Here is a 72,089-nt window from a genome sequence, read left to right as displayed (position 1 = left end):
ATTCATAGAAATGTCATTTATTCATATTAGCATATAAAAGTAATATTATTTCCATGAAGAACCCCAGCCCTAAATAAAGAAACTATTAAATAGATTTAAAACTTTCTATTTTAGGTGTAGCACATTTTTTAAATCTATTAAAATTCAATCAACGGCAAGCAACAATAATACATAATGGTTGACACTTGCCCCGCCCCTTCATGAAGTCATGTGATAGCAGTCACATGATCTCCATCATAACATAGTAAAAGTACTGTCGACTACATTTTATTAATAACGGGACATAAACAGACCTAGGTGTCCCACTTTAACCCAATGTCCCAGATGACCTGAATTCACCCGACAAGATGCAACACGATTATTGATAATAATGACTTATTGGTTACGTTAAAACTTAAATGACTGTCATGAAAGTACAGTTCCTGACTTTGACCTTCATGTAATGAGCTTTCCTTCATGCCACATAGAGCTGTCAGAGCTGCGGCATCAGTCGTTTCTTGCTTTGCCAGTTTGTCTGGCACAGCATCAGGTGCCATAGCAGAGCAGGTGCTGATGTGTCAGAGCTGTGATTGTGCTGTGAAAACTTGTCTAAGAGTAACCAGTGACCAAGTGAAACCAGGTAAAAACTAATATATTGTAAAGTTAAATTATTACCTTTTAGCTGATAACATTGGCACTGTAAATCTGTCTGCATATTTTCTGAATGTTATAAAGATTCTCAAGTGATCACATATTAGTGCTTGTATCCTGGCAATTTATTGAGTGATTGTTGGCTCCAGCAGTGGATCTGTCAGTGAGTTATAGGAGCCAAACCAGCCAAGAGCAGTGTCCTTAATACACAGAGCACGCCCCCCAAGAGTCTGCGGCAGATCATTTGTCACATTAAGATCCGTTTCTATACTGTGGAAATCCTGATGTGTAGGTTGTCCTGTTGCTGAAGTGTGTCTCATTCTGATGAGCTGTTTTTGTCTTTTTTTAATCGTCACTTTATTGAATACTGAATACATTTTTCTTCCATTTAATTCTTGTACATGGGCAATTTTTAGGAGGAAATGATTGACATGTATATAAAAAAGGGGGTAAATTGGAAATAGGTCTAAAATAGTTTAGAACAAGGCTCAAGCAATATTAAAAAAACATCAGTTGAGAAAGAGGAGAAGATCTGTGGTCCAAGAATCCTGAAGAGCATACTGGCAGAAGGTTTAGAAGAGAAGAGGGTGATTTCTGGTGAAAAAGCACAAATATGATGGTCGTGGATGATTCCATTTGCTGGAAAGACTGTTGGACCTCACTGGACTGCAGATACTTACTAAGCTCAAACCATACACACTATATTCTGACCCCAGTGACATTGTGTTCAGCGATATGTTTTGGACAGTGATTGTTATTGGACTTGAGTGGCCATGTAATATAAAGAGAAACTTTCCTCAGTTTTGCCACGGGCCTGTTCTGGCATGAATAAAACATGCCGCCACGTCAGCCCCTGCTTCCCAAAAAAGACACAAAATACTGGCAAGATGGAGGATTCTGTGGAGGTTGAAAAATGCGCTGTAAATTGTGGGTTGGAAACCTGCTGTCCATTCACTTCACATTTAAGAAAGTAAATTAACAAATTCTAAGTATGCAGTAATTTAATCTGTGTTACTCTCAGCCAGGATGAAAAAAGGATATAAAGAAAAATTCTTTGTTTCAGAGATGAAGCAGAACATTTCCTCTTGTGCTGTGTGTGACCAGAGGAAACGAGTTCCATCGTAATGTTCTGTGTCAAGGTGCAGCTCACTGTACATTTATGTTCTTTTTTTGTCTGAGCTGTTTTCTTCTTCTCTGTGCACTCCTCATGTTTTATGCACTCCCCTCTGCGAGCAGCCAGCTGCAGGAGCTGTGTATGGGCTTCATGGCACCTGATGTGCTCAGCTCAGGGAATCCCTTTGTTTCAGACCTTCCTCAGAACGCAGCATTGCACAATATTAATTTAAACTTTTCCTTTAGAATTTCAGACAAATTCAGAGTTTTGTGATTTCTCATGAGCTGAAATAATTTCCAGCTGGCCCCGCGCAAAGCCTACGAATGTACCAATGAGCCAAAAGCATATTGATTGAGTGGAGGAAAGAAATGGGGTCATATAAAGGCCTGAGTGAAGAGCACAGTGCATGAAGACGTCCTCGCCCTTTTTCACATTTGTCTATGTTGCAGCCTTATGCTACAATAAAAAGTAGCACAAGGCTGCAACATAAACAATTGTAAATACCTCATAAGGGAAGTTTTTTGCTTAATTAATTACAAATATTGATCTAAGTTTTCAGTCCATTTACTCGTTACTTTGATGAAGCACCTGTTTTGCAGTTATTACAGCCTCCAGCTGTTATGACAAATTGATGATTTTCATGTTTTAGTCTGGATTTAGTGATTCCTCCCCGCAGATCCTTTCCAGCTCGGTGAACAGGCCATTTCCAGGTCCCTTGAGATGTTTGACTGGGTTCAACTTAAGTCTCGGTTGGGTCCTACAGGGATATTCAAAGTGTTGTCTCTACGCCACTTCAGCGTTGTGTTAGTTGTCCGCATTTTCATGCTTCAAGGTGACCTTTTAGCCCCGTCTGAATTCCTGAGCCTCTCAACCAGGTTTTCATGAAGGATATCACTGCACTTTGCTCCGTTCAGCTTCCCCTCAACCCTGACCAGTTTGCATCATGAATGTCATTTTTTACATACTTGCGTCAATATAACAAATAAAAACACAGCAACACTTGCAAGACCATTCAAACAAAAATACATTTAAACAGCATGATAAATGGTCACCAGATAAACACATAGAAACACCCCCATCCAAAAGCTAATCCAGTTTTTGTTGACTCTTGTCTTATCAAGAGGTTGCCCTGTTTGAAACAGTGGTTAGACTGAAAAGAGGCTTCTCTGAAAGATCTGTACAACTAATCATTGCTAAAATCGTGAGCAGGTCAGATGGTCCTCACAGGAAGCCCACAGCGTGCGTTATGCATGTCTTACCCTGAGCATCCATTCAGCCTAGAAGTGTACATTGTGCACGTCACTCCAGAAGATGAAGCTGCTCTTTATGTCTGCAGAGTTTATGGTGGTAGAGTCACTTAAAGGTCTCATGTATGCGCTTCACTTTCTAACTACAAGTTATCAGCATCTGTCCTACACACACAGAGACAGTCATGCTATTTGCCCTTCCTATGACCATCGTCAGTGGTGTGTGTCAGATATCTGAGGTTATCGACTCCCACTGGGTTCCCCATCCCCGTCCGGCCTCTGAGTAGTGCGAGAGAAAGCAGAGAGGACAGAGTTGTTGTTTACTCAGAGGCACTGCCCTCCTTAGAGACCCTGTGTGTGTGTGTGTGTGTGTGTGTGTGTGTGTGTGTGTGTGTGTGTGTGTGTGTGTGTTTGTGTGCAGACAAAAGGCTGATAGTTTCCCATCTGCAACTGTCCAAAATGTCTCTCGAGTGATGAGTTTTCAATTGTTTCTCGTTACGAAAATTCAATTTGAAGATTCCATCATTTGTTGCATAAAAACTGTTAAAAATGAGGTGTGACTGATGAACGGCTCTGTTTGATTGCAATACACTTGAACAAGCTTCGGACATCATGTCTGGGAAGCACGTGACAGGCTCAACTTCAAAGCAAGCCCACACACTTAGAGTTGGATATGAACAGTTTAAGCAATTCATTTTGTACTGAACAGCCACAGCAAAGCGGTATTAGCTCAGTCGGTCAAACAACTCTCTTAACAAGTATTATTATCAACGCAACACAAACAAAAATTATCAATGCAGCTCTGATTATGTAGACGAGCTCGTTCAGGTAAAAGAGAGGAACTTACATAATAAACTGCAATTACTTCTGTTCTGGGTTACAGTAGACAGATTAGAATAGTAGATTTATTTGTTTTTTACTTTGGACAAAAGTTCACCTGACCTCTTTATGCGATTTGTGGTGAGGTAAATATATCTGAAGGCTGCAGAAAATATGAACTCAGCAGACGCCAGGAAATCTTGTTTGAAAATTAAATTAGGGAAAACACATATCGCACAGGTGAAAGAACAAAACAAGTGAAAGTCAGTACAAAGTGTGTCAATGATGCTCTCACCTCCTAAATTTCACCCATTCTCCTCTGGTCACCCTAAGCAATGGCAGAGCACACCACCAGGGAGACAAACAAGGGGAAAGGACAAACCAATCCGTTGGACCTGTAGAAAAAACAAAATGCTTCAAAAAGTGCACGTAGAGCTATAGCAGGAGCGGGAGTGGAGCCAGTACCAGTGTGGTTGTAACAGAGGTGGATGCTCAGTAGCACTGAAGTTGTTTTTCAAGGTTCACCCATATGTGTCACCTGACAAGAAGGCATTTAGCAGGAAATATGGATCGCAGCGTAAATGGGTCAGCTATTGTGCTGAGATCCATTCTTTATTTTGTGCAGTGTGTCTGGCATTTTCTAAAAAAATACTGAAACGTCTCCTTTCATCGATGGTAGATGTAAAGATTGGATTCACATACACCAGCGACTGAACGAGCATGAAAACATTGTCAACAGAGGGGGCAGCAAATATTCAGGGGGAAAAGCAAGAGTCTGATGGATCAAGAGGAACATGATCTGGTGAACAAAAGATATGCAACCTGCAAGAACTGTGTATTGTTCTGCTATTTTAGTTAAACCTGTTCACTCATGCATACCACAAAATTAGCTTGGCCTGCAGATTTTTAATTACCCTGTCCTGCACACCATAGCATGTAAAGGTTGTTTCTCCCTACTGAAGTTCATCTCAGGAGCAGACTGTCGCAGGATCATTTGGAGACCTTCATGCTGATGGCAATGGAAAAACAGATCCTAGTGAACGACACAGATGCAGATGCAGTGCAGAACTCCTACTTCGCCTGCCAACCACATAAAGGTAAGACAAATCTTTTTATTTATTATAACTGACACTGTGGCTGACTGCAGAGCTGTTTTCATGTTTGGTAGAGCTATTGTAATGCAGTCTGTGGCTGTGATGTGGTCTTCATGTGAGGAGGCATGGTAATATAATCCTTCAATATTTGGGATTCACAGCTGCACAGTTCAGGACCCTGGACAGCGCAGATGCTTCCCAGCCAGAGCTGTTCTCTGTCCTTGGTCCTGAACTGTACAAGTAAGCGGCGCTCATCAGTCGAAAAGAGCTGAACTGTGCTGCTGCCTCTGCTCCTGTTGACATGTGTTTGGTAGAGATTAGGTATATGCACTGAGTCTGTACCCTGCTGTTTTCATGTTGTGGTAGAGCCCTTGCATTATTGTTTTTAGCCATCTACCGATGATGCTGTCTTCTGTGTCTAGCCCGGCATGTATTTGTGCTGAATATGCCTTAAGTGCCTGTGGCTTGAGGCTACATACTGGGGCAAATCTATCCCTGGTCTGCCCGGGGTTGGGGGGGTTGTCTCAAATGTCAGGGCCATTTTCTGATCCCAGTCTGTCACTGCCAATGAGTTTGCTTGTGAGTGCACATTGCATCTATATGACATACTGTTCTTTTCATTCCTCCAGGCTTCAAAGACTGCTGGACTGGAGATCAATATCATTAATGTTAATGTCAAACCATAGTTCATCGAAAAGAACAGATCACCGAACATTTAGCTGCCTGCAAATCTGAGCTTTATTCTACCAATCCACTCGTCTCCAGTCCACTCACTGCTCTCTCCACTGGTGTCACCGCATCTGCCTCCACCTGCAAGGGAAAACAAGTAGCCAGTTCAGTGACAGCTTTCTCCACCTGTGTCACCTTTCTCATGGAGGAATCCATTTGTCTTAAATTATTGTCAAAGTATGTTTGTCAGTGATACACATTATAGATATTTTGTGTCCCTTGGTGCTGAGATCAAGACACAATTGATAAATGTATTGTACTCAACAGTAAAGGTGTGTAATTGTCTCCAAAGATTTTCATGTAAATTTTCTTTCATAATTTCCAATGTTTAAAATTTGAATTATTTTAAGTGAGATGGACATACTTGGCTGGGACTTCATGATAAATTTGATTGAGGAAATGAATGAGCTGAAAGTAAAAGTTAGTAAATTGAAGTCTTGAGTCCCCTGACTTCATCAGGAGACTGTGACTGTACCATAAACACCTGAGAAACTTGCATCACGACAGCTTCTTTAACAAATCACCAGGCATCTTTTTTTTAATAATGAAATTATTGTGTAATCTATTTACCTTGCACTCAGTTGCAATTTTGTTGATAGAAACATGCATGTTGCCATCAAGGTAAAATACAAATAAAAGATTTTAAGTTGAAGTGGAGGTACTTACCAAGTGAACTATTCTTCATTTGTATTTTTCTGGCCTCTTTCACTGGGGCAGGTGATTGTGATGTTGGTTTGCCGTGAGCTTCAGCCATTGTTGCATTAATACAATAAGTTATAATACACACTCTGAGCAGAGCTACATATTCGAGGCAGACTGAATGCTACTGTGACTTGCTAGTTAGCATGCTAACTCCAGCAGAAGCAACATGATGGCAATAGAGGCCAAGACAGGGTTAGCACTGCTGTAGCTTTCCTCTGCTGGACTCATAATCAGCTTTTAATGCTAATGTTGACTTTGTAGCAATAGCAAAACTTATAACCAGCACCTTTAAAGACATCAATAAGCCCAATGAAATCAGTTTTTTGGTGATTATGGCAGATGCTAAACCCTAATCCACCTTTCTGTATCATCCAGACTGGATTACTATAAGGTTATTTTGTTTTGCCCTGCCATGGGATGGATGTGACTTAGGACTAATATAAGGGAGGGTCATTGAGATGGCTGGTGCTTCGTCTTTTGGCTCCTATAGTCTGTGTGTCCAATTGTCCTTCACGTACAAGACCTCAAGTTGTCCCTGATCACTGTGCGTACGTAAATTAATGATATAGAATGCTATATATAGAATTGCGGTATGAAGTGTGAGTGAATGGATGAATATGACCTGTAGTGTAAAGTGCTTTGAGCGGTACTTAAGAGTAGAAAAGCACTTTATAAATGGGGCCCTTTTACCATTTACAGTGTCCTAAAGCAGAAAGTCTTCAAATGGTTTTGAATCAAGTGAATGGAGTTTCCATTCTTTTGACCCTCTAGACTTTCCATTCACTGGCTTCCTATCATGTCAGATCACACTTGAAGGTGTTTATAATGACGTACAAAATCCTAAATGGGTTTGCCCCTTCATGTCTGTCCAATTTGATCCAACCATGTATCCAATACTATGCTCTAAGGGTCTTGTGTTCGCTGTAGCTGCTCCAAAGCCAAGGAGCTGTGTTCATGTGTGTTCCTCTTGGCTTTTAAGGGTCCTTAACTAGTTTCTATCCAGATTATAGCATTCAATTTTATTCTAGTCTTTGTTCATTTATTCTTTTCTTGTATTTCGTACTGCACCTTTTTTATTGTACAAGACCTTGGTCAACTGGTTTTTAAATGTGCTATATGCTTTAACTTGTCCATCTGGTTGAGGGATCAATCAGTCCTCTGTTGCTCTTTTTCTTCCATTGGTGGAGAAGAGGATGTCAATGCTGTACATATTTTTGATATTATTCTAATAAAATTGTTATCAACTTGAATTTCATACATCCCAATGCAAATGTTTGGATGTTCATCCAGTTGTGCAAAGCTGTAGCAGCCTTTCATTGTCATCTGATAAATAAAAACTTAACGAAATTACGCGATGATTTTGGGCTGTGTTAAAAAGGGTTGACCCTCTGGACTTAGTATTAGTAGTCATATGCTATTCGTTCCTTTTTTAACTCACTTGGTTATTTCATTAATGACTCAGCATCCATGTATTGCTTTCTCTGAAACAGTTAAATATGTCTAAATAAGAGCTCACCCAATCAGCCGCAATTACTTGAACTTATAGAGAAAAAGGTCTCTAGCTGCCACTGGATGAGTTAGAGATGATGGCCTTTTTATTACTATTTGATCTACCTGTGATTGAGCTGAGTCCCCCATTAAGTTTGGGGATCTTTTTCCCATCAGCCAGTGTCCTTGAAAATGTCTCTCACAGTGCCAGGGATAAATTGGCTCCAAAAGACAACACATTGCAGACTGATGAGGTCTTTGGTAAATTATGGGGGAGTCACCGTTGTGGAAAAGTAAAGAGAAGTTGTGATATGTTGTGTAAAGATTGTGATTCTTGCTGGAATTAGTTCGGTAAAGTGAAGGCTCCTCCTACCTGTTGTGTGCAATCAATGATAGGTAACCCCCAGCAATCAATGGGGCTGCTCAGAAACGTAGCCTGGCTTAGGTTAACGAACAACTTGTGCCTTCACATGCTCCTTGGAAGGTTCAGTTTATTAATGTTCACACGTAGATGATTGAATGCTATATGTATGCAGGGACCATTGTTGTTTACTTTGTCCCAAGTACAACTTTTCATTTGAATCTTCCACCAAATAAAAGAGAATGTTATGATAACTTGTGCCAACAGGTATTAAACTTTACATAGTGATTCTAAAGATCATCATTATAATGTTAATTTTATACAGTAATATAGATTTCTATAAAGCTATGTGGTATGCAGACATACACATTTCCTCCTGCAGGATCTAAAGATAGGGTTGGTAATCCTGGAAAAACAAGCAGGCTACACTCTAAAAAATGCAGCTGAAACAACCCATCGGCCCCCTCATCAAAACATAACTTTGTAGCAAAACTGTTTTGCAGGCTACTCATGACTTTTGTTGCCAGTTCATCTGGAAGATATTGAGATTTTGTATATATATATATTTTGTCATATAATAGCTAAAATAAATAAATTAGCTGACTTCATGACAAAAAAAAATGATGTTAGCTCAGCCACCTCTGTGTGAGTTTCCACATCAGTATCACAAGTTCTTGACTGTGCAGCTGCTGGGAAAAAGCTAAACAGTAACCTACTGTGAAAGCAGCAATTTTGGTGTATTCCCCAGATACGTTTTAATCAATTAGCGGAGATGTGAAAACTTGTCACGCACAGTCAAATTGCTGCGGACACATTGACAGCATTGACTACTAGCGCCAACATTAATTTGATCAAATCTTTGCCATCCAACCCCCTCAATTACTGCTTTTTCTATGTCTCCATACTCAGAGAGCAGACAGTGTTATTTAAACGCTGTGTAATCACACTGGCCATCACTTGTTTGCATGTGACGTCCTCAGTTTTCCCTCATCCAACAGAGTTTTATTTCTGTATTCAATGAAAGTCGAGTGAATGTGATGCTTGAATTACAGCAGTATACCTAAATCCAGGTTATACCTCAACATTTCAACACTCGGAGCACACAAAAATGATGTTATTTTAGTAACTTTTGGCATCTTTAATGAAGTAATAAGTCATTGTGGCTTTCAAGGTAGAGTATCTGACAGTGCCATCTATCAATGCATATAGTTCAGCCATGAAATAAAGTGTGTGTGCAGTGTGTGTGTGTGGATGAGGGTTCATTTGGTGTCAAGAAACTTGATCATAATAATATAGAGCATACCATATCACGTGAGACCCAAGGGTACATGCTGCCGTTTCTGATCAGAGCCCTGATCTCAACATTGTCCCTTCATGGCAAGAGTTCAACAAGGTGTTGGAAAGGATCTACACCATTGTTTTCCTCTGTTTACTGCACACTGTATGAAATTGAATCATAAAACTATTCATGGCAACATCTAATAACTTTACTTCTCGTCCCTCAAATGTTTGCACTGTACGACTGGCTGACTTTAATCCATATGAACCTTCCTTGCTTGATTAGGGTAAACGTTTCTATCCTATCAACATGATGATTTTTAGAAGAAGTGACATCACCTGCCGGTTGTCGACCTGAATATTTCTTATTTTGTGTTTGTCTGCATTAAGGTTTGTATGCACATCATATTATCACTTGTGTTCAGCCGAGCTAGTGCAAAGTATGGCCTGGACGCTAAGTGTGTGTGTGTTTATGTATGTGTGTTTTTTTCTTTGTTTAACAAAGCTTTTTTTTCAAATTCAATGTTTAATATTTGATTGTGTTAATATTACTTACTATTACTTATTATTACTAATTTGTTTAAGTTGGCCCAACAACATGTGTGTGTGTGTGTGTGTGTGTGTGTGTGTGTGTGTGTGTGTGTGTGTGTGTGTGTGTGTGTGTGTGTGTGTGTGTGTGTGTGTGTGGATGTGTGTGTTGTCCTCTGCAGAACAGAGCAGTTGACTTCAACAGCCACTGTAATAATCCTCCCGGTTATTAGTGACTTTCCTCTGTGGCTGATCTCTTTCCTCTCTCCTGCTGTATCTCTAGCTTTCATTTCATTTCTCTCCCTCCATCTCACTCCTCTTTGCCAGTTATAATAATACAAACAATAGCTCACACTGATTCACCACCTACTCACTATTTTCCTCTCCTTGTTGTTGGACAGCAGGCGCTCAGAGATAAGCTTGTTTCTTCTCTAGCTGTATTTTTCGAATGAAAGACAGTGTTGGTAACAAACAATGACACCTAGGACTGCATGTTCCATAAAAAAACTCAAAGATATAGAGATAAAAGATAAGATAGAAATGTTCAAATAAGATGATGTGTAAACCTGTTGATCCAACCCAGGCATGTATGGATTATTATTCTGATTACTATTTTGATCAGGGTCAGCATGTAAGAACAATGTGTTTTTGCTGCAGTTTTAACCTGATAACAATTACATCTATTTGTATGACATTTACTACTAAACTTAATAAATAAAGCCAGCTAAGTTGTAAATAAGACAACACAGTAAGACTGGACAGTACATAGCACTTTGTAAAGATAACCAATATAAAAATAAATATTATTGAGTGGTGCCAGGTTAGTTATGTTTAACTACAAGAATACTCAAAAATAGCATATCTCCACTAAGGATAATGCCCTAAGCCCCAGACTCAAACCAGTGTTACCATTAATATGACGGGCCACAGTTTCATAATGGAGAGATCTGTTACTGTGTTCTGTATTGTTTAACTGTGGTTAGCATGATATCTGACGATATACATGAAATTTTACCTTTACATCAGCATCTTCTACAGGGGATATCTTATGAAAATGTTATGAGATTTTTTTGGTGCTTTTTTCTGCAGACAGAGACGGAAAAATTGGTTTCATCCTCAGCAGTGTTGCAGTGTTGTTGCTTTTGGACAGGGAGAAAAAAAAGGCCTGGGTGTCTGTTATTGTGCATAATTTTAATGACATTTGCATCCTGCCCTCAGTACTCATCTCTGTCCCTCTGTCTATTATCACAGGAACAATTATACTCCCTGACCCTCTATTCCAGCGTGGTGCTGCTCTCTGTCGGCTGCCACCTCTGTCCAAACGGAGAGGGCCGTGTCTGAGCAACGCCATATTGATTCTCATCAAGCTTCTGTCTGAGCAGGGAGCTCTGGGCTCACTCAGACACATGGAGGAAATGAGAGCACGTTTAACAGAAAACTTTGGCCAAAGTTGTCGGATAAAGAATAACTTGTGTAGCAGTATTTTGAATAAGCATTTAAAATAGTTTTGTTAAAAAACACATGCACAAAGAGACTAATATTTCTTGCATTATATAGGTCAAAATATATTTAATGCTTTTAAATAATCTTGCAAACATAGCTAGGATAAAAATATATTTAAGTGGCTCATAATTAGATCTTAAATAAAAAAATTGAAAGCCTAATTTCTGAATGAGTTTGGAAAGTCAATAATGCTTTACCTAGAATTTCAAACACTGTTTTCTCCCCTTCGTATTTACGCATTCCTCGGCTCTACATGGCCTACTTACCACTGCTGGGGAAGAGCCTTATTACTGAAATTAGACATGATTAGTTCCCCATACAGTTCTTTCATCAAAGCAGCTTCCTCTCTATTTGGACAAATTTCATTTCAACTCTGCGGAAAGGTTCCTGACAATTTCATCATCTGTGCTCAATTCAGCTATCGCAATCAAGTGCCGGCGGAACAGGAAAGAGGCGGTAAACAGAGACAAAAACTCCAACTGAGAGAGCTGGAAGGAGCAGGGAAAGCAGACAAGACTCTCAGCATGCGAGACACTAGTCCCATATCTTAGTATTTGAACATGTCTGAGGAAATGATTGCTGACATACAAGTAGAACTCTAGAGTGGTGCTAGTTTGAAAAGATGATCCGCAAACCTTAAGGTGCTGAACTGAGTCATAATAAAAATACAAGATTGTTACTTATAATAGGCAGTTATTATAACTTCAGAAAAGTTGTCTTGATCTTTATTGATTGAGAACCTCTTGGTATATTTAAGCACATCAAGTCATTTCAACCATATATCATTAAAGTTATGTAAAACTAATAGTTACAGTCAGACGTCAGTCCTTACGTAATTTTAACCTAATTTCAATCGAATCTGCAAAAGAAAATAAAAATTAATAAATTCTTTATCACTTTTGCCGTTTGCATCAATCAAACAAACAAAGCTAATGTGGGAAAACATGATGGAATGATGTGCATTTATATTTATTGTATTAGTTTGAGGAAGATTGGTCTCCTTGTTGCATGCAAATTACACACAACAAAGTCTGTTCTCAGTGCACTTGTAGACTGTACACTGTAGAATTTTACTTTCATTGATACACCAACGTTTCCACCTGAGCCAGGCATAAACAAATAATTTCTTATTTTCTTCTAATACGTAAATGCACATAGCTCTGGAACACAATTTCTAGTTTTATTTCCATCATTGCCCTCTTATAGGATTGTTGCTACATGCGTTGTGTCAGATGAACACCAAAGCTGCACTATTTTCCCCAGTATATTATTTATTTGGAGTGAAGGATGAGCTGGAACTGCAGATTTTTCTGTATTATCAGGTTTTCAACCAAAATACTTAGATTTTTCAGCCATTTATCTGATGTGCCACATGTGTTTACAGATTTGTCTACCCATTTACAGATATAAATACGAAAAAATCCAATTACACTCATCCATGGATTCTGAATACATATTTACATTTCTTTGTACATATTTGCCAATTTGATGACACACACAGATTCTAAATACAGACTTGTTATGTCTGTGTGATGTGTTTTTTTACACATATGCAAATCTGTTTCAAGACCCATGCACACACATCCTAAAGACAGATTTGAGGATTCCTGTACCCATTCACAGATCTGACTGAAAACAGACAGATTGAGACTCACATTTGTCTATACTTTTGCAACAATAATGGCCCTATAATTGTCTTGAACAGCATTAGCATAGCATTAGCATGGACATTATGTTGGCATCCATATTGAGTACAAAAGCATTCATGATAAATATAAACAATAAATATACGCAACTAAAAGCAAAGGTCATTTATTTACTTTTTTTATCAAAAGTCAGTTTTCAGCTGTTTGCTGTGTTTACCCTCTCACCAGAAGTGGAGGAATCCCAAATTGTTCCATATGTGGGCTATTACAGAGGGGTGTCTCTATTACTAGGGTTGAAATGCTCTTTTAAAAGTCAGAATAACGTGAAGCCTAGGATATTAATGCCATAATAAATTAAATGATGTTTATTATGCATATTTTGATTGATAATATTGCATATTATAGCTTATTGATTTTTTCAATGGTGGTTTGTCTCATTGGAGGGGCTTTAATTATAAAGTCAGGGAGAGGCAGTCCTCTCTGAGTGCAGCTTGGGCCTGGATGGCAGCAAGTGCTAGTGCCCTGTGGCTGGTACATAGCAGTGGTTCATAATTTGAGAAGCTGCTACATTGTTGTTTTTGTTTTTTGTCACCACAATTTCACCTTTGCATAACTCCACTTTGTGCCTGTTTGGCGACAGCAATAAAATAATGCCTTCTTGTCCCAAGATCAAAACTTCCACATGGTTCTTTTATGCATAAACTGAAAAGGCGCATAAAAATGTTGTGACTGTAGCCAGACGGCAGAATGAGATACAAGAAGGAAAACAATGTCTGAATAGCAGATAGCATTGTTAATCTTAACCACACAGCATCTTTATTAGACATGTGCCAGCTGTTGCAGCTCCTGTGATACATATTCCAGTGAGACTTTTAAACAATTAGTAGAACTGTTGTAATTTGTTTCCTGTCTGGATATGTATTTGCTCTGGTCAAACTCAACTGGCCATAACAACTTCAGTGCTAGTACAAATGTTGTGTTCGTGCCTGAGGCAGAAATGATTTGGCCGGGCTGTTCATACTTCCCCTGATACCGAGGGCAAAATATCTACCTGTCATCCAAGTTTACAGCCACAGTATCTGACCGAGGAGTTCTGATACCATTGATCTCTGAGGTGAGCCACCCTCCGGTCTAAATGTTTTCAATAGAGGACACAAGTCTCCCCACTGCATTGGGGTTATTGGAGTTGGTGGAGATGTGACTCATTTTGCTTTTTTTCTGTTCAACCAAGCACTAAGTCATAAGGTGTAACTCAGTTCCTGGTCTAAAGACTAGTGTGAAAACAAGGGAGACTGTCCCAAAACTAAATAATAAAAATGCCAATTCAATCCATTCATTCTTCACTGCCTGTCTTGTCCAGGTAAATGTTCTGTATTTATAAAACTATTTTCCAGTCCTGACGACCACTCACAGCCCTTCAAAGTTTTAACCATTAACCCACTCACGTACACACACACAAACATAAAGTGCATATATGTGCAGCACTTTCTCTATGAAAAGGGGCAAATTTGGGTTCTATGTCTTGCCCAATGACACTTTGGCATGCAGACTAGGGAAGACTGGGATCTTAATGCAAATCTATTCTTCAGACAACGGTAACAGCCAGCCCAATTATCTTTTTTCTGAAAACATGAATTATTTCTGATATTAAAAAACAAATCAATTCAATAGGAAAATAATGATAAAACAAAACTAAAATGTCATCGAAACTGAAACAGAAAGTTATCTTCGTCAACCTTCTTAACCTTCTTCTTCTCTTCTGTCTCAAACTGCTTCCTCCTCCTCCTTTGGTCCCTCTTCTTCAGTGTCCTTTATCTTCTCTTTCTCTGGAGTCTCCTCTGCTGCTGCTGACGTCAGTGATGGTTTCTTTTAAAGAATTAATCATTACTCCAACCCATTCCTTCACCAATACACCTATTTCTCCCTAAAAGTGAAACAATGATCATTAAGTTTGAGAAAATGCTCTGAATGGTTTCCGTATCGATTTTGGAAACAATATTGTCCTCCAAATGGGATCAGGGCATCCTGATTGGGCAACCACTCAGTTTTAATGGTTGTAGTAAAAGATTAATTTGTAGTAAAACCTAAGTTATTTCACAGTTTTTCTGAGTTAATGAGACAGGGCTCCTCAATGAAGGGGAAGGGAGCTACTGCAGCTACTTTGAATGGTCATGAGGCCTAAAACCACAATTTCAGAGTCACCAGTCAAATCTGGAAATAAGTTTTGCCACAAGTTATACTTTTGCACGCAAACACAAACCTTTTTTATGGCTCCATCCACCCCAAACGTAATATAACAGTGCATGTTGTAAACCGGCCTGTTTGGAATGGGCTGTTTGATTGGCCTGTGGTAATGATGGTTGCAGCTTTTTCTGAAACTGTAAAAAATGAAGCTGTTGTCGTGATAGACAACTTAACTTACGTTGATGAGTCCAATCTGCCGCTGCTACGAATAGGGAACATAGCAATTTCACACAAAATGTTGGTCACCCATATTTATACAGTGCATCTGTTTCGAGGCATCCAAAGAAAAGGGGCAATTTTGGGTTCAGTATCTTGCCCTAGGACACTTTGACATTCAGGATGAGGAAGACTGGGATCAAACCTCAGACCCATGCCTCGTGTGAACCTGAACCTGATCAGATGACATTTGTCGAGATACTTGAGCCACATACAGACTGACTGATTTCTGGAACTACTAGATACATCTTATTGTTATATTTTATACTTGTAGTCCATCTGCACACCCCCCCCCCCCCGCCCCCCCCCCCCCATATGAATTGAAACTGTGATGATCGTCGACTGTGATCTTTCAGTGCAGCAACAGGATTGATTTATTGGGTGAGGATCAGGGTACAAGGCAAACAACCTCTATCTTTGGCGTTACAGACTTTACTGTTCAGGATTCTTCGAGTGATTTGTCTCCTTCCTCCCTCCTCGTCTCTGATAGACCCAACCCTGACCTGAGTCCTGACCACATGAGCATTGTTTGACTTCCCCTAAACGCTGATTCAGTCCAGTTAAATGATACATTTCTTTTAGACATTTCCTCAAGGTCTTGTTAACGATTTTCCATTTTTGTTTTCCTCGCAGCCTCACCTGACCGTGAAGGCTAATGCAGCTTGACAGTTTAATTGTGGCCTTTGTCGGACCCTTGATAATATCTAGGTGTGTTTGACCATGGGCAGTTTATAACGGCTGTTCCAATTTGTCAGGCTTTTATTAGCAGGATGGAGAAACGTCTCTTTGTAATTTAAGAGTCTAATTTAAGTATAGCAGGAGAGGGAAAACAGGAGATCTGTATAAATTTATGTTTGTCATTATAAGCCTCCCACAACCCACACATTTCTGTTTCTATACAGCTCAACTAAAACAGGAAATATGTTGTTTAATTGTATAATACTTGCACAAAAAATCTAATTAATTGCGTCTTGCCAGATATATACAAATTAACAACTTATCCTGATTACATTTACAGCTAAACATAATCTGGTCATATTTCTGAAAGCGATGTTGAACAACAACAATTCTTAGATTTAGAGAATAAAGTTATACTTTAATTTTTCATGAGATTATGAGAGATCTGCCTATATTGCCTGCGTTAAATGAGGAATGTGGAGAATTTGTTAAGTTCCACTTTAGTTTAGGTTTCCCAACTAACATAATGCTTAATATTTTGGCTCATTAAATCTTCAATATCATAATTATCAGGACTTGTATGATGGTCGATTGATCCTTAGATACGTCTGTGTGATATTCAAAGAGGTTTCAAAGTTTCACAATGAGATTGGTACAAGACTCCGGATCCAGAAAGAAGGAAACCCCGAGAGAATAGTTCTCTGTGCTGCTTATTTTGCGGAAAACGTGTTATTCTTGAAAAATTACGACTTTATTCCCGTAATAAAAGACCTTTATTATTTAAATCTCCGATTTTTTTTTCTTCAACATGGCCCTAATACTCCATTGTATCCTACAGACATACTTACCGTTGCAGTTCATTTGTGCGTTTATGTAAGTTACTCTTGTGAGCCTCATTACTGCAGTCTCTGTGTTTTGCTTGTGCTTTTTGACAGATGACTAGTTTGTCATATGCAGGTTTTTGTTTTTTGAATAGCAGCCTGCATCATTGTATATTTTACAGTCTTTGTCTCAGAATGTGTGGATTGAAGAATTGATTCTCTCTCTCTCTCTCTCTCTCTCTCTCTCTCTCTCTCTCTCTCTCTCTCTCTCTCTCTCTCTCTCTCTCTCTCTCTCTCTCTCTCACCAGAGAGAGATACCGAGTGAAACCCAGTGTGTGGCAAACAATTTCAATTTATGAATGCAAATCACGACCCATCTCCTCTGTGCTTTTATCTCTGCAGTGTGTCGGTCTGTGTGTGTCACTGTGCACACAGTATGTAACACTGTGTATATTTGTATTCATTAAGTTGTTGTCGGTCATGCTTGCAAGCAAACACAGATGCATGCACGCACACACACACACACACACAAACACACACACACAATTCTGCACACCAGCCTGCAGTGTGTGTGAGCTGTTTGTCATTTCTCCATCTGGAGCTAAAAGGGAGATGGAATCTGCACCGCTGATCAGTTTAATGATTTCATCCAGAGCAGCCACCTGGTTAGGCCTCAAGGGCTCACACACACACACACGCACATGCACACACACTGTAGCTTTGACAATATGATGAATCGAGCCAATGTGGAAACACAAAGAGGCGCAGATGCAATCGAATATCCGCACATATTCTCATTCACAAACACTCACTCAGTCACCCACTGTACACACATTCATACAGACACAACTTGTCACAACCCACACACTCAAAACATATTCACACCACTGTGGGCACATTTCAGTGAGAATAGCAGCATAAACAAAGATGTACAAGCTATTATAGAGTGTAACGATGCATTATTCACTATAACAGTGGGACTTTGTATGGGCCCACACAGCACAGTAGAACAAAATGCAGGCAAATGAGGAAAATATGCATTACCAACAGAAATAATTACATTAAATAAAACACCTGCATTGTCTTAATGTCACAAAGTCATTCATGCTTCAAAATCTCTAGCTCATCGTTCAGCTGTGTGGAAACCAGCCTGCCAGTTACTCGCTTTAACATCCTTGCAGGTGTTCAGCACAACCATTCTCTGACACTTTGAACCGTTAATGATACATTATGACTAGATCCTCCTCAATTTGGCCACACATGCTCTGCAAATAGACACAACACAACCAAATACACAAACACCATTGACATTTAATTATGATTATAATTAAATTTGAATATGACCATAATAATCTAGAACTGTATCTGCTACAGATGGTTAATTTCATGGTGCATGTACCTCTTATTACTATAGTTCAGATTATATGATACTATAAAGAGGATAATAAATCACAAAAAACTATAGAAGTGTAAAGGGTACCAACTTCCATCATCTTTGATGTAAAGAGAGTACCGTAAATGCAGAGAATATTTTAGCTATGAATGAATGAAATAGATTGCAGTATAGGTACTGTGCACCAACACAGCAGAAGGCACTAATATATCGTGATGTTGGTTTCCAAACGCCAATAACCAAACAAAGACGAATAATGAATTAATAAGTGAATAATCATAATTGATGGTGCAGCCTGGCTGGATTTAGCCAGTTAATTACGTGATTTTGTAAATTGCAAATTTTGTGTCTCCTCGTCCCTGTTGTGCATCACACAAACTGAGGATCACATTTATTTAGTAACTAATCGATGATGTCGAATCTTGAATAAGGATCGTTCTGGTCACTTTAACCCTGATTTCCGGGATGTGTGCGTTACGTTACATCTCATGTTGTGTGTGAACTGTGTGCGTGCAGAATGTATGTTTTTTTTCAATGTGTGTAAGTATGTGTCAACTAAACTCAAGAGCAAATTAAACAAATGCTCAGGTCCTGTAGTCTACGTGTCCTAATAACTTAGTGCTGGTGGTTGTTGTTGTTGTGTAAAGTGAGCGCAGGTCAGCGGTGGAGTGCGGAGGGAGAACATGCAGCAGGGTGACACAGCAGGGAACTTAGCAGAAACCGGACAGTTCGGGGAACACATTGTCAACAAATTAACCAAATCAACCAAATTAACAGACATGTGCAAGATTAGGTCGGTTATGGCTTTTTGATTAATGCCCATCCCAGCCTTCAGCTTATACCTTCTCTCTATGACTGGCTAGACATGCAAGAGCCTATCACTGGATGCGTGAGTGGGACGTGTGTGTCACGGAAAGTCTTGTCTTCCTTTTTTACGTCCATGGTATCAGCTCAGAACGTCCAGAATACTTTACAGTTATTAACTTCTCTATAATGTATTCCATACAGGAGTCACATCATGTAATGGGGCCTGGCTGTAAAGGGCTGATGCCCTCTGGTCAAAGCAGTTTGATCTGGAGCAGTATTTCCCTTACATACTTTGCATTAGTTAGTCATAATTTGTAATAATCCCATCATTTAGAACTATAGTAGACCTTGTTGAGTGAACATCACAGAAAGCATCCCAGTGGACAAATTTACAGTTTTGCAAATATGCAAAGCTCATTAAGTTTTTTGTCAAGCACATCTTAACAATGTCCTCTTTCCTTTTGTGTAGTTTCCACTCATCTCTTTCTCCGGAAGCCCTCAGTATATAAGAGACTATCTATTCTTTATTAAGTGTCTTGCTCAGGACTTAGCCGTAGATTTATGATGCTGTGAGCCCAGCAAAGGTTATCCACTCTGCGATCGTTCAGTGCTCCTCCTCCTCCTGCTCTTCCTCTTCCTCCCTGCATCGGATTCCCCCTGAGACAATCAAATGACCTTCACCCTGACAGATTGTTTCAGCTGCATGATCAACACCGGCCACAATGACTCACCTCCAACAGAGTGACAAAGGAAGGGAAGGGGCGGAGGGCTGTTTAATGACACAGGGAGAAAAGTGGGGAAGGGCGAGTGTGAGAGATAAGATGATGGGGAGACAGGTATATGGCAAGGAAGGGGAAGGGAAAGGGATATTTTCCATTATGCTGCTGCACTCGTCCCCATCAGGGAGGAGGGGGGAGAAATCCTCCCTGGAAACCCCCAGTCAATTAGTTAGCAACTTCCTGCATGTGGAAGATGTTGGTGTGTGGAGGGAGGAGAGGAATACCAGCAGAGTGGGAGAGGCCTCTGGGATATGACGCAAATGGAAAAAGCACTGTGAAGAGATTGGCCTTGCTCAGCATAACAGTTAGCAAGGTTGTGTGATCAATATAAAAAAATAGTCTCCCTTAAGCATTAAATCTTAAATCCTATTTGTTTTAATTAAAAATAATGTTTGTTGTGTAAAGTATGTGCCATAAATAAGGAAAAATGTATAGATGTTTTGACTTTCAGGAGAGCTGTAGAGGCCTGTTCAGTTTATTCATAAACCGCTAGTTTCACTCCATATCTGGAAACTCCGATATATAGCTGGAGATGATCGGAATTTTTACATGTATCTTTGTGTGCAATTGAAACTAAGAAAATATGACTAAATTCATGAGCCTTAAGATTGTTATTTGATTCATTGTTCATTTTTGTGTTTAGTTTTAGGACCGGACTAGTTTTCAGATTAGATCAAATAAGATATTAAGCCTTTTAGTTTAGCTTTACCTTTAGATTTTAGCGCACACTACCCATTCTAGCTTACTATGACAAAGTAAGTTTATCAGTGTATTTTCCAACCTAATTCCCCGTTATTTAAAACTGATTCACTCATTTATTTTTCAAATGTATTTAACACACAAGATATAAATAGTTATACCATAAATATAAATGCTTCAACATATCTTTACTGATTGGGTCTGCTAGCTTTTTTTTTTAATCATCATCTTTTACTATAAGTTAAGTAACTTTTCACATGCCAGAATGACCACAGACCTCACTGAGCTGACCTGACTGTCCCCATAGACTGTAAATAACATGATGGCTCCCAAAAGTGAAGCCAAAACACCTTGATCGCCCCCCTTGTGGCTGGATGCAATATAGGCAATAAAGCCTGCTTCTCCCATGTTAGTAGTGGGGTAATGCCAAAGTAACAAAGTGGATGCCAAACAAATTTGTTCCCAAAGATTGTGTCGGTCATTTTTGGTAATTTTTGTGCTGGTGTTTCTGGTCATTCTGGTCTTAATCAGTTATTTGATGCTGGAGGAAACAGGATGAAACATAATGATTGACAGACACTGGCTCCCGATCAGCTCTGCTCGTGTATCCGCAGGACCCCGATATTGTGGCTACACTCCACAATTATTCCCGCACAGACACAGGCTCGAAATGAGTTCCAGGATATTTTGTCTTCATTTTTGTACAGTGGGAGGAAGTGGAGATGTATTCTCCCTCCTTATTTACAGTCATTGGTTTTCATCTGTGCTCTAATCTATTTGACGATTGTCTACACATCTGTCTTTTACTGTGTAATAATGAGAACGAGAAAAACTAAATATGACCAACCATACCTCCTTATGAACAAATATAACGTAAAAAAAAATCACATGTGCTATATGCCCTGCCTGTGAACTTTGGATATATTTGGAACTTTCTTCACACTCTCAACACAACACAGCAGTGGAGGAGCTTTCATACATTTTAATAGCGGCATTCCCTGCTTGGATTATGGCTGATGGCAGTGCTTGATGCTCAGGGCTAAAGAGAAGTAATATTTCAGAGAGTAAAAGCTTTCAGAAAGGCAGCTATGGGTGGAACTAGAGGGAGTATGGGAGAGAGAATGGATGAGAAGAACAGGTGGAGGGGAGGTAACAGGTGAAAGAGTGGAGCAGGTGATAGGGTGGGGATAGGAGACTGCTGGAAGACATGAGAGGAAGAAGGAGTAATCCCTCATAGCCTAGAGGGCTGTACATTTCCAGAAATGCTATGTCAGCACGGTGGAAAATCGTTTGTGACAAGTGCTCGTGATTAATGAGGTTAGGAATGACTGCTCCAGCATCAGTTAACATGGCCATATTTTTTAACTTGGACTGCTTTACTGTGCATTTCAGAGGCAATCAGAAATCCTGTGCGCGGACACAGGCACCTTGTAGGTCCGGGCTCTAACACAAGTGTTATTTATGTGCTTCTCGATGATCTGTGTTGTAGATCAAAGGTGGTGGATACAAGCATGCAGTGGCAGAAACAAGATTCAAATCCCGCCAGGTTGTTATTCTGCAGAAGGCCTGTTGTCCATCAAAAATGTTAGTATCCAGAACATGGTTTCTTGCCCGTTCTTTTTTTTTAAAGTTCAGTATAAACTGTGTATGGTTGCTTTATAGGTTGTTTTTTTGACACAGTAGACCTCTATAGCCCTTTAAATGGTTGTTGTATTTTTTGTTTGGTTATAAATGTTTGTGCCAATCAATTCTGCATTTTACAACATTACAACTGTTAATGTGTAGGAGATGAGCTGTTATTCGAGCAACGTGCCACAATTCTCGAGTCCAGCTGGACGCGCACGTCCGAACAAGTGTGCACAGTGAGAGTGACAGTCAACCATTGTTCAAGAAGCAGTGCATGCACATTTTACAGGCTTCTATCATAATCACAATTCGGTTGACTCTTTATGAACCAGCTCCACATCCTGATTCTGGCAACGTTCAGAATCGAGTAAAAAAAAAGAGAAGCGCAGGGATGATTGGGACTGAGCCATCAGGGCTCTTAGGTTTTTACTCAGCTCCTAAGAAGCTTAGGGCAGCAGAATCAGGGTGATCGTTGACATCCCCCTCACAATAAACATCTCCTCAGACAAGCTTTTACATAATTAATTTGTACTTCATTTTGATTGGATTTGTCTGCTTTATATGTCATTATCATCATATTTATTGCTACTTCAGCAGGCGCTATTGTTTTTCTTCAGCAGATAAAAACGTCTGTACAATGTCTACACAGCTTGTAGCAGAAGAAAAAAAAAAACCCTAAATGGCATTCCATTGTTTTACAAAAAGCCGAAAGGAAGTGACACCACTATAGCTTCTGTATGCTACAGTTTTTATTATCTCAGCTCAGCCTATCAGAAGGCTCTTGACCAGCGGTTGCATATGAATGAAATAACGTTAAATTCAAGTGCCTTATATAAAAGTGTCCTTGTGACCAGTTCAGGGTGGACCCCACCTATATCAGATTGGAGTGGCCTTAACTTCTGTCGGGAATTGAAGATTAACAATCTTCCACTTACTGTAAATTCCCCCATTGAGAAATGTAAAAATGGGTTGTGCATCTCTAATAATCATGGCTAACGATATAACTGCACCAGAGCTAAACTTGTGCAGTCGCCTGGAGGATAAAAGTTATGAATTATTGCTGTGGCTGAACTCCCTTCACTGACTGGGGAACTGTGGGTCAGTGGTGTGTGTGAGTATTACTCCCTCTAGGCCACTTATGAGGCTTTGACAAAGCCACTGAGCCCTCGTCCTCAAAAACTCCTTTAACTCCCACATCAAGACGACTACAAAATCAGCCAGTTATCATCTTAAAACTGCAGCAGGAGACGTGACCAAACTAGAATAGCACATAGTAGAGCGCTTATCTCCACCTAGGCCCAACAGCCAAATTGCACACACATTGAAAACAACATCCTTTAATTATTCTGTGGGAAAATCTTAAAGAAAGTGAAAAGATTTCTTTCCGCCCTATGATACAGATCCGTACCAAAATTGAATGGGTTCTTCCCTAATGTAAACCACATCCTATGTAGAAAAACTCATTGCCACTTTAATTTCTCATAGATTTAACTACTGTAAATGTCTTTTTCCTGGCCTTTCCAAAAAAGCACTTATGTACAATGGAGTATCAGGGCCAATTTAAAGGGGGAAAAAAGGGTCTTTTCAAATAAAGTTGTAAGTTTACAAGAACAAAGTTGTAATTTTGCAAGAATAAAGTGTGTCATTTTACAGGGCGAATATCAGAAGATCGGCCTGTTGCCTGAGTTGTAATGAGGAATGTGGAGCATCTTGTTAAGTTATGCTAAAAACGTATAATGTATCTCACAAATAACGTAATGCTTAATATTTTGGCTCATTAGCTCCACATTAGGATGAGTATCAGACCTTGAAAAGAGAATGAAGAAACTGAGCCTATTCTGAAAAGAGAACCACACAGATTAAAAGGAAGTTGCCTCTTTTGTAGAGGAAGATATGTTGGTAATGGCCGACTGTATTTTCTTGTAGAACTACAACTTTAGTCCCATATGAAACATTTTTCTCATAAATTAGGTCTTATAAATCCCCCTATAGGGATTAGGGTTAGGGGTAATAGCACAAGTTTAATCTCAAATTTGTTTCTTCAACATGGCCATAACACTCTTTTGTACTTAAATAGATACAACTGATCATATTATACCAGCTCTCAGGTCTCTGCATTGGCAACCAGTGAATCACAGAATGGACTTCAAAATGCCGATCTATGATCTCTGACTGTCTTTCATACATTGCTCCTAATATGTTTACATCTCATTCCTGTATGTGTGAATATAAACTTTGATAATAGGAGTTATTCTTCTCCCTCTTGTTCAGTATTCTTAAACGAAGAGACTCTAACAGTTAATTAATTATACCTAAATCAGCTTATTGAATACTTAGCTGGTTTCTGAAACATTTATCTTTATTTCAATCAATCAATCAATCAAGTTTTATTTGTATAGCCCACATTTAACAGATCTATTTTGTCCACTTCATTTTAATAAATAGTATTCACTGTCTCAATATTTAGGCCTCTCTTAGGAACCAAGAGTATCTGTATATAACCCAAGGTTGATTTAGTAATCAACTGGAGGAAGGTCAAATTACCTCCGTGAGAAGGCACTAGTGCATTGTTCGGAGGTCTTAAAGCTCCAGAAAATCTCCGTACAACGGGGTCTGGACTTTGTATGGAGTTTGTCTTTCACACACAAAGAACATAATGGGAGATAGTGTTGTCTTTCCAGGTTGAGATCTTTGCCAGCCTTTTCTACATGTATGGCTCTTCTTTTTCATCCTTAAAATACTTGTATTCTTTTCAGTTTAGTATGTAGCATGTTAGGAACGTCTTTAGCTCACAATGAATCCTCAAGAAGATGTCCTGCTTCTCACATGAGCTCATTTGGACTTTATCCAGAGCTTTTACTTGGGGGCTGGCAGGAGAAAGTCCTGTGTCTGCAGTAACGGACTAGGGCATTCTTCGTGTGTGAAAGGCAAACCAAGGAAAAACCCAGGACCCAATTCTCCAAACATTTTCCATGGTTTGTGTCTGAAAACCACTTGTGTCATCAAGCACACATGTTCAGCATGTGCAGGTAAAATAGTGGCCTTAGCTTTTCTTGTCTGTAATCACTAAAACCTGCTTGGTGATTAGATATTGGAGAGCAGATGGATTGCACTTTGCTCATTGTTCAATTTGTAGACTTGCTGTTGTTGTTTGGTTGTTACTGAGCAGGTCCCCACTGCCAATTAAAGAGGACGAACTGACAGATTGGAGTGTGCAATAAAACGGGTGGACATACTGACAGACGGAGGTGATTCATGACAAGCGTGTCTGTGTGTGTCAGCACAACTCTGACGGGATGAGGTGACAGGCCCTCCTTTCAGGGACTGCCAGTGCAACTGTTTGTAACCTCCAAAGAACAGATGGAGAGGACAATCAGCACTTGGGGAGCATGACATATGCTTTTTATCAAGTTGAAAATCCTGTACTCTATCTGCTATCTGCATTTCCCTACCCTCATAAGGACATTGCTCATTGCCTTCTGTTCTCCCTGCAGGCACAGCGATGTGGTGTGAGAGCGTCGGTGAAGCTCAGAGGCCATAAAGATGCTAACTCTGCACAGGGTGTTCTCCATCCCCCACAAAGCAGCGGTCGACTTCCATCAGCTACCTCTGTTTTTTTCTCTACACCCTCACCCTACTGCTCTGTCTCTGTGGATTAAAAGCCCTTTTCATGTAGGTGAGTGGGAGGGGGTAAACCCAGAAGGGTATATCTAGCTCTCACTCTCTCCTATATGAAACTTTAAATCCAGTCCTGCAGGGGGTTGTCCATACTGCAGATTTATAAATCATGCTTCCTCAAGTGCAAGCACTATTCCATGTTCATGTTTCCTTCATTAATTATTAAAATCATGCATGTATGTGTCGAGATTTATTCCTGTGTTTGAACTTGGGAAAATAAAACTGTGGCTTATCAGTTGTACTATACATGGTCATCAAAACAACACAATATAATCTAATTGTCGACTTGTGTACGGTAGCTGCTGAGGGATTTTTGCATTTTGCATTTTTGCATGACATACACTACCAACTATATTTAGAAGCCTCATATTTAAAAAAATCTGGTGTTGTGGGAAGTGCTTTCCACTGCAGAAGAGGATTCCGCTGTGGCTGGACGTGAGTGGCTGGAATTTGTGAAGGTGATTGTTTTCAAATGATATAGAAGTGCTAAATCTGCCTATCGTGTATTGACTGCGTCATTTGCTGGTCTGTCTGTGAAGATTCCCAGCCATCCAGGTCATGACATTTTCAGAAGTTGTTCAGAGCTTGGACATGGTTGTGCTTCCACAAGCAAGTCCAGTTGCCTACAAATACTAAAATAAAATAATCCTGCATTAATCTCGATCAAGGTAAAAGTTTTAAATAATTGTGATATCGATTTTGAGTCATATTGCACAGCCCTAAAACAAAAGGGTTAGTAAAGGAAACAGCCACTAAAACGTATCTGAATAACGTTTACTGAATAATCGCTGCCAATGTTTTTTCATTTTATTTTCCCTATCTTTATTCAAGAGCCCGGTCTTTCAGTTCAAGAGCAGGAGTAATTGATTTCAAGCTTTCACTAAAAACACTCAGATATTTTGCTTTCTTCCCTCCAGCTTTAGCTCTTCTCCACGTGCTCACTCTGCTCAAGCACAGTGGAAAGACCAACATCAATGATGACATAAGCAAACTTTTGGCTGCATATACATTTCTTTTATTTTTCCAATACATAAATAATTAGTATCAACCATGGGTCTGCTGTGACTGAAGGTCAGATACAAAGCTGCAGAAAATAATGCCTCCATGATTTTAAATGAATCCCAGCACAAGGATGTGAGAGTCTGCTCTGGACTGTTGTTTCCCAAAAAATATGTCGTTCATATCACCAAACTTCAAATAAAACATAAATCTTTATTAAAAAAACATTTATTCCTGCACAGGTTAAATAAACATGATATAATTTATTAGGAAGTCAGCTTCTTTGTTTTCTGGTGTATTTTTTAACTGGACAGAGCCAAGCCAGCTCCTTCCTACATTCTGGTCTTTCTTCTAAAATAAATAAAATAAATCCAGTCTTCAGCTCCATACATAACACACTGACATGAAACTGAGAGGAATTTTCTCATCTTTGACTCTTTAAAAATGAAAATAAGCGTATTTCTGTGAAACAAGACAAAGATTTGTCCCGAAGAAAGCCCCCGAAAATATGGCGTATTGGTCCTATATGGTCTTTTTTGGATTGTAGACAGGAGACTATAGGTAATTACCTTCGTCTGGGAGAGCACAGCGTGATGGCCAGTTAATGACAGCCAATCTGGGTTAAGTGGGCTTACTATGAACAGTAAGGACTCATTAGGGTCTAGTCTGTGGGGAACAGTGGAGTACAAGCCAAATCAATCTGTTGTGCAATAGGAGTAGACTTGACGTTGGCTAATTATTAATAATCATGAAATAGGATTATTAAAATAATAAAAATTATCTATCAAAAATAATTAAATTATTAATTGAAGATGATCAGTAATCAAATAACAATAAAACCACTAATGAGAAAATAGGAATTATCAATTAGAAAGTACAAGCTGTCAATTAACAATGATAAGGTTATCAACCAAGAATAATGAAAATAATTAGTCTAAAACAATAAAATTATCAATTTAAGAATAATACTATCTATATTAATAATTGAGAAAGGGGGGCACCACCCTGGTTACCAGGGACCAACGATGTCAAGCTATAATTATCAGTCTCATAATGATAAATGTCAAATTAATAATGTCAATATTTTAATATTAACGATTACTTAATAAACAGTGAAGGCTTCTAAGTTCGAGCACAGGCGATCATAATCCAGCTGCAATCACATACATATGCACAAATAATCACAGACTACAGATACTTTAATTACAAAAGTATTTATTAAAAAGGGGAAATAAAGTTATAATGTTATTCAATGATTTATCATTTTAACAAGCTCCAATATTTCAAAGGTAAACACAGCAGCAGCACTTATCACAATTCAGAAAATACATGGACAACCTGCGGTCTACCTATGTATGTCTGTCTCTATGTGTGTGTGTGTCTGTGTCAAAGTGTCTCTCTGTGTGTGTGTGTCTATGTGTGTGTGTGTGAAATAAAGTTAGTGTTATTTAATGATTCATCATCTTAACAAACTCCCATATTTCAAAGATAACAACAGCAGCTTATCACAATTTAGAACATGCATGTAACCTCTGGTCCATCTATGTGTCTCTGTGTGTGTGTGTGTGTCTGTCTGTGTCTATCAATGTGTGTGTGTGTGTGTGTGTGTGTGTGTGTGTGTGCGAGAGAGAGAAAAAGAAGGGGGGTGGCGATGACGCGTAGTGACATCACATCTAAGATGGAGGCCGATCATGATTCGTGGAATCAAGGCCTAAAAACTCTCAAAATGGCGGATTGACTACAAAACAAGATGGCGGAGCCGTTATGAATTTAGAGCCAGGATGGGAGGAGAGAGAGAGCGGAGGCGTGGCAATAATAGACTCAAAATGGTGGGTTAACTTGCGTTATTCAAGATGGAGTCTATGTTAATGACACCATGTGGCCGGAGCGCACACTGGTGGTCGTCACATGAATTACACAAAGGAAATTTTAGACAAAGAGAATTCTTATCTCTGCTTGGCTTTGGGGGCCGAATGGTTTCCAGATGTGTTCAGCCTCTCTAAGCATAGATTTAACTATGTGACATGACCTGTATTATAAATACAGGTCAGAAGTGTGTATAGGTCGGTTTAGAAGGAGAGAGAGAGAGAGAGAGAGAGAGAGAAGACATATAAGGAGAGTTCAAAGAAGCTCTTAAAAGTACACGCCTGAGATGAGTTAACTGTGATTCACCCCTCAGCCCTCAAGCAAGCGTTGTGGGCCGAGGTTCTGATCGGTGAAATCACTGCAGACTCACACAGACGTTAACAGTGCGGGCGGAGGCGCTTCTCGCGGCCCTATTTACTGCAACACAAAACATTGCGATCCAACCGGAAACCGGAAGTAGCGGCTCGGAGTAGTGGCCGGCTAAAACAATGGAACACGGAAGTTCCATCAACAAAATACACTCAAGTATTAAATCAACACGCTACATATTAAAACTAACATCTGCCCAGACGACATAAGCCTCTTACTGTGACCGTGATTTCGTGGGTTGCATGCGACTTGGCGCGAATCCCCGGAGGTTCAGTGAATCGCTTGAAGTTTCTCAGACGGGCTCTCGTGAGCACCGCAGCTGGGCCGGAGCCGATCCGTTGTGCTCCGTGGCGAGATGAGGTTTCGTCTTCTTCTGCAGCAGCGGAGATCGTGCTGCCTCACAGGGACGTTCGGCTGCTTGTAGCCGTTGTAGATCGTGTGGAGAAAGAATAAAGTAAAGTCCGTGTGGATAAGGAAACAGTCTGAGATCGTCCAGCGAGCAATTTCCTGTTTTGATCTTTCCAAGTTAAAAACAGGAAAAGTCCTTTTCAAAATAAAAACGTCATCTAAGGTAAAAGAAGAAATTAATGAAATGAATTGAAATGAACAAAACAAATGTCTTATCGCCTCCATTAGTTACTGAGTCGTGTGGTTAGACCTCTTGAGGTCAGAAAACAACTTGAGCAGCGTGGAAAAGAAGACAAAAAGAGTCTCTTAAAAATACCGAGTTAACTAGTAGAACCCCGGAGGGGTTCTGTTGTCGCTTGGGCATCTGAGTGAAGAGAGATAGATTTCTGTGAGCTCAGCCCTTTTAAGTCATGTCTCAGGTGACTCCCCCCTGGGAGGAGGGGTCAGGGGTCAGTGTGGCCCTCCAGCCAATTGAGTTGTCAGGATTTGGCCCCCAGGGGCGGGCTTACCGTGGGGGACCAGGACGTGATCTTTTGCCACATGGAGATAAGGGTCCATGCTGGGTTTTTAAATGTAAGGGGTTACCCGAGCCTGGCCTAAGGTTTTACGACCCTTTGTTCTAAGTCGGATCACTGGGCCTTGCCCAACAAATCAGTGACATCCGCTACCCAACCTGCAATTAGCGATCCCAGTAGATTTTTTTCGCTGAGTCAAATTAATAGGCAGATGGAAAAAAAATCTTCTTATTAAGATTTCTGGAGAAGGACTAGCCCGAGGCTAAATTTAGCTATAACTGGTTAAAGAAGTCTTTCACTAAAGATGAATGGTCATTTGAGGAGAAGCTACAGAAGCTACAGTGTTCCTGTTCTTGAGATAATTAAGTAAAGTCTGTGTCAAAATTTGCCTTTTATAAGCTATTATCTGTATCAATCAACCCATAGAGCAATATGAAAGCACCTGCTATGCACGCAATGCAGCGCTGCAATGGATTCAGCAGGTTGAGATGTGCTGTCATGCAGGAAGAAGGGCAGAGTCATCGCCTGTCACTGTTCCCAAATGTTATTGATGGAGCAGAGACAGAAATAGAAACATGGCTTTATGTGCAGGTATTTTTGGGACAGGATTGACACTGATAGTCTTTGTACTGACTGTGATCTATTTTCAGGAAGCCAGACTTGTTTTCTTTTAATTTCATTGTCAAAGAGAGATACTGATGTTTTGTCTATTAAGTGTAATAAACTAGAAATTAACAATGTTCAGCACAAGACAACATTTCGGACTACAACGTGTGTATAGTGGAGAACCCACAACCCAGACTTAGTTGGGTCTTACAAGTTCAAGTCCTTTAAATGCGGGGTTTTTTCTTCATAATAACTCCAAGCAAACAATGACATTTTATACTGTAATGTCCTTTAAATGCGGGGTTTTTTCTTCATAATAACTCCAAGCAAACAATGACATTTTATACTGTAATGTCTTAGAAACAAGTTTGTAGATTACAGTTTTACTTGAGCCTGCACACAACTTGACTTTTTCAGTCCTATGAGCATAACTGCCATCATTTGTTTACTCCTACAGCGCAGCCTGAGGCTGTTTTAAATTCTTCAACATTTGTTATTGCAGCATTGCTACAATGGCCTGTTACTGCTACATTTACAGAGTTTTGTATATGCAGTTAATCTAACAAGGAAAGGTACTTATAAGGTATCCAACCCCACCTTCTTATAAGGGAAATTGTTAATTGTGACCGACCTATTCCAAATCTCCATCGTAATACGGTGGTTAAATCCCCCTAACTCTTGGTGGGAACTCAAAATGTTACGTTTTTATAAATATGATGGTTAAATAACAGAACGAAAGACAATAAGTCGGCAGATCTGCTAGGGATTTTCTTCAGCCCTGCAATCTATAGTTTTTCTAACGTTTTTAGTTTTACAGTGCAGTAGATAACCTCATTTTTCTTTGGTTTTGCAAGAAACCAGAGCCATAAAAAATGTATGTACACCCTGTGACAACATCCAGTTACATTTAAAAAGAAGCTATTATGTGCACAGTGGTTTACACTGGTTGACACAATGCTGTGATCAGGTTGCCACTTGTGACCCTCTCCACAGTGACCACAGATTTGGGTTTCAGAAGGGAAGGACTTGGCATCCAATCAGAGGCTAAATGGAATGTGGTCATTGTGTGGCCTTTAATGAAGTCCTTCCAGAGCAGAGGATTAACAGTACTGGAAAGAGGAAATAATGAGTTTTTTCTCACTCAGGAAATCTACAAAGCCTAAAGTGTATGTGCAAATGAAACGATGCTTTAGCAATGTGTGACGACATCATAAAATATTGTATTTCAGGGTTTGAAATTGAATGGCTGCATTTAAAGGGATTTTCACTTAAAGGGTAAAGTGTTTAATATAAAAGCAGCTTTAAAATATCTTCTGCCCCATTTCTGCCTCTCCATGGCATTGAATAGGCTGCGCCAACCATGAGCTCTTTGATATCAATGTTTGGTGTTAGATAAAGGACTTTTGCAAAAGGCTACTTCAACTCGACTGATAGCGTGCCACAATAGAAGTCTGTTTATCTAAAGTCCTCAGGAACAGGTCCCTTGTGCCAGTTGAAGAATGAGGTTTTTGAATGCTGGAATTCTTGAAATTTCAAATAATTATAAAAGATAATTTCAAATAAGGTTAGGAGTGGTGACTCTCTGCAGTCGTCTAATAAACGGGATCCAGGTTGTGTCATTCTAATCAGCAGGTATGTTCATACTGAGCCTGACAACCAGAGGGAACAAGTAAGAAGAAATATCCCTGCTGCATTCTTTGCTCACGAGGTTTGCTTGGCAGACTGGTGAATGAGGTTGAACTCATGCCAAGTTGTTATTGAGGTGCAGAGGTAGTGACTGTGCATGCCCTACTTTTTATACTACTTCCCTGTTGTTTCTGTTATTGTGAGAGGTGCTGCTTGTACAATCAGACTCTCCTACGCTTACACAGTGAGAAACATGTAGTTCAGAAGACTCTTTTATGGCCTCCTTTGAATACAAACTAGTAAGGGGCTTCTCTGATGATTAACACTTTAAACCCAAGACTATACAAATGGCAACTTCAATATAACAAGCACGAGAGGAATCCTAATCCGGGGCTCTAATGGATTTTTCAGTGATGAGATGTTCACTAAAAAAGATTTTAGACCAGGACAAGGGTCTGTGAGACTACTCAAGAAGCAGTGAGCAGCTACATGAGTGGCTTGGATGGCTGTAGCAAACGCTGAAGCATATTATATTGAAAGCACAAATTATTTAAAAGGTTTCCATTTATAGAGTGGATTTAGGGATTGAGAAAAACAAAACATTTTTAACCCATTGAAATCTCTCTACAATATGGCACTTTATATAAAAAATTAAAGACCTTTGGATATGTCTAAGAAAAACAACTGTCTGAAAATCTGCGTTGCTATGTTGAAATTACATCTGTAATTGTTATTGATGGAACAGTATTGTTTGTTTGTTAATTATGTAAAAAATTCAATAAACAGATTGTTAAAAAAAAAAAAAAAAAAAAAAATATGTGTTGCAAACTGAGAGTTCGGAGTCCTGGGTGTTTCCAAAAGACGTCACCAGTGAGGAAACCATGGATGAAACCCCTTTTTAGAATTGAAGTAACTAGTCAACCAACAAAAAAAAAATCAACATTTTTAAACGATCATTAGGATATATAATGAAATTCAGTGAGGCCTTGGGCCACTCATCAGCAAAACATGACATTGAATAATCATGTAATACTAGCGTCCCGCTCAGCAGCAGTTTGCTCAGTGCTGCCACTGGTGGCCTGAAATATGTTGATATTGACGTATATTTCTGGTCAGCCGAGAGGTTGATGTGGTTGTAGAAGTTTGATGATGAAGGAAAGGACCGCGGACCCAATACTTACAGTATAACAGAGTTTATTACACAGAAGTTTCATAGGTCAGGACGAGCTCTAGAACTCGGAGAAATCACACAGCCAAATGGTGAAGTCTGACTTGCAGGGGTCCTACACACAGTATATATAGAGAGATTGGTTCCGCCCATGACTTCAGGTGAATGCCGTCCCCCATGGGATTTCTGACTAAAGAGGGACATGTTTTTGTGTCCGAACATGAAGACACATTGGTCAAGAACATTCCTTCTACTCTCATCCATTAGCTAGTCAGAGGTCACTCTGAGAGTCAAAGGTCATTTCAAAAAGGTAGAGAACTTCTAAGATAAACATCTGGAGGACTCTCTGAGAATGTCTGAGAGTCCAGAAGGCAGGTATCATAAACGTAAGCCCGTAATTATGTTTTGAACATACACCAACATGTATCATAAATTTGTCTTAGCACTGGCTGCTGAAGCTTTGGTACCTCCCTAGCTGCACTAAGAAACAGAGTCAGGTGCACAATGTCTGCTGTCCCTTGTCCAGAAGACAGGCCTCTATATAGACACCTTTCAAATAATGTATAGCAGTTCCACAATGACAATCACCTGGAGGCTCCCATCTTCATTTGTCATCTATGGAAGCACATAGATGGATAAGTACAAGTATCCCAGCATCTATTTAAAAGAGTACACTCTATTGACAGAAGTGTTAATGACTGAGGTTATAGAGGAGTGTTAATGTGTTTTTGTTACTTCTAGGACCTTTTATAGCGTAAACTCTGACCTTGTCAGCACCAGTAGACCTAAAATGGGGACCAAAGCCTGGTCCTAATGAGGCACAATGTGATGATTGAGGTCCTGGTTAAGGTTAGGGGTAAGATTTGAATTGTGGTTTGGTTAAGTTTACGGTTAGATACAAATTGGTCCTGGTAAAGGTTTCTGATAAGATGTAAATTGTGGTTAGGTTAAGGATGATACATGGGAATGGCTTAGGTTAGGGATACGTTTTTGGGATGTGCAGAAATGCTGACTATCGTAATCATTTTTTATTGATAGATAATAGTCCCGTCCCTACTGTCTGGCTGCTATGCAGAACAAATATCTTTCCATATGAACTGGAATGGAAAATTCTAAGGTTTTGCACAATTTGTCAGCTGAGTTATCCATATTATGCGATGTGCAAATGAGAGTGTGTGTGTGTGTGTATGTGTGTATGTGTGTGTGTGTGCGTGTGTGTGTTCATCCTGATTTGACCAGTGAACCAAACATAAACGTGTGCACCATCACATGTCTGGTCTGCATGAACCACTCAGCAAAGTGGGTTTTCCCCATTCATGGTGCCAACCCTGACTCATCCCTGCGAGTGCTTGTGGTCCACCAGCAGCATCCCCCTGCAGAAACACTTCACAACTCTCATGTTGCCTGTTGCCTCCACTGATCCTAAAATAACCAGGCACCCCCTCCCACACAAACACACACACACACACACACACACCCACAGCTCCCCCTCCATCCAGCATCCAGCCTCCTTCCCTCCTCTCAGACCCCCGCACACATGGTTACAGTTAAGTGCATAAATCAGGCGCCACCGCCGCCGTTGAGAGAGCTGTGGAGCCGGCAGACAGCGGAGTGTGAGCGCACATGCACATCACTCCGCCACGCACGGCTCGTCGCTGCGGCTGCAGCCGGTGCAGCGAGGGAAGGGGACATGGACATGGAGGCACATGGAGGCGGAATGGCCTGAGAGACAGACACGGAGGACTCGTCTCGATCGGCCGCTGCACGATGATCTTCTGACTGTCAGCCTTGTCCTTGTGTGTGTGTGTGTGTGTGTGTGTGTGTGTGTGTGTGTGTGTGTGTGTGTGTGTGTGTGTGTGTGTGTGTGTGTGTGTGTGTGTGAGTGAGTGAGTGAGTGTGTGTGCGTGTGTGTGAGCGCGCGCGTGTGTGTGTGTCAGTCTTGCTCGCGCATTGCTGCAGTGCTGTTTTTCCAGGTGTTGAGGTGCGTGCGTGTGAGTGTGTGTGCGTGCGTGCGTGTGTGTATGTTTGTGTGCACGGTGCTGATGTTGTAGCCTCGTGTAATTCTCTTACGAATTGGACTAAAGCCGGGGAACGGAGTCTGATGTCACATGTGCTTCATCGGAGCAAACGGGGCATCTGCAAGCGGGATTCTGTGGAGGATGCTGCGGCAAGTGATCCACAGAGGGCTCAAGGCTTCGTTCTACTGGCTGGGCTTATTCGTTAGCAGGCACCCCGTGTTCTTCCTCACCGTCCCCGCGGTCCTCACCATCATTTTCGGATCTACCGTGCTCAGCCGATTCAAGCCGGAGACGGACCTGGAGGTGCTGGTCGCCCCGACGCACAGCCTCGCCAAGATCGAGCGCAGCCTCGCCAACAGCCTGTTCCCGATCGACCAGTCGAAGCACAAGCTGTACTCGGATTTGCACACCCCGGGCAGATATGGCAGGCTGATCCTGCTCGCCAAGTCCGGGGGAAACATCCTGGAGCTGGCCGACCAGGTCCTGCAGGTCCACAAGCAGGTGCTGGATTTACGCTTCAATTACAAGGGGTTCAATTACACGTTCGCCCACCTCTGCGTCCTGAGCCACCGGGACAAGCGCTGCCTGCTGGATGATATCATCACCATCTTCGAAGACATCAGGCAGGCGGTGCTCTCCAACAGCACTTTCCACAAGGTGCCCGTGAGCTACCCGAACACCACACTAAAGGTGAGGTTTTATTGGCCACTGCAGCTCCTCTCTCAATGCATGACAGCCAGGCCTGTGTGTGTATGTGTGTGTGTGTGTGTGTGTGTGTGTGCGCGCACATTGCCCGGCACCCAGCCCCCCACCGTGGCGGTGACAGTGCAGCATGTGAATTGCAGTGGTGGCCCCTTGGAGCTCGCCATCATTTTTCTGAATGAACACGGTGTTGGCTCACGCTGTGGGGCTGTGCACGGCGACATGCAGCAGGCAGTGAGGGAACCCTCCACACAGACAGCCGGTGTGCAGCTCTCAGCCTCCCTCCTTGGTGCAGGTGAATTGATTGGCTGCATACAGCCCCTCACTGCTGTGCTCTGCTCTTCCACACACACTCCCTCTCCCTCACTCCCTCTCGCTCTAATACACACACACACATACATAGGGATATCCTCTCTTTTTTTGATGCAGTGTCTCCCTCTGGCTTTTTCCTGCCTGCACATGCTTTGTAATGACAAGGCTACAGCAGCTGCTAGACTCAGGCATCCCGCTCGCCTGTATCTTCCTCTCTGTGGCCGTGTGGGATCTCAATGCACATGCAGCTGTGTTAGACACACACAGGTGCTTATTCAGTAGCCAAATACACTAATGAATCATGTGCAGATGTGCACTGCAGATTTTAGTCTGGTGTGGTAATAGAGAGCCTGTGTGGGGCTTCAAAGTGGAAACACACAATTTAACTAAAGAAAGCTTAGTGTTTCCAAGTGGTACTGCTGACAGAAAAAAGTCGATTAACTTGACAACGGCTATCAACCTGGGTTGTTGACCAAAGCAAGTCATAACCACAAAACAAATCACGCTTTGAACAAGATATTGGGAAGTTGTAATCCCAACTGAATGACTGGTTTGAACCCTTTCAAATCCCAGAGATCTCTTCACAGCTAGCACCTGTACAAATCCCAGAGGGACACCACATTGGTGGGCGGGTGGACCTCCAGTCTCTTTCCTAGCCCTCTCTGTGTGGCGTTTATTCAGTGATCGTGCCGCATGCTTGTTCTGAAACTGGGCTCATCATGGCTCGCTTTACGTGTAGGTAGCTGCAGGTCCCACAGTAACTTTGGTTTTCAATATCCAGCCCCTTCACCAGCCGGAGAATGCTAGTCTAAAACAAAAGCACTATCCTCCTCTTGGCCCAATGACAGATGCATGTATTGTTTTGCAGTAAATCAAGTGTTCATTTTCCAGGGAGATGCCGATTCCCGGTGGCTGAGAGGATTGCAAAGTGTGACAGCCTGACTTATAGGGAACCATTTGAAATTTAGATTTGTTAGGCAATTCATAATGCAATCAACATTTACTTTATTGTTATACATTTAAGCAAAAAAAGATTATATAATCTAATCTACTGCAGGAAGTCTGTTGGGGTTCGGTTTAATTTCAATAAATTAGCCAGGTTTTTGCATTTGTATTGATTAAATTGTATCATCCCCACACCACAAGCCAAGTGCAGTGTGAAGGTTATTCTATAGGGAAGGTCACACTATTTGCATGCTGTGTGTTCTACATGAAGGAAGGATGGATTCAAAATGGGACACTGAGAAGCATTGACTCCACTCTACTGTACAGCTGTGCCAGAATGTGGACATACAGGTTACACACAGTCCCTTTAATAGTCAGCTTCTTGGACACTAAATTGTGAGGTACATGCCACTGTACTCTGCTTTTATCTCATAATGTCGGCTCAAACTGTCACGAGCACATATCCAGCGTATGACAGGCCTGGTCTCCAGCACGGCAGGTTGTAAATTCCATTGAGCGCTACACAGCCGTACAGTCTACCCGTGCAGAATCAGTGTCCGAGTGGAGCACGACGACCATTCATCATCCTCTTGCCTTATTTTTTTCTATATAAAAACTTGACATTTACGAGATACATGGTTTCGCAGAGGCATTGGCGACAATCGGATTTTATGTCTTCGCTTTGCTGCAGGGTAATAATACACATAAAGCTGCACATGTAGAAATGATCGACAGAGAGTTTACAAGAAAAGGACATTACTGTCTTTGCTATTGGAGAACAAAGCAATTAGAATGAGTAACTACTCTATCACATACACATCTCATATCCTATATCTATGATCATGAGAGTTTGGCCCTTTACAGTATGCAGTAATATTTCTTCCTTAAATGACTCATTTTTACCTGTAAATGTCACATTGTCATCTGGTCTTCGGATTGGTAAAGATTCATTACACCTCAAAATACTACAGAATGCCCTATCTCACTCTGACACCCCTGCTGCTGCCCCAGTGCAGCAGAGTGTCCCTCAACCTCTTACTGTCTAATTTGCAAATGGAAAGCAAAGCAGGGGCGTGTCATATCCCGTGCACACTGTAATCAATGCCATTTTAAAAATGACGTCATCATGATGTCATTGTGAAATGGCAGTGGGACATTAATGGGGTCACTATTTTACCAGATAATCAAATATTAAGTTGATCAAAAGAAGCTTGAGGTTGTGTTTGTAGTCCATTTATGAACTATGCATGATAAATGTTTTTAAACTTCATTGTGATTTATTTTTGACGTCATCCATCCATTATCTACACCGCTCATCCTTTAAAAGGCTGTCAGGGGAGTTGGAGCAAATCCAAGGTGACATTAGTTGAGAGGGGGGGTGCACCCTGGACAGGTCTCTAGCGTATCACAGGATTTGTAGAGCCAAAAAAATATTCCCACTCTCATTCACACCTATAACGTCTTATGATGGAGAATGGTTTTCTGTATGATGTGAGATTTCGATTGTTTTGTAACCACAGTTTTTGTAGACCTTTGTCCAATCTGCTCCCAAAGCTTGTGGAAATCTGTCCATACAGTGTTTTGTTGTTATGTGCACACACACACACACACACACACACACACACACACACACACACACACACACACACACACACACACATACGTGCACATTAAAAAAATGTTCTTGCTGTCTTAAGTCGCCGTCATTGGAAATACATGTCAATGTTTTTTAGCTTTAGCCAAATGACGATCAGCTCCGTTGTAACTTGGCGGTAAGAGAAGATTCACACGCTGTTAAATACTGCGTTTATTCCTTTTTAATATCTGTTGATATCTGGATACAACTAGTATTTTACATTTAGAATCATCTATCAAATGACACTTTGAAAACACTGTGACATGTGTAAAAGGGGCTGTTGAACCAATATAGATTTATCATGGATTCTCCTCTGCTCAGCTTTGCAGCAGCCTTATAGTGAGCTTCAGCTCTTTGCTTAACTGTCCCTTCTGTAAATGAAGGTTGTTTAGGTTCACTGCCACCGCCTTGAAAAAGCGGTTCCAGGCTGCTGCAATACGTACATACATACAAGTTCAATGAAAGCCGTGTATGAAACTTGATTCTGCTGCCTTCAAATGAGCTAAAAGAGGTAGAAACAGATTTCTTTCTTGTGATGTGACAGTATGTCAGCACATTATTATTCTACAGTCAAATCTTCTCATCAAATAAATGTATTGCTTGTATCCTGTAGTCCAGTCATTCTTTAGCCCTGCTAACTTGAGCCTACTTGATGTAAAACGATTTAGAAGTTTTCTTTCTCATTACACAAAGTGTATGCATACAGGCACAGACACTTGCACATTAGCAGCAGTTTCTCTGCAGCATGAAGGATGTTTAATTCTCCCTTGAAGGCTGCTGTGACCTCTTTCCTCTCCAGCTCTCCTCACTTTGTATCAGGCTTGCTGCACTCTCCATGGTCCTGAATCCTCTTCCTCTCTGTCGGCCTGTCCCACAAGCTGTCTGGGCTAATTCATTTGCCGGACTTCTTATACCTCATCCTGCTCTTTGAAGCCGCAACCACGGTTTATTACAGATGTAGTATTTGTAAAAACAAGAAAGAAAAAGAAAGTCCTTCTTTTTGCTGAGCTGAACTTCAGCTATTTTCCCAGGAGAAAATTCTTAAAATATATATGCTTTGTTTTCCTCTGTCTGCTGTATTTCCAGTTGTGTAATCTTCTAAAACTGTCAGGTGTCGCAACAATATAAATAGATTAATGAATTAACTACAGCCAATCAGGACTCACAGATAAAAACTACAGCGGTTCAATGGTTAGCACTGTCACCTCACAACAAGATGGTTCCTGGTGCGACAAAAGGGTTTTTCTGAATGTTCTCATCATGTGTGTAGTTTTTCACACAGTCCAAACACATGGAGATACTATTTAGGTCAGTTGGAGACAAACAGCAATACAAGTTCTTGGTCTGAATCAGGAGGTTTTCTGTTTGGAGTTTGCCTGTTTGCCGAGTGTTTGCGCCGGTTTCCTCCAAGTACTCTGGCTTTCCTCCCACAGATGAGCATGTAGTTGTCTTGTATCATAAAGTTGTTTTGTTACCTTCATCCAAACAAAACCATAATTTGTAAAAATTTTAGCCAAGGACAAACTCATTACCTTTAAGGGGCGCTACATCCCCAAAAATCCATTAGCTTTGTTTTTGTATTTTGGGCACTATGACCTTTGAAGTCCCTCAGCATCCTCACACAATAGTAACTTTGACTTTTTATTTTTAACACGTCAAATCTATTGATTTGCCAATGAAACATGTTATGAGTTTTTCTATTTCCTGGTAAAACAAGTGAGGATTTATTTAATTGTTTATAACAAAAATACACACTATCATTTCCAATTTTACAGTCTGCTTTACCTGATATTCTGGTCTGTTCTGATATTAAACTGGTCTGTTTTTAAAAAACTCTGTTTCTCAGTGTGTACATGTAAGAACTGAGCATTTGGGAAACAATGACATTGCAGTTTACTTTGTGAATGCCCACCACCGTTACTGTTGCTTTGTGTGATGAGCATGTGTCAGACACAATAACAACAATGGCGGCCATATCCAGGTTTATGTTTGGTCAGCATCACTAGGTCTCATTACGAGTTAGCAGCTACATTTAAAATCACTGCAGCACACTACCAGGATTCAAGCACGTTTGCAATGTCATGATAATGAGATTATTAAGTTGTTATCTTGACATATATACTGGGCCCCCACAGGCCTGGGCCTCAACATTGAGTGGTCTGTTAGTCAAAATGGATTTATTCAAAAACACACGTGTGCCATTTCTGAATTACATTTATCCTTACACCACTAATAATGCAGCTGACAAGCGCTAAATCCTGGATACATTCATGAGAGGACGGTGAAATAGAGTGCTGTATTGAATTAAGTTATTTAACAGTTTGGGTTATATGCTGCATGGCAATGTCAAGCTAAGGTCAATGTTTGTTTTACACCCCCCATTGTATTTAATTAATCATAAAACCGGAGGTGAAAGCAGCAGTGGTGTGAAGCTGCAGAGAAACAGCTGATGTGCAGAGGATATGATCCATGGCACTTTAAATCCTGCAGGAGAGCCAATGTGATCTGAGGATGGGAGGGGAGACAAGGCACGAGACTTGGCTGATGAGGTTACATATGTGTGTGTGTCAATAATTGGCTGGCCCCAGGTTGTGTTTGCTAACTGCAATAAGAAACAATCAATAGTGTCCTCAGATGTCTCCTCAAACTAGATTAAAAGCTCCAATTAAGTATTTTCATTATTAAGTGCTTCAATAGATAGCAGGTCTGGGTGATATTATTGAAATCAATACCAGGATATTCACATGAATGAATTTTCTTTGGCCATCGGTTGGTCATAAACTTAACTTTTCTTGTACTTATATTCCTTCAGCCTCAGTGTTTCTATATATGTTTTGCTAATTACATTTTTTTGGAGCAGATTTGATTAAAGGAAGAGATTTAGGAGTTTTCTTTCACGCACTTTCACAATATCAGAAAATGTGTCTATTTGTGAAACATTTTTTTGAATTTTCAAGCAAGAATGCAGAGATTTTTATGAAAAAACAAAAGATGCCTGCTTCCTGTATCTGGCATGCACTTGGTGTATTGGCTGTGCTTGTCCTGAGGAATTAATACGATGAGCACGCAAGATGCATTACATTACCCACAAAAAGGTCAGGGCAGACGCAAGTCCTTGAGGGTCATTGAAAGAAATGGTGCACAGTTTTTAAGACAATCCGTGTGACCAGGTCTAGAGAAACCTACATTTGTATGATGTGTTATTGACAACGTGCAGTGACAAATCGCTGTTCAAAACATGACGAGAGATCAGTGACCATTTTGTCCGGAAGTGGCAGAAAGATCGGTCTGATTCAAAGATTATTGTGCGGACTGCTCTACAATCTTATGTCGGAGTTCTGTGTTTAGCCCCCAGTAACATGTGTAGTTCCTAAGCAAGTGCAATAACGTTTGCGATGCAGTCGGTTGCAAACATCAACTATACTTATGGGGCCGATATCTAGGAGTGTATGCAATGAAGTGCAGCATGTTTAAATTTATGGAGACTTTCAGAGCTTGGCGGAGGTATGTACTACACTGAGGGCCATTCTATTTGCAAAAAGGAAGCTAACATGCTACATTACTGATTGTGGCAAACAAACCTGCTGTGTGAGTGGCATGTTAACATTTCAATTGTGAGCATATTGCATGCTCACAATTTTATTAGATTTTTTTGGGCCCGAGCACCGAATGGTGAGAGGCCCTATTGAATTGTAAGGATTTTTATATTGGAATGTATTTCCAAGTATAAAAGAGCCGTTAAATAAAACGTATAGTTGTGTCTGTGGCCTCATGCGTCGTTTTCCCTCCTCTGCTTTGTTTATGTATGAAAGGAGGCTGCACTGGACACGGTTGAATTGTCTCATCATGAGCCAAATAAACATCAGCTTCTCAGGGTCAGCCATGTTTGTTTTTTGTTCAAAAGCTTGCCATTACCATGTATTGGAACATCAGAACAGCCGACATCCAAGTTGTCTGGAACGCAGCATTTGACCTGCAGACATGAGTAGCTCCTTTAACAAAATGCTGTTGATAAACCAAAATATCAATTAGGTCGCCCTTGAAAAAACAGTAAACGTCTATCAGAATTCTTGATTTTATGAGTTTCTCTATTTTTGTAATTTGTTCGAAAAGCCTGGAATTCCATCTCCCACCAGTCACATCCATCTTTTGTTAGGAAGCTCAAGAGATGTCACATCCCCCCTTTTCACATATCCTTCAGCTCCTCACAGATATCGCACTAAGACACACACACACACACACGCATACTCACGCTTACACATGCTTCCCCACCTACTCCCACTCTGTCCCTCTTTCTCTAACACACACACAGCCGTAGTCACGAAGTTGAACAAGAGGAGAGAACAAACCTCAAGCACTTTCAAAACCTGAACTGAACACACATTTTCCAGATGATTTGGATGTTGTTGCCCTTATAATGTTGCATTTTTCACTATGTTACAGCCGGTTACATGTAGGTATGTGTTCCAGCCCTTTGTACACACTCAAAGCATGTAATGGCTCAGTGTTGGATACAAACGTTTCTACATTAGCTTGTTGTGAGTATTGAGATTCATTTGAAATGCTAGAGGATGGATAGTCATTGTTGTGATAAATTGCAGTTTTGTGCAATTACATGATTGAAATGAGAGCTAAAGCTTTCTGAGTTCCCTTCATAATTAAGGATTGATCACAATTCATACACACGCTTGTGGACTATAATGATACAACACATTTGAAGCACTGACTGGGATTGATTCAGAGTAATAATGAAGAACAAATATCATTTTATATGTAATATAATATATCAGAGGTAGTCAGTTGTACGTTTTCAGAGTACCACAGGAAACCAGGCTGTTTCCCTATTGAACGGAACAGTAATGTGCCTGGAAGGTGAAGTGTCCACCAAAACTGATTCATCTTGCTGCCCACGTCATGCAAGAGCAGAATAATGCACCAATTTTTTGGAAGTTGTAGTAAATTACCTCCAGAAAATAAAGCAAACAATCACAGGGATTTATATATCCAGAAGCATGAGATTTATATCAAGCTCCCTTCTGTGAAACAGCAAACTGTGGCTGGATTATTATGTTCATAAGATTATATCTGCAATAAACTGCAAATTAAAGTCGACATTGTTCCAACAACAAAACAGTGTCACGTAGGGGTTCAAATTCACATTACAATGTTGTGTGTGTATGTGCGCTCGTCTGTGTGTGTGTGTGTGTGTGTATGAATGTGCATGTGTGTGTGTTAATGATTGCAATAGCGCATTAGTCATTAATGATTGAGTGGAGATTTGAATGTGTGTCGCACCTTGCTGGGCGCCGTGTGAGACAGGGTGAAAATACAGCACGATGAAAAAATTATTAAATCCAACTTAGATTGGAGATGAGTTAACAAATCTTTACGACTGAAAATTCAAACTGAATGTATGAATCAGGATGAAGTGCACTGCAGTGGATAACTAGCTAGCAGTACCAGCCTTTCAAGTAGTTTGATGTTATATTCACTATTTCTATATATAGATGTCATTTTGAAACTTGCATGACAAAGAAATGTTATTAAGACTTGATATTTTACTTTTTAACCTTTAACTTGAATATAAGGAACACAAAGTCAACTAACATTTTATCAATATAAACATTTTTATTCCACCAATATACTGGTCGAGCTCTGTTGTGTTGCGTTTAAAGGAAAAGTAACTGCAGTCATTTTGTATTGCTTTATATCAGAGTGGAGTACGTTTTTGTATAATCATCACATATGTTAATAAGCAGATACTTATCCTCTAAAATATCTCTTCAGACACATGTGGGTGAATATTAATAACTATATGTACAAAGGCAATTAATTTATATAATTGATATTTTCTGTTGATTCATTGTTAGACCCTAACTTCCTGAGCCATCATTCATAAACTAATAAACCGTGGTCACATTTATGTTGTGGTTGCCATGTAATCAATCATGCTGGATAATGTTCAGTGGTATAGTTTTGGCGGGGATGGATGAAGCTGTCACACAATTGATTGGGTTCACATCCACATTCCAGTTTGTGGTAAACCTTCATCAATGGAGGAGGGATAGTTACGTTTAAAGAATCTGCCTGTGGAATTTTGACCTGAAGCCTTCCTCAACGTTAAACTAACCATGTAAAAGTGAAATTCAAGAACAGATTTTCTTGTGGAGAACAATCTATGATGTCTGTGACCATTTTGATATGTGGAGTATATATGTATTTGTACATAATAAAATAAAAATTCCAGATGCTCTTACCAATTAGTTGCATAAAAGCATTCCTTTCCTTGAGAAATTATTTTTCTCTGTAGTATTGTTCCCCTCAGAAGTTCAATCTTTGTAACTAGTGAAAACTGTTCATACAATGTTTATGTTCAACATTACAAAGGTTGAATGTAAAATGTATTCACCTTAGTTGAAGAAGCTGCACCACCGCTCCTGCACAAAGAGCTGTTCAGTAGAGCTTGACCCCGACCACAGAACCCACATCAGTTTGCTTTGCTGTTGTTGTGAACAATCTGTTGTCGTGATTGACATTGACACTTGCGTAGATGAGTCTTAGCCACCACTGCTATAGAGTGTTGGTTGCCTGTTTATTAAAATTTTATTATCATTGAAATTATCATGTGTCTGAATCAAACCTAATTCAACACTGGACTTCCTTGGGTCCTTGACAGCACATATTCCATCTGTGAAGCAGATGACAGATGACAAGGTTATGTACAGTATGTTCAGCATACACACAGACAGGTATTTCTGGATTTTTTTATTGATTTAAGACTTGCTGTGGCGCTCCACATCAACCTATGCTATGTATCACCTGCTTTGTCCACAGCTAGATTAGGAGGTCAACTTGGTGAGTCAACATGAAAGCAAATAAGATTGAGATCTACCTCTGCACTGCTCTCTGTAGGCTGGAAGTTTCTAGCATGTTGCACAGCTGATCACTGATGTCCAAGAGTCCAAGTGTTAGCTCCCTGTTATCATCAGCAGCATAACTATGTTTATATCACAGGGAGTAAAATATAGTATTAGAATAAAAAGCTATAATAATGTATTTTTATGAGTATTGTTTCATCAGAGCTAATGTCAGATATCTCTACATCCCCTGCAGGATGGCCGTGTGTCCTTCATTGGCCACCAGCTGGGCGGCGTGTCCTATTCACCCAACAGCCGGGACCAGCAGGTCAAGTTTGCCCGTGCAGTTCAAATCACCTACTACCTCCGCAACCACGGACCTGTGGTGCAGGATGCCATCGCCGAGCGCTGGGAGAACGAGTTTGGTGCCTTGGCCAGCCGGCTGTCCACGGCCGAGGCTCCGCACGCCTCCGACCAACTCCACATCCAGTCGCTCACCTCCTTCAGCCTGTGGCGGGACTTCCACCAGACGGGCGTGCTGGCAAAGGGGGAGGTGCTGGTCAGCCTGGTGTTGGTGCTCCTGGCCGCCACCATCTCCAGCTCCATGAGGGACTGCCTGAGGGGGAAGCCGTTCCTGGGCCTCCTCGGCGTACTGACCATCTGCATCGCCAACGTGACGGCCGCAGGGATCTTCTTTATATCAGACGGGAAGTTCAACTCTACGCTGCTGGGGATCCCGTTCTTTGCCATGGGTGAGTGGGAGCGTGCAGCGTGACTGAGACCGACTGTGTGTCTGTGTGTGTATGAGTGTGTGCATGTGGTTAGTTAAAGGGCTTATCAGGGTTTGACACTCACAGACGGTTGATTGGGGAAGGGATTAGCAGAATTGTGTTGGGCTTTTCCTTAGAGGGGGCCCCCGAACGTTTATTGTTATGGGTACGTGGCATGTGTGTTTGCCTGTGTGTCCTAGCAGACTAGGTTGTGCAGCACATTCTTTTCTTAGGCAGTTTTACATGTCTTTGTGTGTAACTTTCGCATTGAGGACACGCTCCCTGAGTTGTAGTGCAGGTTATTGCACTGAGCCTGATATTATCCTCTCAACCAATGAGAAGCAACACACAACTCAGAATCCCAGAAAGCTTGATAATCAAATTATGAAAACACGTACAAAAAACGATTGATTTCATATTTAAAATTTGTCATATTTAGGTGGTGTCAGTGAACCATGATATGTAAAGGTGGAATTTATTTGCAGTGGATGCTGTAAATAAGGCAAGTTGGATCATAATAAACATAGAGCTGATGAAAAATTCCAAAATTCTTAAATTGAATGCCTTTTGAATAATCCCTCTGGTGTTACAGAGAGAAAAGGGTGTCTTCTGAGGATGACTCTGCTGTAAATCAAAAGCCTGCACAGACTGATATGTTACGGACAGTGTGTTCAAAAGTCTACGATGGCATCAGGGCTCTATGCACAATCTTAGAAATACAGAGGCCATACCATTAAGTCCTCCTCCATCCCTTGTAACAAAGGAGATGAACGTTTCTTTGACCCTATCTTATTAGATGGCTGTGCAGTATATTGCACATATTTAAATAGGCTCAAAACATGGTTACTTCCAGAATTTACATGATTGCAAAAAAAATCACAAATCAAGGTCAAGTAATCAAGTCACACATCTTCCACATGAACAACAATTGGATTTTGAAAAAAAGCTGAATCAACTTATACCAAACTTAATATTTGCCCCATATGATAAAATCACAGATAAATTATCGATACATTTAGAGATCAAGATGCTGACTCACTGGCCAGTAAGCACAAGAAAGTAAACTGAAACTAAATGTCTTGGCAAATACCATTTACTCTCCTTGGGAGAGTTTGTGTATTGCCATTATTCACTTTAAGCTGCAGGAGACAACATGTTTCTATTGCTATTGAGCAAAAATGTTATTATATCCCTTCAGTATAATGTAAATTAAGTGATCTGAGAGAAAACTAGGCTTCTGCACCTCGTCAAGGCTCCGTTTCCATCCTTGAGCTAATCTTGCCCTGTGGCCCGAGACAAGAGACGTTGACCAATCACTGGGCAGTTCAGGGAGAGCTGCGTCCGACGTCCCTTCAAGGAAAAGCCTGTCCTGAATCAATGGCAGTAAATCCTTCAGGAAAGGTTGCTATTCCAGCATCGGCATCAGCTGCCAAAGCAACCTAAGTCAAATGTGGACATCTTTTGCTTTTGTGTACGAAACCTGGGCATCTGCTCGTCTGGTGGAAGGGGTTCAGGTCAGAATGCCTCTATGCTAAAACGTCAGTATTGAATGTCCTAGGGATGAGATTTAACAATCAATTATATTCCTAGCGATACCTCCTACTGCAGCTTTAATAACACAATATAAATTCACAGTGCAGTGCAGTGCAATATATTATTTTTGTTCTATCTTTTTGTGCATTTTTTGTTATCTCTTCCCCTTTTCATTTTTATTTCTCTCCTCACGTCTTCAGTTATACTATATTTACACTATATATTTCCTTTCCTCGCTGTGCATTGCTAAGGTCACTGGATCCCCTGGGCTCTGGTATGGCTCTGCTGCAGGCCAGCAGACATAAGGGAAGTTTAAGTAATGCTCAGAAGCAGGAGGCTGGATCCACTGTGACCTATAAAGGCAGCAGAGGGGATGAGAGGAGAGGAGAAGAGAGGTGAGGGTGATAAAGGTGCCATGCTGAGAGAGGATAAGAAGGAAAGTCAAGGAGAAAGGAGCAAAGAAAAAAACTGCTCGTGATGGATAGAAAAAAGAGGAGGGCGAGGGAACAGACAGAGACAGTGGTAGAGGCAGAAAGTCACATCCAGAAGGAGGAGGTGGAGAAGGGCAAAGAGATGGAAAGGACTTGATTAAGTCTGTAATTTCATGTGACAGGACCTTAGAGGCAGCAGATGTCCACCCTCCTCTTGGGAGGTCCCGACTGAGACACACCCCTATCACTTTATCACCGCCACATCAGGGTAGACGCTGAGGACGGAAATGGATACTGATGCCCGATCTGTCAGTTAGGCGCCCCCTGTTGAGAGGTCATCACTGTTCAAAGCTCTCTCTGGACGTTTTAATTCAAATAGCAACTTGTAGTTTGAATTACTGACTGGATTATTTCAGAGCCTGGGCAGTTGTTTTCATCAGTTAGTAATGTTTGAGTACCTTTCAACATCCTGGCTTTAATGTGGTTTGAGCCCAGGATGATGTTATTGTGTTCCTGCAGCCTGTTCAAGTCCAGGCTGTCAGGAAATTCATTCGACTGAGTAATAGGGCCAGACGGAAAAAACAAATGACAATAAGATTTGATTTAGTTGTAATATTAAGATAATTAAGTTGTAATATTACAATAATTAATTCATAAATTAATGGGAATAGTCGCAAATTATAATATTCAAAGGTCAAAGTCACGTGTAAAAACACAAAATTATAAGGATAAAGTCATAATAATAATAACAGAAAAAAGTTGTATATTTATTTGAGTAAAGTCTAAATATAACGAGAATAAAACCGTTATCTTAGGCTTTGTGTGATGTGTGAAGGGGAACAGTAGAGGATCAGTCTGTCGTCTGCATTCAAATGAGAAATGTGGAGCATTGTTATTAAGTTATACTTTAGTAGAGGGCTCACAAATATCCAAATACTAATGCAACTCTACAATGTTATTTTCAGCTAATGAGTTAGCATGCAGCTGCTGCTGGCTACATGCTAACAAACATCTTTGCTGAAGCTGAGGTACCCAGACACTTCTGAGCCTCAGTCTGCACAGTCCTATGATTCATTCATGGCGCTGATATACACCATGGACCTAATTATCTGATCTGAATATAGTCCCATGGCTTCTTAGTTTGTTCTTGTACCCTTCATCTCCTCTGTGGAGACAACAGAAACACTTGGGATCCCAGTCTACTATTTAAAAACCCTTCGTATAGAATAGTTATTTGCACAGAATCTGAAATTATACCGATGGTGCAGGTTTTCCATGTAGACACAAATGGACATTTCATTGTTCTTGGGCACGGTTTATTGTTAATACTACAGCAAAAGTGCTAAAAAACGGTGCTTATAGCAATGTTTGTTTGTTGCAACTGACGTGGGCCGAGTTTTCAATAGTGCCGTGGTGTTCTCAAACTGTGAAAGTAATGAATTTGTGGACTTGGGCAGTTTCAATGTCTGCTCAAAGCATTGCAGTTACAGAACAGTTACGATACCACAACATGAGCCAGTTTTATTTTAGGATTCTCCTTTTAGTGCTGTTGGGGCTTAGAGTGAGCGATTTAGAGATTTAGCTGTATCTTCATAACCAGAAAGGTGGTATTAAGGGACTAGGTGAAGTGTGTTGTCAGCGATGTGAACACCTTGTAATTTAAAGCTGGCTTTTAGACTAAGTGTGTGAAAAGAGCCAGGCTTAGAGCTCCATTTTCAAGACACTTAACCTACTCCATTAAAGTGCATCACACATTATAAGAAATGAGTGATGCAAATAATTTTCATATTATTTCATCATTATGCCGTTATAAATATATATTATATTGTATTTGCTACAATATTTTGCTGTATTTGATTTGACTTAACAAAGGGACATACCTCCCCATACGTATCACACACAAACACATGAAAGTAGATGTCAATAGACTTTCGTGAAGGTATATTTCAGAAGCACGGATCCCAAAAATATGTATTGGTCCCTGCAGTAAACTTGGCTCCATCACATTGAAGTAGAAAAAGGTGTTACACAACCAAAAACATCCATTCCTAAAGCTTTCCATCTGTCAGGCCTGTGGTCTGAAGTGGCCAAATGAAGGCCACGTCTGAGAGACAGCTCACCACTGTTCTGTCTGACAGGATGGAAGTTAAACTCTGACATAAATGGCACATATGTGTGTTGAGACACCGCTCAGCACTGTGAGGTGTCGTGTTTACAGGATCATGCTGCTGGGAAGCTTTTCTTAGCCCTCAGGACTGGCACACTGGTCAAGAGTTAGATAACAAAGGGGAAAAAAACTGTCAAGACCCTTGGGACCATCTGTTTGACCTAGTAAGAAGTCTAGCGGCAGCATTTTGGATTGCTTGTAGATGTCTGAGGGCTGATTTGTCTAAAGAGTAAAGACCACCGCAGTAGTGAATAGGGGAGGAAACGTGGAATAGCATCTCTGATTTGCTATTTTCCCAGTAAGATAAGCTGAAACCCAGTCTAAATTAGTGTGAACGTTGACAATTACAATTTAAATAAAAAATGATCTTATCAGAGAAAAATACTATAGGACTATGAATCTGAGTAGACATTTGGTCAAGAGTTGGTGGTGCTACAGACGCATTGTGTTTGCTACAGAAATGAGGTTTGATTGTCAGCCATACGAGGCACATAACCATAGAGCTGTCAATTCAATGTAACGGCCAAACAACAAACAAAATGATCTTTTCAAAGTTGTTACAAAGTTTGATGGTATCCAATATTCAAGAGAGAATTTTCCTCTCTCCATGCTTGATTTGGCTTGTCAAATGTAAAGCTGCATAATGGTTCCCCTTTATCTCTCACAACGTAGTAGAACTAATCCATTATTCTCTCTGAACAATCCAGCTGATGTCATCCCTGGCCTTTGAATCATGTAGTGGAAGAAAACCCGGCACGGAGCAGGTACCATCACGTGGCAGCGGACCTTTGTTTAATATGGAGCAGCTTCCTCTCCTGCCTTTCTCCCCTGCCTCTATCTGCCTTGTCATCTTCGAGCCGGCCAATTACTGCTGAGCTGAGCTTGTCACTTTGTTCTCTCTCTGGATATGTGACGGCTGTTAGAAGTGCGAAAACAGGCAGGCAGAGGAGGAGAGGAAAGAAAGAGGAGGAGGGCTCATGAAACATACATGCTGTGTCTTCCCAGAGGAAGTGATGCCTCTGTCAGTCTCTGACAGGCCCAAATAAACTCAGGTATATTGACCTTCCCAAACTCTATTTTATTTACTCAACGCAACATGCAGCTACCGTACATTCTACAGGGGCATGATGGAACTCTGTAGTGCAGAGGTGTAAACTTTTCACCCTAACCATATTTGACTCGCACTGACAACATAAATTGCATTGAATGGCTGCCTTGCACAAAGTGTGTGCAGGTGTGTTATTTTCGGCAGAAAGTCAAACTACAAATGCCTTCATCAGTCAACTACGCTCACAACAGCATCAAGGTTATGTGCAATGGATGTAAACTGATATCGCCACCTAATATTGTTGTGATGGGTGTGCAGATTCCTTTTACAACCTTAGGGGGCTCACATCCTACATATATTCTGAACATTAGATCCATTTATTTAACATAGCTGTGGGTTCCATAGCCGAAGAACACCAAAGGATAAGATCAAAAGCTCCAAAAAAAGCTAATTTTGTGGCCTTGCATTTTCCTTGTTCATTGTTCTGTGCTGCTTCTTTTTGTTTCATATTTTCCAACACAAGCACCAATAGTGATATTTCCTGACACATGATCAATAAGCTGATATTTGCCCCAGCCAAACCTCATCCGTGCTTTATTCACGGTATATGTGCTACATGTGGAAACAAAAAAAAACATAAAACATCAAGGCCATTATTTTTGCTGTGAAACTTTGCTAGTCTTCATAAACTTAATACAGAGTAATCGGTATTTGGTAGTGGGTAAATCAGGTGATTAAGTTAGAAAGCACTGTCGGGTATAAAGCGATATGCATAAAACTTTCTTAGTATATTCAGCAGCTCTAGATTTGAGCTGTAATACATTTTGGTTATTAGTTTTTTATCTCCCCAGTTCCCAGGACTGTTTTTGCCTGAGGCGCTCCATCAAATTTTTAGCAACTATCATCTGCTCACTGATGATTCATGGCCCTTCTTGTCTCTTATATAAAAGTAGAGAATACTTATCTATAAGTATTCCTATACTATTTCTATAAGTCATGTTTTTTTTCACATATTCCAATTTGTCAATCAACCTGGAACATTGATTGGTATATTTATCCAAATGGCAGTTACGAAAAAAATACATAATAATTTTTAGGGTTAAATCACTGACCGACATTTGATTGGTTGTTAGAGGAAGGGTAATCAAAGGCAATCTGCCTCATCAATCTGAACCTGTGATGCCCTCGTACCTCTTTCTGAACATAGATATTTTTTACACACTGACATTTTTTAAACCTGTGAGGGCAAAATAGATGGCGACACTCAACATTCGTGCACAGTGACCATCACTGCTGACGGTGAAAATGCCCTCCGGGAATTCCTGCCTGTTTCACGAAGCAGCACTGGGAGAGTGATGATCGATCCAGGGAAGTTATTGCCGTGAGTGACTCTGGGAGGAAGGAAGTATGACAGCTTCAGCGTCGTTATTTAGTGCATCAGGGAGGAATAATAAACCAGGTACATTAATTAATATAGCTCCATAATGACATTTAGTACCAAATGGTATGAATGTGGTTTTTTTGAAAAGTAAGTGATCAGAATATGTCTGATATTTCCATCAGACACTGAATGTTGCTTTGGGCAACAGGAAGACAGATTTCTTGACAGGCGCCAGAATTATTTTTGACTTTATTATTAGTGTCATGTTCAAATTGTATTAAGCTTTTCCAAACATGTGTTCCCTTCTGAATTCACAATTATATAATCAGTGTTCACTAGTCTGTGTCCACTCTTTAATTGAAAACTGTGAAATGTGAACTTTGCTGTATTTATAGTACAAAGAAACTCTGCTTCTTGCAGGTAAAACTGAGCGTAGTATCAGGGAGGAAAAGGTTATGTTGAATTAAATCAGATGACTGTGACTGTGGAGGGATGTAGCAGTCACAGTCACACATGACGATCTGGCAACCTAAACCCAGGAGGATCCTTGGTGTTTGTGTGTGTGTGTGTGTGTGTGTGTGTGTGTGTGTGTGTGTGTGTCCTGAATTTGGTCAAATGAATAAGAATTATATTAAGAATAAAAAGCATGATACCTGCATTGCTCAACATTATTTGTGCATTTGCAATTAGAATAACATATATTGTTGTGATGCAGGACCTTTTGAGGTTTATTTTGATAGCGCTATATTCCCCAACTTGTGAAACTATAAAAAAAATTAATAAAAAGGACACAAATTCTCAGCAGATGTCTTCAAACAAAGTGCAGTGTCTGCTGCTCAAGCTCTGGCTCCAGCAGCAGCTACACAAACAAGCAGAGCAACACATGATAATCTGTTTACAGCGTCATTTGTCAGCCCCTTTGCATCACAGGCGAGTCATTTGTAATCCCTACTGCCACATTACTGCCACCAACCTTGATGTAGTCGACTTAACCATGGTATTTCAGTGTGTGCTTCTCTGAAGGTTTACTCCCATACTTCATACTTCATACCTTATGAGTATGGAGAGAGGACTCATAATCAGTTCTTTTGGGATTTGTGATATTTGCCATAACAGTAAAGACCTGTGTTGGTCCAGTTTTGAGGTAAGTGAAAGAAAGGAATCAATGGAATCCATGTACGTATGTGACAGCTTAAGTGTGTGTATGTGTGTGTGTGTGTGTGTGTGTGTGTGTGTGTGTGTGTGTGTGTGTGTGTGTGTGTGTGTGTGTGTGTGTGTGTGTGTGTGTGTGTGTGTGTGTGTATCTGTATGTGAAAGATTCAGGTAGTATTACTCATGTTGTCGGAACCTACATCTGTTTTCACACTCACGTTGTGGGGACTTGTTTTCCTTATGAGGACACAAATCAAGTCCCCATAAGCCAACGTAAATTTTAAGATGAAGACATGTTTTAGGTTAGGTTTAGAGTTGGGTAATATAGTTAAGGTTAGAGTGAGTGTCCAGGAAATCAATGTAAGTAAATGTAATGTCCTCAAAAGTCATGACTGTGTGTGTGTGTGTGTGTGTACATTACATGTGTCATATGTGGCTCCTCCTAAGTATTGATCTTCACAGTACTGTCAGAGTTCCCGGTCAAGAAACAGCTGACCTGGATGCAGCATTGAGCTAATGTTGCTAATGCTAAAGCATTTAATTTTAAACCCTAACATAAAGTATTAAAGTCTAATTATTTAAATCTATTGATTTACCAGTACGCAATAAAATGTTTGAGAAATCTAATCAACACCACAAGTATCCGATCAGATGCCTCCATGTGTGACATATTAAATGACATTAATCAGCCAGCTGTATAATTATTCACTAATGTGTGACAGGGGAGTAATGAACACATGGATCTGAGACCACTGCGGCCGATTGGTCTCAGATCTGCATCACAGGGGACCATTACTCTCATGTTTAGGCTTTGAAAGAGAAATGATTATACTTGACAGACCAATAGAGGGGCTATAGCTGCCACACATAAAGCTAGGACCTAGGACATTTGTCCATTTAAAGTGATGACAAAAATCATATGGTATTAGAAATTTGCCCAAAACTTTAACTATGGATCAAATCATTACATACATCTCCAAAAGGATGTATAGAGATCAACACCTTGCTGGCAGGAGTAAAAATCCCATTCAATTTCTGAATACAGAGTTTGATAAACATTTATGATATTGGAACCATCCGGTGTAAACACAAGCTATGAGACTGTGTTACGATGTCATATGATTGGATAGAAGCCACAAGTCAGCTCTGTTTGAAGAAAAACACATTTTTATATGCAATATCAAGTTGAAATACGTGTGACTTATAGATTGCATCATTTCTTTGTTGGGGAGGAAATAATGTTGTCCGAGGTAAGGATTTTTGGCAGTCAGATGAGAAGATAAACAGAATTCAACCAGAATACAGCAAAAGGCCACTATTGATTCAGGGGACCTCAGGGACTTCTGCCAGCAAGCTGTGACAACGTAGTCACATGCAAGACAGTGGATGTAGATGCTTTGCATAAAGTTTATGTCGAGCTGTACCCTAGATGGAAATATCTGCTGTAAGTATAAACTAAGTAGTTATTAAGTACATTTTCCATTACAGAAGCGCCCTGGAAGTCGTTTTAAAGGGATAATTGTGATGCGTAGCTCCTTTGTTCTTAAAATAATTATGCATATAGTCCTGTACCTTTGCATTTCGTCTTTTTTCCGACATTTAGTTTTCCTATTATTCAAATGTTTAAAGGTTAATTCATCTCGTAGCTGGTTGACCTGGACGGTCTTAAAACTGTAAAAGTGGTCAGTCACTGTTGTGCTGTATTGTTAAGAATTATACATTTTTAGTTTTTCACTTCACATGAATTTTAAAATCAATATATTTTGGATTGTTTAAAAAGATATTTAGAAAAAGCCACACCACCTCAATGTCACCGTCTCATTAGATTTGGTGTGAGTGTAGTAATATTGATCAGGGAGAATATCAGCATCAATGTAACTGATGTAAGTCAGTGAGCAGGTGTTGTTGAGGCTAATCCATCTTTAAAGGAACAGTCGGCAGGAGGTGCGGGGTTTTGAGAATACCCCTCTAAACAGCACTTATTACACATCAATGAGTCGTAAGGTCTTGATATTTTAAATGAGCTGAGAGAGAACATTAGTTAACCGTGCCTCATCCTTTGTTGCTGTACATTTTGGTCTGTTGTGGTATTTTTGTTTCGCTGCATGTCACTAAACTGCCAATGAAGTCGTGTCACACCAAAGAGGAGATTGTGACAGCTATGTTATTCTCTTATGGTGTTTCAGAGTCACGTAGATTGCTGCAGGTTTTCAGCGACAGTTATGTAAAATATTCATCACCCGAGGAACATTTTGAATCAGAGTGGTGTTTGATTTTGTATTGTGATATGGTCCCTGTGCTCTATGTGGTCTGACATCTGCACATTGACAGTAACAGTCAATGTGTTACTGTCAAGTAGATTAATCTTCTGTTTATTTGTCAGAATTCAGTCCAAACCCAAAATATCACAACTGCAACAAAATGTTACAATGTAGCAGAAACAGACGCTTGATTTAACTTATTATTGAAGTTTAGCATTTCTAGTGATTTATTTAACTCTCAAGAAACATGGGAAAATTATTATATGCATCAACAACAGCAACAACAATAATAATAATGATAATATTGAACTTTATTTATATGGTGTTGGTTCCACTGTGTTGGAGCTAAAACCTTAAAAAACATGACCCCTTTGTTAAAGCCTGGATCGTTAGACTGTTACAGCATTTGATTCTCTGTTCTCAGGGGCTTTGGAGCAGTGTCTAGGGTTACGAAGCAAGGGAAAAACTAGGGAGGTCATTCCCCTAAATACAATAATGATGCAACTCGACAACAAGTCCGCACACCACACCTCGAAAACAGACAGAGAAGCAAGTGTATTAGATATTACAAACAATCAAAAACCAAACTTCTGAAATGAGGAATCCATGAAGGACACAAACAGCACATGTTTAAAACATAAAGACAGTTTACTGCAGAGCAGCAACAGTAGCATACTGTGGATTTTTTCCTGCAGAAGGAGAGGACTTAATAATGCAAATGGTAAATTTGCTGTTTCACACCTGGAGGTACTTCCAGATAATCTGTTTCAAACCTTGCCAGCCTCCTGTTCAAAATGCAAGATAATGATGCCACTGAACTGCAGGGGGAATGTGAGTGTATGTGTGCATTGTAGCAACCCCGGCTGAATGATGGTGTGACTCTCAATTACAGATGGTTCATAACGCTCCAAACATGCCGTGAACAGTGTGAACACACCGTAAGAGCGAAGAGGAAAACAAACAAATATTACTTCTCTTAATATCCACATGAAGGACCTTAAAGGTGTGAAAAATATCCAACTACAGTTTTTTATAAAGCTTGACTTTAACATTAGTTACTATTTATACAAACATGAAATTCCCATCACCTTGATATATCTATTTTTCTTAACAAAATGACAAACTCTTGATAGAGACCTGCGTGTAGGCATTTTTAGCTTATATGAAATTATGTGTCTCAGTATAAGGATACTTTTCCCCGCACATTGTAAAATTGTAAACACGCATGTGGTAATAAGCAACATTTATAACCACATTTAACATAGCCAAGGCTCGTTTGCATGTGGCATTACAACGAATATAGCACATGCAGTGATCTTGCACACTCACACTGCAGTTGTAACATCAGATAGAATCAAAAAAATGTACAAACTTTGTGCCCTTATTAGTGAGGTGCTAAACCAACAAATAGTAAGATTTCTCATTTGTTCACAAGGCATCGCTTCCATTTTATCAAACGTCTTTTTGATTACTGGCATTACCTTTTCAAAATAAAGGTTTGTTGTTTATTTTACAGTCAATATTAAAAATTATAAAAAGCAGACGAACATGTATAAAATGTTTTGCTTGTGATACAAATTTCAATCATACAGGGTTTTAAGAATGCTGTTGTCTGTTGTGACAAGTCTCTATTTGACACAAAATAATCTAAACCCACAAATGCATCATTACATTGGTTTAACTTCAATTGTGTGAAAATGTCATGTCGAAGGCTCATATGGCTCAAAACAGTCTTCATGTAGGAGCCCATTGCTCATAGTAAGAAATGTAGTTAGAAAATAAGTTTTAACTATATTTTAATGTATTTTGAAGCAAAGGAGGAATGATTCCATGATACTCCGACTGAGAGTATATTTGCTAATCTCACCCTGCAGTCTTGGTGATGATGCTGTCTTTCAGTATTCATCACTTCTGTCCGTAATCCCCTGCAGCAGGGTTAAAATCACCTCCACCAAAAACTGTGTATGAGCTAAAAGCTGCAGTGAGGCAGCAACTACAGGCATTACTGAGGATAAGCAAATACAACATTATCTGTATCTGTACCTGTATCTTTTCAACCAACTAAATTATCCGAATCCGGTCACGAACTTGAACCGGAAGTGGGTGGGGTTTAAACCAAAAGTTACTATTTTAAGCCTGACATGGATGATCAAAAGTTGCTATATTTATTGTTTATTAGAAAACTATTTAGAGAACAGCCTTAGACTTGAGCTTCAGATCAAATTTTTGATCACAAGAATAGGAGGAATATTTAGAACCATTTTTTTTATAAACTTTAGTGAATAAACTTCAGTGAATCAATGAACACAACACGTGCAGTATTAAGAAGTATTAAGTAAACGGATACTCGTTTCAAACGAGTATTCGGCTCAATCATAGGCAGCACTGCAGGAATATGCTTTTGAAATGAACAGTTAGATTGTAGAAAGGTTCTATATGTTTGTTATTAAAATACAATAACTGCGATTTATATGGAGCGTATTCACCCAAATATTGACCAGGACATGAAGATTGCTTTTTGGCTTCCCCTGTGTTCGTCCTCACTTTCTTTCCCCCTCATCTGTTTTTATTGAATTTGTGCAACAAGCAACCTCCTTGCAATATTGGCTCCTTTGTCATCACTACCCGTGTGATGAGCCAGAATGGTTTACCGTCATCCTGATTGTCCACAGTGGGTGGGAGTGGTTGACCTGACATCTTGCCTCACAATGGATGCATTTTCAGGGGTAGGTTTGATAGCAGAAATTTAGTTTAATGCCTCAGTGGCTTTTTGGTGTGGGCCAGGAGAGGGGGGAAGGACATATGCAGACCCCAGCTTCTATTTTTCGGGAAGAATATAGTCTGCAGGACACCCAGTGAAAAACAGGCCTTTTACAATCCAGGAGTTTGAGATACAAGGCCTCTTCCATCTTCATCCTTCCATTCTGAGCTCCAGCTTCTCATCTTTCTCCCTGTCTTTATCCATCCCTGTGTCAGACAGCACAGGCTACCCCCCATTACAGAGGGGGGGGGGGGGGGGGTCAGGTGATTCAGTTCGCCAATGTTGTAGATAGATTGGCAGAGGTTATCACAAGCTATACCTGTTTTCATGGTTTGAGAAATACCAGAATAAAGCCAGTATATCCATGATTTCAGAAATACTGAGGTCTTAAGTCTAAGTGCCTGCTGAGGCTCAAATTAAGCACATGGAGCCTCATGGAGATACACACACACACAATGTGATTTCACTGATATGCTCAGTTAAAAAAAAATTAGACTTCAGTACTTCAGTGACCTGGGCATCACATTTCAGCTCAGAATAAAAAGAGATAACACCTATCCCTTTCATTGACACAGAGCACCCAGGCATTAGACTGTATTTATATTAACAGTGCAGCTACCAGGGGAAGGAGTAATTATAGGGATTTGGGGGTTAGAGTCATTCAAATGGACCTTCAACACTTCAGCTTTGTAAGACACAACAGAGGACTGAACCATGTCACTGAATCCTACCCCTTTAGTTATTGTTGCTTTGTCTCTTGAGTCTGTCAAATCAAGCACAGTCAGTATAATGTCCAAAAATGTAACATCAGCGAATTAACCAATTAAAATACATAGTAATTTTGGAATGGCAATCATGTAAATCGTTTTTTTTAACAGACGTTTTCTGTGGGGTTGGGAGGGATACATAAATAAAAAAAGTTGGTTGGAATCAGTTGCAGACATTTTAACTTCACTGAATTTGACAATGCAAACCTGCAAAAGGGTCTTAAATATGTATTTGATGGCTACATATTTAAGATTAGGCTAGGTGATGCAAATCAAGGCTTTAGCTAACAGTCCAACTCTTAATATTTTCTCTAATTATTTATCAATACGCTGATTTGTTTTGCTCAATGTAGCTGATCCTTGTGGGACGACACGAAACAAAGCAACGTTAGAGAAGGTTGCACCTAAAGCAGAGGACATGTTGTCCACTGTGTTTGAGATAACTAAAGTCACAAGTACAACTCAATGATAAAAGGTTTTAGTATAAAATTGTAAATTCTTATTAAAAACAAAAAAGAAAATACTGCAGGCATCACATCATTGTCCTTCATAGCAACAGGAAAGAGCTTAACTAGGGAGCTTCATATTTACTTTACTGTAGCCAGCTGTTATTGTCCCAAAATTCTCCTTTCATTGCACATAGCTGTTCACAGATATTGACTCACCTCACTGCAGCTGTCAAAACCTGCAGTGTCAGAGGAAACAAAGGGAGGTGAAACGAGGCAGCCTTGTTCATTTGCTATCTGTATGCATGTGTTTGTGTGTGTGGGAGAAGAAGACGAGCGCTACAGCAAATGAGAGTCTGGTCTCCCCTGAAGACTCATTGTTGTGGCTATAAAGTTCTAAGATGGTAGTCACGCTGTGTGTGTGTGGGACACTGGTTTAGTTTTATCACAGCAATAATCGAGGCAGGTGGGACTGGGAATGCAGCTTCTTGCTCTGACTCAGTTGCGGTGTTACAAGGAGGTCTCTGTAAGACGTTCAGTTTTGCATTTATCAGCATTCAGACATTGAGAGAACTGTCGGTTTTGTCCAAAGATGATTAGCATTGAGCTTCAGTCAGGCTCCCAGCCATGTGCTTCTCTCTATCCCACCATTTGACTTTCTTATCCATCAAGGCTCCTGCACTGTTTACGATTTCCTCCTTCCTTTGTCCTCTGGATGACATTTTAAACACCTATTTTTTTGATCAATCTCTTAGTTTGTGTGTAACCTACAGGGTTAGTAACAAGAGCGAAACAGTGTTGATGTAGGTGTCAGATTTTGATTTAGCTTGAGTATTTTTCACGGAAACTGAAACGTGAGAGGAGAAAACATCAAATAATATTGCAGCAGTATTTCAATATCAATAGTAGTAACGATTATTTTGATAATAGATTAATCTTTCAATTACATGTTCGATCAGATATAAAGACAAATGCTAACTTATACAATGCTGTTTTTGTGTGTATTACACACATCTGCCACTTTATTATGATGGTATTCCAGATTCAGATATCTACTAATCATTATTCAAGTTCATGATATCTACAACACCCTTCAGACAACTTTAAACTTCATTTAAGGTATCTTAAATTGAGGAAAATCAATGATATCGTCATCTGGAATTTAATGTTATAACTGCAGTGGAACAAACAGAAAATTACAGTTTGTGTTTTGTTTCAGTGCTGCTTCTCTTCATTCAGCCTAGATGTCCCTCGCCCACTGCTGCCCTCGCTGTCTCTCCTCGTTGAGTCTGGGAACAGTTGTTCAATATGTGAATTTTTTTTCTTAAAAACCCTAAAAGCTAATTTCACATGCAGCATAACATCACTGTGGTATGAACCTCAACTGTGTATGATCCTCCAGTAAACCGAGAAGTAGAAGGATGGCTCCAACATGTTTTCTCTTTAGGTTCATACCACAGTGTTGTTGTGCTGCTGTTCTATGCGAAATCAAATCAGTACATTGTGTAGATAACGGTCTTTTCTAAAGGCTTGAATGTAAAATGCTCCCACATTGGACGATTTACTCCACTGTATCTTTTAACTATTATCACTTAATCAACACTTTTAATTTTGTTTTTTAGGACTGATCTTACGAACAACTGGTGCAATCAATCCCTGCAATACAAATGGCCTAAATTGTGTCAAAAATACTAAACTGAGCTGTTAACCTAAAATGCACCTCAGGGCAACAATTCCACTTCTAACTTGCTAGAAGAAATTACATAGAATATATTATGTCCCTTTCAGAACATTGCATACTTCATTTGTCTGAACCTTTGAATTGAATATTTGCAGAACATGTATTTCTGATACACAGACTTGAATTGACTTCAATTTAAGGATAAAATCTCAATTATATGTTTGTTCCAGGATTATGAATTTGGGGATTCACTGCTTCCCCGCTTTTTTATATTAATGTAAATCCACCATGTTTTGGTTCGGAAAATGATCATTAACTGCTGCTATTAATCATAAAAATGCTCAGGTTGTCCCAGTGGACTGCCGGCCGGGACATATACTATGTGATTGTGGCATCCCTGGCTTGGATCCAGCATGTACGCACACACACGTATACAAATGTAAACATTTGTCAGAATCCTTCTTTGGAGATAAGAACCAGGGACACTTTACCAGATGGGCTCACTGCCATTATCCACCTCCACCTGCCGGCAATCAATCACTCTAATGAATCTGTGAGCTGTTCCAATCATGCCTGGAAAATAACATGCTTCTTAACATCCTATTTGGTAACTAGTGATGGGAAACGCACGCATTCGCCCATGGTGTAATGCTGGTGTGAATTTCCTCTCAGTCCAAACCCTATAAACCAACTGACACTAACTAATTGACTTGCAGAACAGCTTAATAAAACTAAAAGCAGGAAGACCCATCTAGCTGACTCATTACTATGGCCTAATCCTTTATAGTTAATTAGCTCTTTTCCCCCTCTCTGTCAAACAAAGGGAAATTTATAATACTGTCAATCCCCCCTTACTTTCCTGTCCACCTACAGTGCTCTAACTGAAAGGAATATTTTAAAGCTGATGTAGGCAGAGAAACGAGTTTCCAATCCATCTTTCACTGTTACTGAAATATTTACGTAGTGGAGGAACATTAAATTAATTGTAGTGTTCAGAAATTTATAAGACAGTCTCCCTGACCACCACCCCCACCCTCCTCTTCAAATGTATGTTAATATTTCTTGTCACACTAACATTGTTTAGCAGCCAGTACTTTGGAATTAAAGGATGTCCTGACATGTTTGCTGCGACTGCTGACACTTTGATACCAGCTGGTTCATAAAAAATACCCTATAATATATACAAATCTAATGTAACTTATACACTTAAGGTCTTGACCTTGTTATGTATCAAATTTTTATTTTACTGTGGCCTTTTGTGCGACTACCTAATTATTATTATTATTATTAAAGTTGGACCCCTGAAGAGCCACTGGTTCCAGAATTACTTTGCCCCTCTGCAAATCCTTTTTTCTTCTCCTTTCATGACGTTCACCCTCCCTGGCAGTGATACAATCCTATCTGTTTTAATGTTTCATACAGAAACCCATAAGCCCTGGCTGCAGTGGCTGTGCCGAGGAAGTGTGACACAGGCATGAATCAGAGTGTATTTAAAATGAGATGTTGCAGTTTGGGCCAAAACACAACACCATAGGGGCCAAAGACAGCACCGCCGCTGCAGAACTCATCCCAGAATCGATCATTTATTCCGTTTAATTTATCTTTGCCAACTATTTCTGACTGGTACTGGCACATGAAACAGAATTTTAAAGTAAGTAATATTCAATACTAGACTTCAAAGGAGGAAAAACCCAGCTGCACCGACCTCTATGAGCTGAAAGTTACTAGTCTGTTGAACCCAGCCAGGCTTCACAGCTTCACGTTCTGATCACATCTGCCTGGGACGCAAAGTTGCTCTCACCGAACTTCTGCTGCAGAGGGTACGGAGAAACTAATTGTCACCACTGTTTGGCAGTGTGAGCAGGATAATTACCCTTGAGAATTGTGAGTCGTCACAATGCGGTTCATACTTTCTGTGGGGGGTTCTGCAGCGTGCTGGAGGCAGGATGTAACATTTACATTCCACTGCAACGATCAAGTCGTTTTTGTTTGAATTTACATCTTCTTTGTTGTCTTGTATGTGTGTTGCTGTTGTTGGGCTGGAAGGAGAAACTCCAGAGAAAGTCTGCAGCAACTGACTCACACATTTGTCTTACAGCCTCTCTTTAATAATTTCAAGAGTTTATGTTCAGAGTTCAGTGCATGTCTGAAAGCACCTTCGGTTTAATTAGTCTTAAAGGTCAGTAGTTGGGTGATTTATACTGAAATTCGACTTAGGAGTCAGAGCTTATCGCTTCACTTAGACATCTACCTTTACCAGATGCATTTCACGCACAGATGTTTAAAGCAATCCAACTATCTCTATTATTTATTTAATATCTATTCTACGACCTCAACTATGTCCTCAAATGTAACCAGGAGAGATTTGATTTCTCCTCTGAAATGCATTAATTGTCCGTTTTCTTACACTGACTTCTCGAAACGAGGCTGTCTGAAATAATTCTTTATAAGCAGGACGCACAAATCCTTTTCAACTTCTATGAGGAAACATACATTTAAGGCCACAGAAAATCACAACTTCAGCAGTGTGTCTGATTCATTGTGCAATGACATGGACCATATTCTCTTCATGAAAACTATCACAACATACAAACTGGGCCGTTTTTTGTATAAAATGTTAACACATCTCTCTCTTGCTTCTTCCAGGCCATGGTACCAAAGGAGTGTTCGAGCTGCTAGCCGGCTGGAGGAGAACGAGGGAAACCCTCCCCTTCAAGGAACGTGTGGCGGACGCTTTTGCTGATGTGATGGTGTGCTACACCATGACAAGCTCACTCTACATCATCACTTTTGGCATGGGAGCTAGCCCATTTACCAACATCGAGTCTGTGAAAATTTTCTGTCAGAGCATGTGCGTAGCCATACTGGTCAACTACTTCTACGTCTTCTCGTTCTATGGCTCCTGCCTGGTGTTTGCTGGACAGCTGGAGCAGAACCGCTACCACAGTGTTTTCTGTTGTAAAATCCCCTCAGTGGAGTATCTGGACCGCCAGCCCACGTGGTTTAAAACTATGATGAGTGACGGCCATGACCTGTCCACGCACCACGACAGTGTACCCTACCAGAATCACTTCATCCAGCACTTCCTGCGAGAGCACTTCACAGAGTGGATAACCAATACTTATGTGAAACCCTTTGTGGTCATTCTCTATCTCATCTACGCCTCTTTCTCATTCATGGGATGTTTACAAATTAGCGATGGATCAAATATTGTTAACCTGCTGGCAAGTAACTCTCCGAGTGTCTCGTATGCTCTAACCCAACAGAAATACTTTAGCAACTACAGCCCTGTGATCGGGTTTTATATTTACGAGCCCATTGAGTACTGGAACTCCACGGTGCAGGAGCACCTGAAGACTCTTAGTCACGGCTTCAACAAGATCTCCTGGATGGACAACTTTTTCCACTACCTGCGGGTGGTGAATGTGAGTGCGTCAACTAAGAGCGACTTCATCACCATCCTTAAAGGCTCCTTCCTGCGCAGCCCGGAGTACCAGCACTTCACTGAGGACATCATATTCTCAAAGAATCGTGAGACTGACGAGTATGATATAATCGCCTCACGGATGTACCTGGTGGCGCGGACAACTGAGAAGAAGCGTGAGGACGTGGTGGAGCTCCTGGAAAAGCTCCGTCCGTTGATGCTTATAAACAGCATCAAGTTCATTGCCTTCAATCCAACATTTGTGTTCATGGACCGCTACAGCTCTTCTGTCATCTCCCCCATCCTGACCTCAGGCTTCAGTGTGCTCACCATCCTCATCCTCACTTTCTTCCTGGTCATCAACCCCTTAGCGAACTTCTGGCTCATCCTCACAGTAACGTCGGTGGAACTGGGCGTCTTGGGTTTGATGACCCTTTGGAACGTTGGCATGGACAGCATCTCAATCCTGTGCCTTATTTTTACCCTCAACTTCGCCATGGATCACTGTGTACCACACCTGTACACTTTTGTGCTGGCCAACGAGCACACCAGGACGCAGTGCATCAAGTTGGCACTGGAGGAGCACGGGGCTGCCATCCTGCAGAACACATCCTGCTTCGTGATCGGTATCATGCCCCTGGTGTTTGTGCCTTCCAATCTGACCTACACACTGTTCAAGTGCTCCCTCCTCACTGCAGGCTGCACTGTGCTGCACTGCTTCGTCATCCTGCCGGTCTTCTTGACCTTCTTCCCACCATCCAAAAAGAGACACAAGAAAAAGAAACGGGCCAAGCGGAAAGAACGGGAGAGGGAGAGAGAGCGGGAAAGGGAGAGGGAAAGAGAAAGGGAGGAGATACATGAGTGCATTGAAGTCAGGGAGAATCCTGATCATGTGACAAACGTCTGAGTAGTTTGTTATGTTAGCAGTGCACATCAGTGGGTCAGTTATTGGTTAAGGAGAGGTGTTCTCCAACTGTGAGGTGCCTCTACAGGTGCAGGGGAGCTTGATATGTCCCCTGAGGAGTGGACAACCGTCACTCCCAACCAATAGCAGCTAAGCTGGCCAGAGTAGAGCGCAGCCCCACTGGTCGGTCATGCAGTCCTTCAGTCTGGACAGTGAAACATGCTCATGGTTCTAAAGCTCTTTCCCAACTATTTGGTATTAAACACAAGTTAGTTGCCAGAACCTATGCTTGCTGCGTCTGTAGGTACATTCTAAACACACAGTGTGGTAGTCCATTATAGCAATAGCAAATCTAAGTGCATCTCCTGCTGCCCTTATCTCAAAGACAATGAGAGAGGAGCAAAGCAGTCTGTTAAAATAAGGACACAAGGAAAAGTTGGTGAAAGTGCTAAGGGTGATAATACACAAGTGCACAGATTGAAAGTGGGCAGGCGACGACTGTGATCGCACCTCACTCCTCACACCTCAGTAACATCAAACAGAAACAGAACCAAATTCTGTGGAAAGAGAGAAACTGTGGACCTGGAAGCACACTGCATGCGTTTCTGTAACAAGAAATCAAGCTGAACGGGGCAGATGGCAAACACTGTGTCAATTGTGAAGAATTGTCTTGCACATTGCATTACGTGAATAGTACGGTCAAGGTAATGAGGCAAATATGTCTTCATCCCAGAAGTCATCATAGGTTTCAGACAATGGCAAAATATACTGCAGATGTATGAGGAGAAAGTGATAAGGAACTATTGGGCAGCATTAGTTGAAAAGGCAGTAAGTGAGTACTTATATTAGAATACTTGAGTAAATCCTAAACTGCTTCTGCAAACCACTAAAACCAAAAGTGAAGAGTGTATTCAAGGCTGGAAATATATCCCAGAAGATTGATTACAATGGAAAATTTCTGTGAGGGTACGAATGGGTTTGTGATCCACTCACAAAAGCTCACTGGCGTGATACTGGTATAAGGAAGGTCCGGATGTGATTCATTACTAGCAGTGGTGCCAAATGGTGTACAGAAACCTTTGTCCGACTGATTTCTATAAAAACAACCAACAAAAAATATCAGCTTGATATTTGTCCAAGCTAATTTAAATGATTGCTATTAAGTGTCTTTTGGGTTTGTGAAGCTGATTAGGAAACAGGCTTTAAATTAGGCAGTGAGGCACTTTTTGTGAAGAATGCTGTCTCTGAATAGCGTGACAAATTGAAACGAAGAGCTGAAGTGAAACGAGAATTTTCTTTTGCTCCAAATGTAGGAAACTTCAATTAAAAAAAACAATAACATGTTAATAATACAAATAAGTAAAAGTCCAGCCCTGCAGCCTTGCTGAAGAGCATGTTCACACCATTTGTCTATACAGAAATAGGGCATTTGAAAAAAAATGCATCATTGTTTTTCTTTAAATTTGTATTGCTTTTTTTTATTTAATATTTGGTTTTGAGCCCTCAAACTGTAATAAATTATATTTTTATGCAGCCAATGGATCGAAGTGTGCAATGTAAGGTGTGGATCATAATCACCTGGTGCTGCAGTTCCCCCAGCAGTGCAAACCGTTTTAGCATCTTTAGCTTGATGTTTTTATTGTACAACCCAATACATTACTGTTTTTGGTTCACATCAACTACTTTCATCAACCTGGTTTGCAGCAGCAGGCAGCATTAGCCTGTGAAAAAAGCTTTATCAATTTATCTCTATAAAATACCCTGTTTATTAATTCAGTCTTGGAATTCTTAACTGGCTGCTGTTTCTCCGTGGGGTAAACAGTATTATCTGTGTCCGTCAAAGTCCGATAGAAATCTGTGTTGCAGTCAAAAAAACAAACACACTCAAGGTCAGCAGGCCCAACAGATACCGGACTGAGCTGACCTCTGGCAGGCAGATCTGAGCTGGTGTCATGTAATAGAGTGGCCTCCTGTGAGCAGATGAGGCTGATTGCAGACCTGTCAATAACGTCTGAGGAAACTGACTGTTCTTACAGGGCTTTCATTGAGAATGAATGTCTCTCAGCTAATCAGGCAGCTGGAAGGAAGTTGGAATATCCATACTGTACCACATGTCAGTGAGGGGCATCTGTCGTTTGACAACGAGCTCATACAGGCATATACCAAATAACAATTTATCAAAATGGCTGATAAACCTTCTTATTTGGATTTAAATCAGTAAAATGCTGAGAAATAAAGGTAAAAGAAAATTGTCCTGCTATTGCAGAATTAGACAGTTAAGTGTTGAATTGTCAGGAACCTTGTCTTTCATCAGAATGAAGGTGTTTATGGCCAGCGACTTCCTGAAGCAGCTGCAGTGAGGGTCACGTTATGTAAAAGCCACGTCATGTATGTATAGCAAAAAGGCATGAAATCTTTTTAAAATGGGAAAGAAATGCAGATAATAAATAATTTACCTCCCAAAAATGTCAAAGACTGTTTGCATGGCACTGTATTGTATGTATGCATGCATGTATTTAATTTTTCTGTGCGAAGTCTGCATTATCTTTTTTCTTTTTCTTTTGCTCCGCTATGGTTAAGTTTGTCGTCTTGATGGATATTCTGTAACACTGTGTGCTGCAAAAGAACAAAATGAGTCATATCTGTTCCAAAACAAAAGCCAGAGGATATTTCATCTGTAAAATACCTGTAAATTATTCTTTTCTATATTTTCTAAAAAATATATATATACTATAGAAAGATTTTTAATGACAGAATTTTCTTAAAAAAATTAAAAGGGAAAAAAGTTGAACACAGTAGGCCAGTAACAAACAGTGGAATGTTACCAGTATACTAGATCTTATTCCTTGCAAACTACAATGTCAGTGTTTGTTGATGATTCACATTTTCATGTAGGAAACTGTTGCCACCATTTTATTGTTTGTTTGTGTGTCTTGACTCCTTTATAACCTCTACCTGGCCTTCACATTTAGCGATATTACTCAGTACTCAACAGCCCTTTTGTAAACAACACGACGGCCCATCAGGCTTTGTTATGATAATTTTTAACCAAAAAAAAAACACATTAGAAATTTACAGAACTTAGACAGAATGTCCAGTTTATATCCGGAATTAAATTAATACTTTGCTGTCTGGCAGATCAAGCTTAGCAACCATGATATCAATATTGAGCATTATTGTAAACTCGTCTGGGAAATCATTCCTAGATATGGGCGTCTTCCTCCTCATCACTGGCTACAAAGCTATTGCCGAGCAACACTTGCCACCTTTCAGATACTTTCAAATTAGCATCATTCCCAATACTCGCCTGTCTGATTACGCTGCTGTGTATTTGTTATCATAAGAAATGAAAAGAAGTCACTAGAAAAAATTATTCTACAGCATCACAGTAGAAGAACCAACAGGTTATTGGAAGAGCATGTAATATTAATAATACATACTACGTATTATTTTCACTAATGAAAATGAAAACCTCGGTTTAAGAATGAGCATGCCATTATTCAGTATTTTATAATTGTCAACAAATCCCCTGAAAAGACCAAAACCAACAGTTTGTCCGTTTCCCAATATCTCTGACTTCCCTAGCCAAAGCCTACTGGTTCTCATATTCTTGTTTCATTTATGATTTAAAACCCATTTATCATTAAAAAGGCTAAAATAATAAACAGTTGAGTACTGTAGTTATTTAATATTACTCAGACCGGAGACGTGACAAATGACAAATGATATTCCTTTGGTGTTATACTCAGTATTTATGTATGCAGAATGGTGACTGGAGATGTGAAGTGGGGTTGGTTTCAAAGTGTGAACACATTTGTTTCTAAACGATGGACTATGTACGTGAGGACAGCAACATTTGTGCCTCAGCAAAAAAATGGTTTGTGTGACCAACAACAAATAGTTCACACTTCAAGTAAGTATGCAAAAGGAGGATTTTACGTGGATATAAAAACGGTGTTACTGTATTAATAGGTGAATTAGGATGGCAGAGCACATGACTGAACCTTTAAAGAGATTGAAACTTTATTTAAAATCTGATTTGACTGGTGATTCAGTGCAATTGTAGTTGAGGCTCTCTCTCCCTATTCTTTGAGAACCAGAGTTCTTATTCCCGGGTAGTTTTCAAGGTAGTTGCTCAGTGGCCTGAGTTTTTACCTTTTGTGCTGGACAGTTTCGTTGGGAATTCATACTGTGTGTAAAACCAGGTTTTTATGCTCATAGTAGACTATAATGATTTTGTCCTCTGACATCTGTAATATTATGGGGTAAGTGCAACAGGCCATGACATGTCATTAAAAGTTTTTTTTTTTCACAAATGACTAAAAAAAAGGTGTTATGGTAATGAAGAGACGTAGTCCTGTGCAACAGAGTGGCTCATTTATGTGTTTCAACGGGTTAACAGAAACGATGGAGGTCTGTGGCTCAGAGGAATAAGACTTGTATTTTTAGTGGTAGAGTCAATGGACTGATGGTTTTGGTCTTGGGATTTAAAAACAATAACACCATTGACAACTTTATTCTGAACATCTTGACTATTATATAATTTCATTTGATAAGGTACCAGATGTGGTAGTCCGCATGCATTCTGCAGAGTACACGTTACTTTACTCCCACATTAATACATCTAATACTACATTACTATGTAAAAACTAACATTAATTTATAGACGCAGCATTTTTTTCTTCGAAATTGGATAGACTGTGTCAAACCTATTGCAGTTTTTTAAATCTTCTACACATTTAAATAATAGGTTTCATTAGATCATTACAGCGGATATGTCCATATAATAAATGGGCTTTGAATTAGTTGTTGGGTGAGGTTACCTCAAAATGCGGTTTGAGTACCATGCACAATAATCAAAAGGGGAGCGCAGAATTAAAATAGCAATATAAATACATATGACATATGAATGACAAAGTGCTGGTATTTCAAAAGTCAGTCAGCATATAGGTGAGTGCACTATAAGTCTCATGGAGGGCTTTCCATACACTCACACATTTTCTGTTTCCACCACCAGGGACAGCAAAACGTTTCCACGAAACAGGGCAATAAAATTATGCAATCCCCGCTTGTTGAATAATTGACGGTACATGGTGAATTTGTTTCAACCAAAGCCTCAGAGGGCACATTACTGCTTTATTGTAACTCCTCTATCTCGTATGTCATGCCACAAAAGTAAGCTCCACTACGGTCATTCATCAAACCTGTTATTTAATGGCATCTGGGTCAGCATTTTTCATAACCTTTCAACAGTGT

At 40.2% G+C, this 72,089-nt stretch overlaps 1 protein-coding gene across 1 annotated transcript; it reads left to right on the top strand.

Annotated features, from left to right (window-relative positions):
- The first annotated feature begins 35,745 nt into the window (after positions 1–35,745).
- ptchd4 (patched domain containing 4) lies at positions 35,746–66,836 on the top strand. Its single transcript, XM_061092096.1, has 3 exons — positions 35,746–36,345; positions 46,364–46,859; positions 65,152–66,836. The coding sequence occupies exons 1-3, from the start codon at positions 35,746–35,748 to the stop codon at positions 66,834–66,836; spliced, it is 2,781 nt and encodes a 926-aa protein (XP_060948079.1).
- The last annotated feature ends 5,253 nt before the right edge of the window (positions 66,837–72,089 follow it).

Source organism: Limanda limanda, chromosome 18 (assembly GCF_963576545.1).
Source record: "Limanda limanda chromosome 18, fLimLim1.1, whole genome shotgun sequence".
NCBI classification, from domain to species: domain Eukaryota; kingdom Metazoa; phylum Chordata; class Actinopteri; order Pleuronectiformes; family Pleuronectidae; genus Limanda; species Limanda limanda.
The sequence above is the reverse complement of the archived record's forward strand: the minus strand, read 5'-3'. Positions and strand labels throughout refer to the sequence as shown.

Bases quoted from the DNA above. Each gene is read 5' to 3' on its own strand.
- ptchd4 (XM_061092096.1), top strand. From the start codon at position 35,746: ATGTGCTTCATCGGAGCAAACGGGGCATCTGCAAGCGGGATTCTGTGG. The intron at 36,346-46,363 runs GTGAGGTTTTAT...CATCCCCTGCAG, and splicing joins ACCCGAACACCACACTAAAG to GATGGCCGTGTGTCCTTCAT. The intron at 46,860-65,151 runs GTGAGTGGGAGC...TGCTTCTTCCAG, and splicing joins GATCCCGTTCTTTGCCATGG to GCCATGGTACCAAAGGAGTG.